The following is a 69,969-nucleotide window of genomic DNA, read 5'->3' on the forward strand; positions in this document are numbered from 1 at the left end:
TGTCTCGGATGCATAATGCGTCGAACATTATAAGTGGGTTTAGGTAAATATGGAACGCATTAAACTCCTGTGTTTTTTCACAGACAAAGTTCTTGCCAGAGAGACTGTTGGTCGCTTATTTACAGATTGAGCAGATTCTCAGTTCAGGAAAATGTGTAGTATTTGTCTTGTATTTAACTCGAACAACTATACATCTGAGACGCTAAAAGCGTCCGTTTCGTAAAATTGTTAAGTTCGTCTGACGTTTAATGCGTCGGATTTCCCGTATTTACTAGATGGATAATACGTGTGAGACGTATTATTCGTGTTCCTAGGTAAATACGGCCAATACGCCTAATAATTTTTTAAAATTTGGTTTAATGGCTGTAGCCAACGCACCAGCAATAATTTAGGTCGTACAGAAATTTAATACAATTGCGAACAACTCGAACTCTTAACGTAATTGCACATGAAGTGGTTTCTAGGATAAAGGTAACAAGCATAATACATTAAGAAGGAACAACTAATTACAACAATGGAAATAACACAGGAAATACGAGACAAACGAAGAAAGAGGACATTACCCGACCATTTGGGAATAAGGCGATCGAAATAGTATAAAGAACGTAACGTTGTTATAGCTTGTGACCTCGAGCGAAATACTTTGCGATTTACATAACCCGCGCGAAGGCAGAACTATTTATGCATAGCTGCGCGGACTGGGACTAGGCGGGGGATTGGTTTCTACAATGGCATTTTTAACGTGTTCCGTCGAAAATCGTATAGTCTTCGAAGCATTGGTCTCCTTGAAAACGATAGGGGAACGAGACGAAGAAGAAATTTTGTGGGGAGTTTGGTAGGGGGGCGAAAGCGCTCTCTTCCTCCAGCCTCTCTAACCCATTCTTTTTCCCAGGTCCTCTCACTATAAGATTCTACGCGTCACCTTCGTCCTAAGAAAGCAAGCCACTGCTCCGCTGGCTAAAACCCAGTTTTGTTGTTGCTTGAGATGACAGCCCTAAAACAGAACATCTGGCAATGCTTTTACTCCACGCCAGCGGAAAATTTACTAAATTAATTGATTTGTTCATTAAATTCATGAAAAAGAATCCGTTCTTTACATTTCAATGCTGGAATTTACATCATATGTATGTTCACAAACAAACATAAACATTAGGGTTGAAACATCCATGGTGAATTAACTCGTTACGGTAATATCAAAGCGGTCTGCTGCTAGTTATCTTTCAACAAAGTTCTTTTCACTGCTGAAAACATTGCAAACTTTTTGTGTATTTCTCAGTTCTGTACCTTTTCTTTGAAATTCAGTTTAATACATAAAACGTGGTACTACTGTTTGAAAGCTATTGGAAATCACTGACTTCTGACAGCTATGCAGAGGAGAAATTTTAACCATACTGAACAATTCAATCTCACCTGGTTTCTTTGAACTGACATTGTATCCCAGGACATCTTTTTTAAATTAGTTCGTATGACCCCTACTTAATATACTCTCTGTTTGACGTTTTGGCTGGTCTCCAATTCTCTCCGAGTCTTCTTAATCCTGTCTATCATATCAACCAAGCTGGAAATTTAAGAAAATGGTTTAAATGTTCGGCTGAATAGTGATACTCTTTTATCAAACAGAGTTGTTTAGCACAAAAAGCCACTGTATAAAAATTCCTGATTTTCAATATCATTTTACACACCCTCCATTTGAAGTACCCCATTCATGCCCAAATAAAGATCTACTACCCGCTTAAAATAATTGTAAAATGCAACCTCGTTATGTAGAACAAACGGTAAAATCTAAACTTCTCCTCTTTTACTGTAACTCTTGAATTACGGAGTACTCAAAGTCCCTCCGAAAGAAGGAGACAGGAGGTAACTCCGCATGCGTGTTGGCAGCAAATGTTAGCTAAAGACTAAGCCTGCTGGCGTCCTATCTACGCTGACTGGCATTAGGAGAAGCGTCTTAAAGGCTGCGCACATGTCATCACGAAACCAGTTATGAAACGAGTTCATACCACACGGACGTGAAGTTCTACTGTTATAAAATATTGATCGTTTTAAGTGTTCAAGTATGGCACAGTTTGTCTATTTTGCTGCTTTGTTGGTGTTTTGTGGAACAGGGGACTCACTGGAAACCATTACCAGCCCTCAAAAACAAAATACTGGCGATACCAAGGACTTATGTGAGGTAGAAAGTTGAATAACAATTGCCTTTTTTAACGAAAATCAATCAGTTGTATATGAGATGTACAGATATTTTGCATGATTTACAGTGGTCCTCATATGCGGTAGTTCAGTATCTGATTGAAACATAAAAGGCGTATGTCTCTGGTTCCAAATCGAGGTTGATATACTCAAATAAAAATTTAGGTGAAGCGATATAAGAATGTTTACTTCCTAAGTCATAGTAAACTCTCTCAAGGAATGTTAATGGTGGCCATGTTACTCCCAGTAAGAGTCGGCTTCACAAACGAAGAAACATTGTTATGCAAGAATTGGAGGAACATATTTGACCTGATTAAAATATAGATATCAAGAACGTGACTATTGTCTAAAAATTGTCAGGATTTTATCTTGTCAAAGCAGACCCGCAAGGCCACAAGTCCACTAATAGACACGCTGACACTAACAATACTGTAAAAACAAGTAACTGCTATCGCTAAAGCAGTAATTATAAGAGACAAAAATGCAGATCGTTTTTCATGCCACAATATCTATCGACATAAGAAACATCTTGTTCTCGTGTTGTTTAAGTTTAACACTGTGGGTTTCAGTGCAGTGAATGCATTTGTTGCTTTCTTCTTAGAAATCCATATCTACCCACGGATTTCCGGGTATTCCAGGATCCAATGGTATGCCAGGAATGCCTGGCATTCCGGGGCCACAAGGACCGCAGGGAAGAGATGGAGCTAAAGGACAGACTGGTGACAGGGGATCGCAAGGAATGCTGGGACAAAAGGGAGAGAAAGGAAATGAAGGGCCTCGTTGGAAGAGCGGACCGCCAGGAATGATGGGAATAAAAGGAGCACGTGGAACTGTGGGCGATCAAGGAAAAAAAGGCGATAAGGGAGACAACGGAGAAAACGTGACAAGTCCTTCTAGTGCAGTGCCACAAACCAACTGGAAACAATTTGTGTGGAAAAATCTGAATGATGATCGAGATACCGGTAAGATCAAGGTAAGAGTGAAATGTTCGGATTCCCAATGGTTATGGGCAAAATTACTTTTATCACCTAATGTAAGTTAAAATTCAGATTCAGAATTCGACAACGATTTATATGAGAGAGAATCATGCCGTTATTAACCGAAGTGTTTTTTCAGCTGGTCTCATATCATGGTGACGAAACTGATATTACATCTTTAGAGTGCCACTGAAACGAAATTTTCGTACTCTCTTTTATTAGCACAATCTATAGTTTCAAACGTGCTTAAAATAATATTGAACTTTATTTCTGTGAAATCCTACCGGAAAGTGCTTTTTTTAGCTGCCGAAATCGACTTTTTGAAGCAAGACTGTGTCCGGGCTCTGGAACCGAGTTTAAGGACGTTGTGACGTCACGGGTTGTATTCACGCAGGAAGCGCTATAGATTCTCTCTTGTTTTCAGTTGATTTATTCAAGTTTATTCTTCATATTGTCGATAACTACTAGTTTTCTACCTTGTAATTTCTGTCCAGCCTTGACAGGAAATACACATCATAAACGTTGGAGGGCGCCAAAGAGTAGATTAACCAAAATGAATGCTACAGATTAGAACAGCTCAGTATACTTTTCGAGCATCTTGAGTACTCGATTGGAGACTTCGAAGACGAGTGTGGCAACTTTTATATCACGTCCTGAAGCCTAAACACGATATATCGTCTTCAGTTTTCATCCTGGTTCTAAAATTTGGACTGTCACGTATATCTTATGTCTATTGACAAGGTTATTGCATCAAAAGTGGTAAGCGCATCAGCCATCCGCACAATCACGAAGTTATTCACGGTCTACAAGCTTTGAGTTGAGTACTTCTTTGCACACAGAGGGCATCATTTTATGATACTAATTAACAATTAGATTATGAGCTCGAGATTTCTATGAGGTGATAGTTGATTAAGCCCAAGGCCTCATAGAAATCGAGAGCGAATAATCTAATTGTTTTAGTGGAATTCTAACTGAAATTTACTTCAAATAACGGTTTCCAAGTACTTCTCGAAGTGTTATTAAACTTTGCGCCTTTGAAAGATCGCTCGGATTGAATTGTCATTTGAAATTGAAGTTGTGTGCGCGCGCTCATCACTTTTTCAATAATTTCAAGATTTTTAATGTCAAGAAACCGTTAATATCTTTCTTTTAGTCTTCTCCGGAATTAATTTAACCATTTGCATCAAAATATTCCTTCAGAACTTTGTTGAAACGAAAACAACGTCGCCATTTCGTAGACGACCTCCGGCCACTGCACTCTAATTGCTGATAGTATACGAGTAGCTCAGCCAATCAGATTGCAGTATTTGCATTAGTATACTAATAGAATTCTACAAATAAATGATAGTTGTTTTGGTAGACAAAGAGTATCTTTGAAAAATTGTGATCCACAGCAGGGTTTGCTTTATCGCCGCATACGTATCAGTGTAAACAAAGCGGGAATAGACCAATTTCGATATATTAAAATTCAGCCTAACACAATAGACCTCAGCACGAGGCTCTGGGGAATAAACCCCTCAAACTCTGTAGTTATTCCCCAGAGCCTCGTACTTAAGTCTATTGTTTTAGCCTGAATTTTAATATATCGAAATCGGTCTATTTCGTTTCTCTTTCACACGTATCTCCCAATTGCAATATTTCACGGCCGATGGATTACTTTGAGTTCTTCAGCGCATACTTATGTCTATGATCTTCATTTAATAGTATCCAAGTTCAAAACAATTCGTTAAAAGGTCACTAGTTTACACTCCTTTCGAAGGTTTATTAAACAGAATTTGAACTAATTCGCATATATGACCTTTCGCCGCCGACATTGTCACGCTGTCTCTCGTTTCCTGAAAACATACCTGTAGGGTCATAGCAGTTTACCTTTATAGTTTTAAATTCGCTCCCCCCATATAAAAGAAGAGGGTTTCCTAAATTGTTGCTGTTGTGATAACGTAGGATTTGGCAGATACAACTGGACTAAAGGTCACTGTAGCACAATCTTGTCCGCGGTGAAACTCACAAAGCGACCGGTTTCCTCGAAGTGAAGCTATTCGAAAACTCAAGGCGTTGTTGCTGCGATTCGTGCAGCAGCACTCCGGATAATATTTTCAATAGCCGCTTTCTCTTGTTTTCATGTCTTTTTTACTTTATGAGTGTAGATATTGTTTAATTGAGTGCTGGCTATTTGACCAAGTGTCCCGATCATTTTGCGATTTAAGAACTCGCGCTGGTTTGTTTGCCTACATAAAATATTCTGGAAATATCTAATTAAATAGACTGAAAAGCCCTGTTGGTGTCCACATGTTGGGCTTCCTGCGTAATACAGGCGAAGTCGATCGAGGTTGCAGTAGTCTTAGCAAATTCAGCCGCCCCGTTTGATTTTTGCAGGGGCATGTCACGGCCAGTAAACTGGTACCGTTTAAGGCTAAGACATGTGATAAGACATGTGGCGAACATGTGAGTACCGGTATGTGAGCGGGCCATGTGAGGTCGTCTTTCCGCTGGATCTTTCTTTGACTTCTTTTCATTCAGTCGCCGTACGCTTCGCTATTATGTGCTCTCAGCGTTAGATTTTGGTGAATTTAAACGCTTCGACGGTAGCATTTACCGAAATCTGCGGGAATTGTCTTTGTTTATTAACACGACTTGGCCCCCGGGGGGGGGGGGGTACTTTGGGAATTTCTGGGTGGGGATGTGCCGCTTGGACCCTGGAACCCTTAGCCTATACCAGAGCTAGTTCAGCTGAATTTTGCTAACCTGTACTAGAGTAAACTCCCAAGATCCTCGCATCTATCGACACTGTTGAGGCTGATTTGCGTAAATTTAAACTTGCCAATTTAATTTTTTTATATTTTTGAGTGGCAATCCCTGGTTTCCTTACTCTAGATGAAATCTTCAACCAACCAGTCAGTTTTGTGGAAAATGATACCCTATTCTAGACCCAAACGCTCTGATTTATATACCCTATCCTAGAGTAAACTGCTTGAAAACCATACCGTTCACAGCGGCACATGCCTATATAGCCCATATGTGGCAGTGCCCTCCTTCCCCACCCGGGGACTCGGCTTTGGTATGTTAACTGTGGGAACACCTACATTTTTGATTGCACATACTGATTAGTTTCAGTCGCGACAGATAGCTCAGTCTTTATCCGGTCGAAATTTTACTGTTTGGAATCGGTGGAAAAGTACTCTAAAGGCAAGATCCAAAAGTCTGCTTTATTCATCAGGGGAAATGCTCGAATCAGTCGCACGGAGTTTGTTTACGATAAACGAGCACGCGACTGCAAATGCTAGCTTAAATTTGTGCTTCCAGCTTAGAATAATGTACGTAATTTAATATTCTATGAAACTTGTGAGTCTACAGAAAGTGGCGGCGTCACGCAACGTATAAAGAAATCGTGACCTCGTTACTAGCATGGACTTTGACACTATGCATATCTGACTTTAAAACCTCGGTTGCTGCTGAAAAATGTTGATTTTAGCAATAGACAAAGGTTGAAAGTCAGCTGGTGAAATGATTTATTTAAGGTATACATATTAAAGTGAGGGCGTCGAACGCGCTCTCATAATTATTGTTTTATTTTTATCTTAGTTATTTTACTATTACAAGCAGGTCCACATCAGCCTTTTGACTGCCGATTCAATATTGTTCATTCAATCTTGTAATTATAAACCTGCTGTAACAAATAAAGGATTGATTGATTGATAATCTCTGATTCAATCGCTACTAGTTATTAAATTTTATTAGGCCTTCTATTATTTAGTTGGGTGTGGACTGAGTACTAGGTATTATTAGACGGCGCTTAGCGTGTTTTTGTTTGGAAGGAGAAGGAGATTTGATTTCACGGACGCTTGGTAAAGGTTTTGCATTGAACGGAGTTTGAGGAAACTATAGTGTTGGGGTGACTGACATTTGCGTTTGGCCTAATTTTTTTTTTTATTGGTGCTAAACGCATAATTACTTACATTGCTTTACTCTACTTACAACACGACACAATACTTAACCTACTTACAATACACTGTATTATCATTATCATTATCACTATCACTATCACTATCACTATCACTATCACTATCACTATCACTATCACTATCACTATCACTATCACTATCACTATCACTATCACTATCACTATCACTATGACTATGACTATCACTATGACTATGACTATGACTATGACTATGACTATGACTATGACTACCATTATCATTATCATTATCATCATTATTATTATTATTATTATTATTATTATTTCTAACGCTTTTACTGTCTTACAAACATCACTTACAATACATCAAAAAAAAAAAAAAACCTCTTTCCATACTTGGTATTACCTTACTTACTTTCAATACGCAATAAATACTTATTATGGCTTACACATCACGTTACTTAAGGAGTTACAATACAATGTAATTACTTAATTATAGAAAAAAAGATAAAAAAGAAACAACAAACAAACTAAAAAAAAAAAGACCTCGCAAAAAATTACTAAGGGAAAGGCCTTAAATGGTGAGAAAGAATTTCCACTTCTGTTGAAATTCCCTTTCATCATTCAACGTGGCAGCAATATATTTTTCTATCTCGATTTTATCCTGCACAAATGAGATGAAGTCGCTGAAAACGAACATGTATTATTTAGAGCGTTGATATAAAGAAAGTATTCGCCTAGCATTATGAGGTGGTTGAGGGTCAAACGGTGAGTACAGGGACGAGTAATTCCAAATAATACATTTGGCTCGGAGAGAAGTAAACTCGCGTCACTTACGATAGAACACCAACTTTGGAACTTATACCAAAAGGAAGACGCTTGCGGGCAGCTAATAAACAAATGACGTATGTTTTGACTATCATAGGGGCGGAAAGGGCAGGATGGGGAGGCAACCTTGTTCATTTTGTATAATAATATACTGTTCGGGGCTAAAATGTTGTGTATAATTTTGTGCTGAAACATGACAATTTAACTTCTTTTGTGGCTTTGAACGGCAGAAGATAAATTTTATTTAGATTCTCTTTTGCGATGCCGTAAGATAAGAGTTTTTTTCTGAAGTGGGAGGAGGAAGATTTTCTAAGGTTAACAGTTTGTCGTATAACATCTTGCATGTTATAGTACAGATTGGCGGCGGGGGTGTAGTAGAGTCGCCAGAATTAACGTGAAGGAGCTTCTTCCAACTTTGAGGGATCGCAGATAAAAGACTATGATATTGTAAAAAGTTGCAATTTAGCGTATATTTATTGCGCAAGGAAAGGAAAGGCAGGAAGCAATTTTCATGCTCGTCGAAAAGGTCTGAAATTTGCTTTATACCTGTTCGGTGCCAATGAGGCAGATATACCATTTTTTTGGCAATCGTAATGAATTTGTTGTTCCAGATTGTCTGAGACAGTAGAGTCGGTCTTACTGTGAGGTGTCGTAGACACGATTTCTTGCCAATGATGAATAATTTGTTTGTAAAATTCAGGAAGATGGCCATTAAGATCAAGAAAGTTGTAGTCATAATTACATTAAAAGAGCTCAGTGCCCCCGAGAGTAGAGAGAAACGATTTTGGAATATACTTCCACGATGCATCTGAGTCGGAGCACAGCCGTTTTACCCAAGTTAGTTTCAAAGCCTTATCGAAAAGAACAAAATCTTTCATGCCAAGACCGCCATCCGATTTCTTCTTGATGAGGGTTGTCTTTTTATTTTAGCGGGTTTTTGCTTCCAGATAAAACCGAACACTATTTTATTGACCTCTGTTGCAAATTTTTTGGGAGTCTCCATAACACTGGAGATGAATACAAGTTTGGAGAGGGCTAACGTTTTAACAATATTTATTCTACCGTATATAGATCAGTCTCTTCGGGACCAGATACTTGAGGTTTTCTTTAGGGATCCTAATTTTTCAAAGAAATTTTTCTTATGAGACAATTCAATATTGTAAGTGTTTGGCCTAATTAACTTCGGAAACGGTGTTGAAGGTCCCTTTGGGAGAGATATCATGGCATTTGCTACCGTCTTTTTTCTTTTGGTATGAGATAATAAACACATGCAGATGGTAAAGGTACTATTTTTCGTTATCTCACGGAGGTGTTAAAACTATTGCCTGCTAAGCTTCTTCCTTTTAGATACATTCAGGAGCCATAATCGGGGACGGAGACTGTAAGTCTTGGGATCTCCGCGCACCTATGATATCGAACAATTTTGCTACTTTTAGAACAAATTGCGCCATCCCGACGACATATATCCGCACGGATCCACGCACATGTCAGGAGTTTTCGTCTGGATGTTGTCACGTTGCGTGATCAAATGGTGAGAGTTGCGAGATTCTCTAGCGGATTTTTCACGGTGATGGCGTTGAATAAGGCAGGGACTAAGAATCAGGGCGCTTATATGTAGTTTTATGCTCTGAGCTAATGGAAAAGGTAAGTTTTCAAGATCGAAAAAAAGACTTCAATTTCGCGCTGTGAATGAATAATAAGATCTGCTCGCGCTAGATAACGCGCTTTTATTATTATTATTATTATTATTATTATTATTATTGTTATTAACGCGAACGCTTTTGCGTTTGTTCTGGCATGGATAGTCTCTTTACTATCCATGGTTCTGGCTTACGAATATAGCAAGAAAACTCTCTCCTATTGTATCGAGTTAATTTGTGAGTTTCTCAAACAATGCTTAATCATAACCAAAACCTGTTTTTGATGGTTTCTTATTGTTTCTGCCTGTTTGACGAGTTTGCAAAAGTTTTTGAAAGGAAAGTCTGACGCGTACAAGTAGTCATTTGCATAGTGCAGCGCGTGCACTTTCAAGTCCAAGCACAGGCAGCCCAAGCTCTCTCTATGAACCACACAAGCAACACAATATGACATCGAATTTTAAGGGTTTGTATCGGATTTTCTACATGATATCCGTGAAGGTAGTTAAAAGTGAAAATTCTCAACATAAATCACTTAACTTATTCCATACGTGTGCTGTTTGTTCCTGGTGTGGTTATTTTACCAATTTAACTTGATTTAACCGACTTTTTTGAATTCCGGTTTTCCCTTCATAAAGAGAGGACAAGGCGAAACACTTCAGTCGGGACAGCCTGCCGAACGAAGTCAAAAATCCTAGGCTAAAATGTACCCACGGCCACAAATCCACCGTAGAATTCAAGGGCAAAGGTTGATCTTCCATTTCAATTCTCTAGCCACACAGTTGCAGCCCTGCGAGCGACGCCAGGCGGCTCTTCGTGTCCCCAAGTGAAACGATAAAATGATGGAAGAGCTCCGTGTCCTTTTGATCCGCGACACAACGACCGTTGAAACCCGCTTGGTAACCCCGTCATGTTGCTCAAAACTTGCTCCAAAAAAAGTCAAAAGTTGCCTTTTGTAACGAAAGTTGAGCAAAACTTGCTACAAAAAGCAAAAACTTTTTTTTTGTCTCTCTCTTCTTTTATTTGGTCTGATGCAAAAATATTCAATCTTTACACAAAAGTAAAATTTCTGAGCATTTTTGTGCAATTTTGCGTTGTAACCAGCGACGCTGAATAAGTTTGTTCACAATACGTATGAGTAAATACTACGCATCAATATCAATATGACAATATTAATCTTATAAGGGTTCTATTATGAGCCAGTAAAATTGTCGTTGCTGTTCACAGTCAAGACCTCTAACCATTATCATTTTCGCTGGAGTACTCAGTCTTGCCCCTGCTTATGCGGCTATCCTCAAAGGATCTGAATGACCTTTGTAACCTGATACACTCGAATCAGTGGAGCGTGAATCTGCGTCCGCCATTTTGGATTTTCTTTATAAAACCGCTGACCTAACAGCCCGGCTGCATACATCTTTCGCCCATGACCTGCCCCAGAGGGGAGGAACTGCTCTTTTTTCAGAGGAAATTCACAAATTGTCTACTGAAACATTGTAAAACTGGAAGCATGGTCAATTATAGCCCTAAAAGCTGCTCCGATAACTAGAAAACTAGAAATTGCTCGGAATGCAAAAGTTGCTCGAAACAAAAAAAGTTGACAAAAAGTTGCCGAGCAACTTCTGGCAAGCCCTAAGAAAATTCCATACAAACCCTTATAATTTGATGCCATATTGTGTTGCTTGTGTGATTCATAAAGAGAGCTTGGGCGACCTGTGTATCTACAGACGTAAACTTAGTGGGTCTTGATGAAACATCAAGCGTCTTTTGCAATTCAGGCGAAACTCAAACTTGCAATTTTGTTTTACTTTTCGGTCGCGATAGACTGGCAAAAAACTCACCCAGATTGACTCACTCCCCTAGATTTAAGGGTAGCTCCTTACACCACTTTAGCCTGCGAGCAAGCTCACCTTTGAGTCACACGTGAGCGATGAGGAGTGAAGCAATCCGGCAGGGTAGAGCCTGGTGAAGAGGCGTCAAGAAAGTGAGCCTGCCTGTATCGACATATTTTGCCTTCACTACACAACCGAACACACTCAAAGGTTGAGTCATGGGCGGGTTGGTCAGCCAGGCCCAAGACTTTCCTTGCTATGTCGGCTTTTCCTTCTGTGATTTTTTTTTAACCCAAAATAGGCGGGGGCGGGGGGGGGGGGGGAAAGAGGGGGCTGTCCCCTAGATCCGCTAGATCCGCCCCTGAATTTCCAAACATTCTAGACACAATGTATGGCAAACGTTAAGCGGGCAACGAAACAACACGAAGGGGTTTGCCCGTTTATCAACATCATCAAAGACCAGTCTGCCAAAGCAAAATCACTTGGAATCAAGTGAGTGTCCTTTCTGGACATAAACTTTGACGGTTTGTTTTCGGCAAAACTTTGTCAACGACGGATATTAGGCCTGCATGTTGTTATGAAAAAGATTTACAATTTTCCCGAGAAATCTGAGCTACCAAAGTTCATACTTTCGGTGAAAATTAGTTGGCTTATTCTTTTCTGCGGTTTCCGGGGTGAAAATGAAAAATTTGCAGAGATCATAGCAGGCTCACTTTCTCGTCTAGCGGCTTCGCCGCTCGCGCTTGTGTTCGAACATGAGCCTGCTCGCAGGCTAACATACCAGCAGCCTAACATACCAGCAGGCTAACACCAAGCTTGACACTTTCTCCCACGGAGCCAACAACTGATGATCGGTGTTCAGTTAATCCCAGTTAACGATACAAATCAAGCCAAAATGTGATGAAATTTATTTATATGAGTTCTGACTTATTTTACTTTCGTTTGTTCCAGGACTGCTCGTTTAATAAGTTGCAGTCTGATACTGCGGTCAAAGTCTCATTCCAGGGAATTATGAGAGTCTCTGGTTCTTCTAGTAAGTGTAACCGGTGGTTCTTCAAGTTTAATGGTAACGAATGCAGTGGACCAATGACAATCGAAGCTGTTGTGTCCAACAATTGGCCATCTGGGAGTCCCAGTTTGCTTCATCATCGATCATTTGAGGGATACTGTGAAAACATCCCACAGGGCACGGTTAGAGTGGAATTGTGGATAGGATCTTGTCCTAGTGGCAGTACTTTGGGTGACGCTTACACTGGATGGTCATCAATGTCCCGAATAATGATTGAGGAAGTGTCTAGGTCCCAGTCCTAACTGATCAGTTCTTATTATCGAGATTGTCGCTGCTCAAGGTCATTCCGCTGAAATAGAACCTGCACTGAGATTTTTGTGAAACTTTGCCTATCGATTGTTTATATTATTGGAACTTAAATTTTGTAATAAAAATGAGGGGTCCACATGTTTTAGGAGCAAAAGCACCTTGTTTATACCCATATAAATCCTTATAATAGCACCATGATTGTAGCTACGATTGATTGCTAAATTCACGTTTCCGACGATTGCTTTTGGTTCTACACTGAGAATTGGTCCATATTTATTTTACACAGAGAAATTTATTACTCAATTCAAAACAACAGAAAAAAATGATAGTTAACGATACTCGTTTGCGAAAAAATGACGATTTACCTCTATGGCGAGGTCCAGGGTTGTGCCTAAATCCTACCGCTCAGAAGGACAACCGAGGAGTACTAAGAGCGAGTTTCCGAGTCGAGCAGTTTTCGGAAATTGTCGGCTATTCCAATATGGCGGACTATACCAATCACATAAATATGCGAATTGCCAGTGGTAAAACTATGTTGATCAACAAGACAAGTACGTTCTTATTCACCTGACAAGTTAAGAATAATGTGTAGAGAGTAAAGCAGTGAGTTGTTCGGCAAATGCGGTATATTTCTTTAGATCTCTTCCCGTCTAGTTCGTAAACCGTAAATTTGTACGCCGGCTAACACATTACACTGTAGACGTCTTTGACTTGTAATAGGCACAAACGTTTTTAAATACGTCGTTCCTTCAGGACGAATTTTTCTACTGATTCGGCGGATCCCCGAATTCAAACTTCCTTTGCCTTGTACCTCTGGTCGGTAGGATCTTGGAAATAGCGGCTCGCTATCAGATTTTAAGACTTGTATAAAGACATATCTTTTTAACAAATTTTATAACTAGACTTTTGGTTAGTTAGTTAATTAGTAGATTAGATAGTTTAGCTTGTTAGTTAGTCAGTCACTTAGTTAAGTTAGTCAGTTTTTATTTAAAGGTTTTAATGATTCCTAGTTTTACTTTCATTTTTACAGCTTAGCTATTTTATTTGTTAGTAATTTTTTATCACTGATGTAAATTTTTAATGTAAATTTTATTTTTAATAACATTTTTTACTGTAAAGCGCCATGAGCCATGGATATGGCGCTATACAAATCTATTATTATTATTATTATTACTTGCTTTTGATTCAAAATACCTGGTTGAAATAATAGGAGTTTGTCCCCTGCTGAGATGCTCTAGAAACTAAACATAGATAATACCAATGAATTTAAAATGTATCACTAACACAAGTGATCAGTTCAGGTAAAGATGAACACTTTGATTTGAATTAATTGAAGCCAAGCTGATTATTTAAAGAGACATGGTAATTGATAGAATATGGTATTTGCACAGCTTACCATACAGACAAAGACACCACAATCATAATCATTCTTTTGCTTAGGTGTATCCTATGTATAGGGATTCAATTAAAATGTGTAAAAAAATGTTCAGTCAAAAGAGCCCGAGCTTGTGTGGACTAAGTGCAGACAAAGAGCCTGGCACATTTATATTACCGTAAATCTAACTAACTGGCATATATCTAACTGACGCCATCGCTGCCATGTTGGATGACCATTAACAAAAGAATTAGCTTAGTTTATTGTTCTTATCATCCAACATGACCGCCAGAGTCTTTGTCACTTGAATTTTCTGCCTATTTTGTGCCAATTTCATCACGTGCAATTTACATTGTCTGAGACTAGTTACTGGGGGTGGGAGATCATTAACTCTGTTACCTACACCATAAGGACCCCTATAAGCTTCCTAATGCAACTGTAGCTCTATTTGTTCCATTTATATTATTGTTTTGTGTGCTGACTAAAAAATTTAAGTGCGTTCAATTAAGCTGTTGTTTAACAATTTTTTTTGGGGGGGGGGGGTGGGTGGGGAGGGGGGGCGAAAGGGGGTCAGAACCTCCCAGTTCTCCTGCTTCCCGTACCTTTATCTCAACTCCCGCCCTCCTCTGTTTCGCCCTGTCCCCTGTAAATAAGGACACTCAAAACACATACTTATCATTTAGCTGCGCAATCCTTTGGCGTTTCTTTTCCTTTGTTTTCAGCCTTGCTCCTCTAGCTCTTCACGTCTTTTGATAGTTTAAATGACAACATTTTATGACCTATGATATAACCACTGTAAAAGGGTTTCCAATTTTACCAGAAGTTGGCCTCAGTTTTTCAGTCCAAGGGCAGATTTAATTTTTCCTTCAGTCCAGAAATCTCAAGATAAGCTAAATGTAAGTCAAAAAACATTTGGGTTCTTGTTTTTGAAAGTATTGTAATGCTTAATAAATGATTCCTTCCTTTGTAGAACTCCCACTTCCCACCCTTTCCTCTCCTGCCTCCTGCCCCCTATTCTGCTGGGGCTCCCGCCCCCCGGCCTCCCCCCCAATTTTACTCATGGGTGCATAAATATGCAAACTCAGCAAACTATTCAATCTAATTAATTTTTAGGGTAACTGGGGTTACACTTATTAACTATTTACACTTATTTACACCTGTTATTTAAAAAGCCTCATTTTAGAAGTGACTTTGCGGGATACAGGCTTAATAAACATGAGGGAAATAGACTAGAAATTTTGCAATGAGAGTGGCTTTCTGAGTATGTCAGGTCAGGGTCCTTTAGGTAATACGTTTTGATTAAATAAAGGATTTCTTTAAACCTATTTTGTTTAAAGGTGAACACCATTCACAAAAAAAAAGGACAATAGAAGGCCATTTTCGTTACTTTAATTTGTGTTTATTCCAGAAACAGATAGTCTTACAATGCTAAGGAACAGTATCCAACTCTTTAAGTTTAACAATCCTCCTGAAGAGATTCCTCTTTCCTTACACAGAGTATGTAAGTCACAAAATAATATATTAGATATTGATGTGTACAACTTGAGCCCACTGGACATGTAAGAAATGTGTCCTAGTACTTCCTGGCACTCTGTTTCACTTGGAGTGAATGCAAAATAAGTTTTATTAAGGCATTGAAATCAAGTGTCTGATAACCTTCATATAAATGGGAATCCTCAATATTCTAGCCTGCTTTATGACTTAAGCAATAAGAGCAATTATCAAACTATTATACAAATAAAACTGTGCATCGACTTGAGTCCAACTACCTTATACACAAGCTGTCCCTCTGGCTGGTAGTATTTTCAAGATCCTGCCAGCCAGAGGGACAAGATCACAGAAAACTGAAAAGATTCAACTGTAGAGTGATTCTAGTCTAGTATAAAACTTAAGAGCAATGTATCAAACTATTGTACAAATAAAACTGTGCATGAACTTACGTCCAATTATCTTGCACACAAGCTGTCCCTCTGGCTGGTAGTATTTTCAAGATGCTACCGGCCAGAGGGACAAGATCACGGAAATCTGAAATGTTACTGTAGAGTGATAATCTAGTGTAGTGTAAGGCTAAAGAGCAATGTATCAAACTATTCTACAAATAAAAATGTGCATGGACTAAAGTCCAATTACCTTATACACAAGCTGTCCCTCTGGACGGTAGTATTTCCAAGATCCTACCGACCAGAGGTACAAGGCAAAGGAAGTTTGAATTCGGGGATCCGCCGAATCAGTAGAAAAATTCGTCCTGAAGGAACGACGTATTTAAAAACGTTTGTGCCTATTACAAGTCAAAGACGTCTACAGTGTAATGTGTTAGCCGGCGTACAAATTTACGGTTTACGAACTAGACGGGAAGAGATCTAAAGAAATATACCGCATTTGCCGAACAACTCACTGCTTTACTCTCTACACATTATTCTTAACTTGTCAGGTGAATAAGAACGTACTTGTCTTGTTGATCAACATAGTTTTACCACTGGCAATTCGCATATTTATGTGATTGGTATAGTCCGCCATATTGGAATAGCCGACAATTTCCGAAAACTGCTCGACTCGGAAACTCGCTCTTAGTACTCCTCGGTTGTCCTTCTGAGCGGTAGGATTTAGGCACAACCGAGGTCCAGCTGTAAAGAAAAAGCCGCCATTTTTTAATGAGCGCGCGCTAGTCACGCGTGAAATTCTGCGCAATAGGGATGCGCAATGCAATACTGGTAAGGTAAGGTAAAGTCTGCATACGAGCCAGGTGGCCCATCAGGCCGGAGCTTATCCCGGTTTCTGTAGCATGAAGCGACTAGGAGTATTTCTACTCCCCCCTGGATGGGATGCTAGTCCATCGCAGGGTTACCCCCAGCATTAAGTTCGCCGGTACCCATTTATACACCTGGATGGAGAGAGGCACTGTGAGAGTAAAGTGTCTTGCCCAAGAACACAACGCAATTTCCCCGGCCAGGGTTCGAACCCGGAACGCTCGATCCGGAGACGAGCGCACTAACCATGAGGCCACCGCGCCTCCCACATAGCAGTAGGGATGCGCAATGCAATACTGGGGAATGACCTTAAGCTCATGCTTATTAAAAGTTATTGTAGTTAGAACTGAAACGTTTGTGTGTTTTTAGTGAAACTGTTTTAGCCATATGAATAGGTAAAAATAAGGCCATAAATGTGATTAGTGTAGCATAAAAATTTTCTAAATTAGAAAATCAACAAAAATTCACGAAATGCATGTAATCTACTTTTCACGTGCACTTGACTTATTAATGATTGGAAACTAATTTTATTACATAGTACTTGCATGTAATACCATTAAAATAAATTCTAAGTTGAGGAAGTAAAATGCTTGTTCCAAAAGCTCGGTATGATGGCTACTCTACAGATTGTAGTGGCATTGCACTGATGACTAAACAGTGTTTTTTCTCAATATTCCATGTTACCGTATAATTACTCAAAAACAAATTTCCATATGTCAAGTTAAGTTAAGCAAGAGATGCAAAAATATTTGAAGGATAATCAACACGATAACCTTCATTTGGCGTGAAAATATGCTGGGATATCTGTCCTTGGACATTATCCATACCTGAATGCTGTCAGTTTTCCTCGAGCTACGCTCTCGGAAAACTGTTCCCTTCTCGGAACAGATAATGTCCGCGGACAAATATCCGAGCATGTTTCCTCGCAAAATGGAGGCTACTGTTTATTTAGAGCGGTTTTCAATTGAATGTCGTTAAACCAAAACCAAAGTAATCAAGTCAGCCAATTAAAAAGGACACAGACAGTACATTGATTCAATCAAAACTCGAAGTTGTTATAACATATAGCTGACGCAAAGCGCGGGAAAACCTGTGCGAGTAAGTCATGTTTGGTTTTGGTTTTACTTCTGATTGGATGAAAAAGTGGCGCAAGTTTTCTAAGTCAATTATGTAGCATAGTAGTGCAAAACCAGTTACTTTACGACACTTAAATAAAAACCGCTCTGTGAAAGCTTTATATAATTTAATTGTAGCTTCTTCCACGGATGCATTCAGTTATTTGGCTTGTAGCGCGAAAATACGTTGGAGCGACGAAAGGAGAGAGAGGCTAGGGATCGCCCCGCACCGCGCTTCTCCCCTATCCTGTCGGTTGCGCCCAGATAACTAAACGCCTGAAAGAGGCTAATTTAATTGTGACTTTCCCATTGATTTCTATTCGCAGTTTACTAAACACAACTGACTTATTTTATGGGGACTCATTACAGTTTTTTCAGTTTCATTTTGTATGTTGCCATTTTAAAAATCAATTTCGAGTTGTAGCATTAACGAGGTAAATTTTAAAAGAAAAGAAAAATTACAAGTTTACAAGGTGGTACTCGATGGCTTTAAGGAGACGGTCGTGTAAACGAGGGTTTTAGATATAAAATTAACTGAGCTTTTGTTAGGGGCCAAGGTGGTGTTTGTGTCAACGGGCCGTAGTGATCAAAAGGGGATATTAAATTGTATCGGCATCTCTTTTGTCATTCTATATACGTACTTTTCCTGCCATTACTTCACAGTCGCAGAGTTTAGAGATACAGTTTTTAAAATGAAATAACGGTGAATTTAATCATCCAGTAATGTCTCTTAACTTCCCATCGGAGCTTCGAAGAAACGAGAACCCATGGCCGTGGCTGATAGCGTACGATAGCTTAACCAATCAAGAGAACACATGGCCGTGGCTGACAGCGTATAATAGCTCAGCCAATCAAGAGAACACATGGCCGTGGTTGATAGCGTATGATAGCTCAGCCAATCAAGAGAACACATGGCCGTGACTGATAGCGTACGATAGCTCAGCCAATCAGGAGAACACAAGGCTGTGGCTGATGGCGTACGATAGCTCAACCAATCAAGAGAACACATGGCCGTGACTGATAGCGTACGATAGCTCAGCCAATCAAGAGAACACTTGGCCGTAGCTGATAGCGTATGATAGCTCAGCCAATCAAGAGAACACTTGGCCGTAGCTGATAGCGTATGATAGCTCAGCCAATCAAGAGAACACATGGCCGTGACTGATAGCGTACGATAGCTCAGCCAATCAAGAGAACACATGGCCGTGGCTGATAGCGTACGATAGCTCAGCCAATCAAGAGAACACATGGCCGTGACTGATAGCGTATGATAGCTCAGCCAATCAAGAGAACACATGGCCGTGACTGATAGCGTACGATAGCTCAGCCAATCAAGAGAACACATGGCCGTGACTGATAGCGTACGATAGCTCAGCCAATCAAGAGAACACATGGCCGTGGCTGATAGCGTATGATAGCTCAGCCAATCAAGAGAACACATGGCCGTGACTGATAGCGTATGATAGCTCAGCCAATCAAGAGAACACTTGGCCGTAGCTGATAGCGTATGATAGCTCAGCCAATCAAGAGAACACATGGCCGTGACTGATAGCGTACGATAGCTCAGCCAATCAAGAGAACACATGGCCGTGGCTGATAGCGTACGATAGCTCAGCCAATCAAGAGAACACATGGCCGTGGCTGATAGCGTATGATAGCTCAGCCAATCAAGAGAACACATGGCCGTGACTGATAGCGTACGATAGCTCAGCCAATCAAGAGAACACATGGCCGTGACTGATAGCGTACGATAGCTCAGCCAATCAAGAGAACACATGGCCGTGGCTGATAGCGTATGATAGCTCAGCCAATCAAGAGAACACATGGCCGTGACTGACAGCGTACGATAGCTCAGCCAATCAAGAGAACACTTGGCCGTAGCTGATAGCGTACGATAGCTCAGCCAATCAAGAGAACACATGGCCGTGGCTGATAGCGTACGATAGCTCAGCCAATCAAGAGAACACATGGCCGTGACTGATAGCGTATGATAGCTCAGCCAATCAAGAGAACACTTGGCCGTAGCTGATAGCGTATAATAGCTCAGCCAATCAAGAGAACACTTGGCCGTAGCTGATAGCGTATGATAGCTCAGCCAATCAAGAGAACACTTGGCCGTAGCTGATAGCGTATGATAGCTCAGCCAATCAAGAGAACACATGGCCGTGACTGATAGCGTACGATAGCTCAGCCAATCAAGAGAACACATGGCCGTGACTGATAGCGTATGATAGCTCAGCCAATCAAGAGAACACATGGCCGTGACTGATAGCGTACGATAGCTCAGCCAATCAAGAGAACACATGGCCGTGACTGATAGCGTACGATAGCTCAGCCAATCAAGAGAACACATGGCCGTGGCTGATAGCGTATGATAGCTCAGCCAATCAAGAGAACACATGGCCGTGACTGATAGCGTACGATAGCTCAGCCAATCAAGAGAACACATGGCCGTGGTTGATAGCGTATGATAGCTCAGCCAATCAAGAGAACACATGGCCGTGACTGATAGCGTACGATAGCTCAACCAATCAGGAGAACACAAGGCTGTGGCTGATGGCGTACGATAGCTCAACCAATCAAGAGAACACATGGCCGTGGCTGATAGCGTACGATAGCTTAGCCAATCAAGAGAACACTTGGCCGTAGCTGATAGCGTATGATAGCTCAGCCAATCAAGAGAACACATGGCCGTGACTGATAGCGTATGATAGCTCAGCCAATCAAGAGAACACATGGCCGTGACTGATAGCGTACGATAGCTCAACCAATCAGGAGAACACAAGGCTGTGGTTGATGGCGTACGATAGCTCAACCAATCAAGAGAACACAGGGCCGTGGCTGATAGCGTACGATAGCTTAGCCAATCAAGAGAACACTTGGCCGTAGCTGATAGCGTATGATAGCTCAGCCAATCAAGAGAACACATGGCCGTGACTGATAGCGTATGATAGCTCAGCCAATCAAGAGAACACATGGCCGTGACTGATAGCGTACGATAGCTCAGCCAATCAAGAGAACACATGGCCGTGACTGATAGCGTACGATAGCTCAGCCAATCAAGAGAACACATGGCCGTGACTGATAGCGTACGATAGCTCAGCCAATCAAGAGAACACATGGCCGTGACTGATAGCGTACGATAGCTCAGCCAATCAAGAGAACACATGGCCGTGGCTGATAGCGTACGATAGCTCAGCCAATCAAGAGAACACATGGCCGTGACTGATAGCGTACGATAGCTCAGCCAATCAAGAGAACACATGGCCGTGACTGATAGCGTACGATAGCTCAGCCAATCAAGAGAACACATGGCCGTGGTTGATAGCGTACGATAGCTCAGCCAATCAAGAGAACACATGGCCGTGGCTGATAGCGTATGATAGCTCAGCCAATCAAGAGAACACATGGCCGTGACTGATAGCGTACGATAGCTCAGCCAATCAAGAGAACACATGGCCGTGACTGATAGCGTACGATAGCTCAGCCAATCAAGAGAACACATGGCCGTGGCTGATAGCGTACGATAGCTCAGCCAATCAAGAGAACACATGGCCGTGACTGATAGCGTACGATAGCTCAGCCAATCAAGAGAACACATGGCCGTGGCTGATAGCGTACGATAGCTCAGCCAATCAAGAGAACACATGGCCGTGGCTGATAGCGTACGATAGCTCAGCCAATCAAGAGAACACATGGCCGTGACTGATAGCGTACGATAGCTCAGCCAATCAAGAGAACACATGGCCGTGACTGATAGCGTACGATAGCTCAGCCAATCAAGAGAACACATGGCCGTGGCTGATAGCGTACGATAGCTCAGCCAATCAAGAGAACACATGGCCGTGGCTGATAGCGTATGATAGCTCAGCCAATCAAGAGAACACATGGCCGTGGCTGATAGCGTACGATAGCTCAGCCAATCAAGAGAACACATGGCCGTGGTTGATAGCGTATGATAGCTCAGCCAATCAAGAGAACACATGGCCGTGGCTGATAGCGTACGATAGCTCAACCAATCAGGAGAACATAAGGTTGTGGCTGATGGTGTACGATAGCTCAACCAATCAAGAGAACACATGGCCGTGGCTGATAGCGTACGATAGCTTAGCCAATCAAGAGAACACTTGGCCGTAGCTGATAGCGTACGATAGCTCAGCCAATCAAGAGAACACATGGCCGTGACTGATAGCGTATGATAGCTCAGCCAATCAAGAGAACACATGGCCGTGACTGATAGCGTACGATAGCTCAGCCAATCAAGAGAACACATGGCCGTGGTTGATAGCGTACGATAGCTCAGCCAATCAAGAGAACACATGGCCGTGGCTGATAACGTACGATAGCTCAGCTAATCAAGGGAACACAAGGCCGTGGATGATAGCGTATACGAGTAGAAATCTTTTAATCAAATTTATCACAAGATGGTAATTTTATTGCATAGAATGTCTAGGAAAAAACTTTCGAGTAAATTGAATTACTATCAGAGGGTCAAATGCTTTAAAGTTACATCAGAACTGGCCTCACTTGGTAACATTACCAAACAGCTTGTCGTTTGCATTGCTCTAAGAATTTAAAATTCCATTTGTCTTTATATTATTTTTTTTGGAATTTAATTTTTAATTGGGTTAATTTATAATTAGCCGTGGTGACACCACATGATTTTTATAGCATGCGTCGAAATTTGTGTAATGACGAGGGATTAAAGCACAAATATCTTTCCGCCATTCTTGTTTATTAATCTTCCGAGAGACTTACTCAGGTATGCATCATAAACTTTTCAATTATCATCGTTACCGTAAGGTAAGGTAAGGTAAAACTTTATTTATGCAGGGTGGCCCATTCAGCACAGTGGCTGGTATCCAGAGGGGCCCTGCTAAATACAATTTCTAAAAATATAAAATGTCTAATAGTTTAAAATAGTTAATCAGAATGACGAAGAGTCCTTTTTGTTCCTTACGGCCTCGTTTACTTAAGAAGACGAATAATGTGTCTAAAACGCATAATTCGTCGAACATTAAGTGCGTCTAGATAAATACGAGACGCATTAAGTTTGTGCGTTTTTTTCAAAAATAAAGTTCATGTGAGAGCTGAGGTTGTTGTTCGCTTAATTACAGATTGAGTAGATTTTCAATTCAGTTGAGTTGGTTTGTTTTATTTTTCTCGTATTTGACAAGGAGAGTTATTCTTCTGAGAAGTATAAGTGTCTTTTTCTTGGGTTTTCCAGACTTATGACATTGTTGAGTTCACCTGACGTTTAATGCGTCCTAATGCGTCGCATTATTCGTCTAAAACCGTCTAAAACGCTTTATTCCCGGTCTCCTTAGGTAAATACGGCCAACATGCCTACCATTTTTTAAAAATGGTCAATTTAATCGCATGTATCACGTGTATCACGTGGGAGACAACAGCGGCAAATCGATCCACTGAGCTGGCGACCGTCCATTTCCACCGGGACTGCCATGTTTCAAGCGGAATGGAGACGCAAAGCCGTAGAGAAACGAGAAGAACAAAAACGTCGCCTTGCAGCCCCTCGTCCACCGCCCACCTTCCCTTGCCCTCACTGCCCTCGCAAATTCTATGCAAGGATTGGCCTGCTAGGCCATCAAAGAAGAAGAGACAATACTGTTAGGCGAAACTGATGCTAAGACACGAGCCAACGTCGAAGACGACGACCACGACTACGTATTTCTTGAAAATCGTATAGCCTTCGCAACAGTGGTTTCCTTTTCGAGAGCACAAGCAACTTGTGAACGAATAGGGCACGAGGCAAACAAGAAAAAAAATTGGGGGGAGTGAGGTCTCGGGTTTAAATCTTCCTCCCTGTCGCTAGATGGACTTGTGTTCGGTGGTCCTGAAGTCAGCTTCTCCACGTCTTGTAATTAGCCAACTGTTATGTTCAGCCTCCAGCCAGATAGGATGTTAAACAAGTTTCAGTTCTATTTACAATATTTGTTTCTTCAGGTATAGTATTCAATTAGCACAGCAGTGCTAAATACCATGGAACTGAGACAAAGTGATTCTATTCTTATCATGTGTTTCTTGAAAATCGTATAGCCTTCGTAACAGTGGTTTCCTTTTCGAGAGCACAAGCAGCTTGCGAACGATTGGGACACGAGGCGGAGAGAAAAAGTTATGAGGAATGAGTTAAGGGACAAAAGCACTCTATTCTACCTCATCTTGTACTTTTTGTTCCGTTCTTTCACTCCTTCTTGTTGGCAGGGTCTCTCAGTCTCAGATTCCACGCGCCTCTTTCGTTCCAAGAGAGCAAGCGATTGCCTCGCTGACTTAACCTAACACAAAGTTATAAACATTAAACCCTTACACAGGGAAGTCCTTTACTTGAGTTAAACAGGACGTGCCGTTGGATAGCATGTTCGTGTTTTAGTAAATTCTGGAATGTGTGTGTTCAACGAAAACTGTCACCTTTAACCCTCTCGTTCCAGTTTAATCTCAACGTATGTGTCTTGGTATTTTTCCAATTTGTTTTTTTCTCAGACATAACAGCCCCAAAATAGAACATCTGGCAATGCTTTCACTCTACGCCAGCGGTGCATTTACCAAACTGCTTAAGGTGTGTTCATTATACTTATGAACAATGAATCCCTTCTTTACATTTCAATGCTGGAATATATATCTGATACATGTTAAGAAACAAACATTAACATTAGGGTTGAAAACATCCATAATCAATTAAGTCTTTACGGTAATATCAAAGCGTTTCGCTGCTAGTTATCTTTTAACAAAGTTCTTATCTCTACCGAAAACACCGAAAAGCTAATTAGTGCATTTCTCGGTTCTGTACTTTATCTTTGAAATTCAGTTCAAAACACAAAACGTGGTAATCCTGTTTGAGAACTATTGTGAGAGATCATTGATTTCTGACAGAAGAGAAATTTTAACCATAGTGAACAATTAAGTCTTACCTAGTTTCTTTGAACTGACATTGTATCCCACAGCATCTTTTTAAGATTAGTTCTTATGACCTTTACTTAATATACTCTCTCTTTGACGCTTTGGATGTTCTGCAATTCTCTCCAAGTCTTCTTGCTGACGCTGTCACAGAAAATAGTAAAAGTGATCATATCAACCAGGTTAGAAATTTAAGTAATTGGTTTAAAATGTTCTGCTGAATAGTACTACTCCTTCATTAAACACAGTTGGTTAACGCATAAAAATTCATGATTCTCAATATCATTTTTACACACCTTCCATTTGAAATAAGTACTCCATTCATGGCCAAATAAAAATAATTGTAAAATGCAACCTCGTTATGTAGAACAAACGATAAAATCTAAACTTCTCTTCTTTTACTTAACTCTCTAATTGCGGAGTAGTCAAAGTCCCTCTGAAAGAAGGAGACAGGAGGTAACTCCGCATGCGTGTTAACAGCTAATGTTAGCGCAAGACTAAGCCTGCTGGTGGTTATGGTATTAGAGGCCTCTTTATGTCCTACCATGACTTAAAATCTTCTTACCGGGTTATAACCTCTGTTTTGAGAAATTGCGTCTTATCTACACTGACTGGCATTAACTTACATTCCATGACATTAGAAGACGCGTCTTAAAGGCTGAGCACATACCATCACGGAACCAGTTACGAAACGAGTTCATACCCCACAGACGTAAAGTTCTACTGTTATAAAGTGTTGATATTTTTATCGCTTGAAGCATGGCACAGTTTATGTATTTTGCTGCTTTGTTGGTGGTTTGTGGAACAGGGGACTCACTGGAAACCACTACCAGTCCTCAACAACAAAATACTGGCGATACTAAGGACTTATGCGAGGTACAAAGTTGAATATCAATTGCCTCTTGTAAGGAAAATCAATCTGTTGAATATGAGATGTAAAGATATTTTGCATGATTTCGAGTATCTCTGATTTGAGGCAGCTCGGTTTCTGATTGAAACATAAAAGGCGTATGTCTCCGGTTCCAAATCGAGGCTGATTACCGAAATAAGAAGTTAGACAAAGCGATATAAGAATGTTTGTTTCCTTAGTTATAGTAAATTCTCTGAAGGAATGTTGATGATCCCCGTTTTGCTCTCAGTAAGAGTCGGCTTCACAAACAAACAAACATTGTTATGCAAGAATTAGAGGAACATATTTGACCTGATTAAGAGAGGTGCAGGGTGACACTCAAGATGACTGATGTAGATATCAAGAATGTGACCGTTGTCTCTAAATTGAGCGGACTTGTACGTGTCAAAGCAAATCTACAAGGTCACAATTCAAATGACAGACACGCTGACACTGAAATAACAAGTGAATGGTACCGCTGAAGCAGTAAGAGACAAAACTGCAGATTGGGTTTCATGCTGAAATTTATATGGACATATATCAGAAACTTAAGAGTCCTCACGGGCCCGATGAGGATGAGTGAGTGAGTGGGTGATATAAGAAACAATTTGCTCTCGTGTTGTTTAAGTTAAGAATTGTGCATGTTTTGCTTTCTTCTTAGAAATAACTCATATAAATTTCTTCAAAGATATATCTGTGTCGCTCCCAGTAAGAGTCTGCTTCACAAACGAACAAACATCACTGTTATGTAAGAATTAGAGGAACGTATTTGACCGATTAAGAAATAGGTATCAAGTGACTATTGTCTCAAAATTGACAGGAGTTTTTCTCGTCAAAGCAGACCCACAAGGCCAAAAGTCTAATAACAGACACGAATGATATCGCGAAAGCAGTAAGAAACAAAAATGCAGATTGTTTTTCATGCCACGATATCTATCAACATAAAAAACATTTTGTTCTCGTGTTGTTTAAGTTTCATACTGTGTTTCTTAGTCCAATGAGTGCATTTTGTCTTCTTAGAAATACATATCTACCCATGGATTTCCGGGTATTCCAGGAGCCAACGGAATGCCTGGCATTCCAGGGCCGCAAGGACCGCAGGGAAGAGATGGAGTAAAAGGACAGACTGGCGACAAGGGATCACAAGGAATGCTGGGACAAAACGGGGAGAAAGGAAATGAAGGGCCTCGTGGAAAAAGTGGACCGCCAGGAATAATGGGAATGGAAGGGGCGCGTGGAATGGTGGGAGATCAAGGAATAAAAGGCGATAAGGGAGAGAAAGGAGAACGCGTGACAAGTCCTTCTAGTGCAGTGCCACAAACCAACTGGAAACAATGTGTGTGGAAGGCTGATGATGATCGAGATAACGGTAAGATCAAGGTAAGAGAGAAATGTTCTGATTGGATTTGGTGTTTTGAGCAAAATTACTTTTATCGCCTAATGAAAGATAAAGGTCAGATTCAGAATTCCACTAGAAATTATTTGAATGGGAATCAAAATTATATTATCCCAAGCCTGAGTGTTTCGTAACGGATTGACGAAAGTGATATCAAATCTGTTAGATAATAAGAAATGAAGCTGTGATTTGCGTACTCGAGTACGGAGCATGTATTCTCATTTAGTTTTTTATTATTGCTTAGCAAGACCTAAGAAACTTGTAGCTCCACCTTACAGGCCATTGGCTCCTTAGATCTAACATCTGGTTAAAGGGCATTGGGCCGAATCCCTTTGATGACTTAGAACTGAAGTATTTTTTCTCTGTAAATTCAGAGGGTCAAGGCTCTACATTATTCATATCGTCGGCGGCTTCTGTTATTTAGAGACTTCAATGGGATGGCGGTCGAATTAACGGGCATTACTTGTAGATGGTGTTTGCCTTGTTTTTGGTTTAGAGAGGAGAGGGACGAGAATTGATTGCATTCATTTGACACTTGGTAAGGACTCTGCGTTGATCTGAGTTTGAGGAAACTATAGCTATAGAGTGACAGAAATTTATTTTTTACCTTGACTTAGAAAGACGAATTTAAAATGAAGCTCCCTACTATTTCTCTACTTTGTATAAAACTTCACACTTTTGGAAAATCGCACGGACTGAATTTCGAGTATCTTAAAGACCAGAAACCGTGAGTATCGTTCTTATATAGAGTCCGGGTGACACGATAAAATGCTTAAACTAAACTCGGGGAAACGTATTGAATATCTCGGTTGGGGAGATTTCATGGTATTTATTTCGCGTAAGTATTAAAGACTTTTTTATAGGCGCTATTTTACCGTGTTGCGACGATGGTGCCTGCACATGTCCAGCTGACGTCTGCTTAGTTTTGTCCTTCTCCTCCCCCCATGATTTATGCTTGAACATAGAAAATGATAACTGCAAAATAGTTTGAAAGAATTGTTACAATGGGTATTGTTCACCTGTGAATCAGTGTAATAAATGAAACCAGAAATATGTGTTCCTGACAGTGAGCCGTGGGTAAACCAGGAGCATGATCGCTCTCTTCTAATCTAAACCTTGTATAAAATATAACGATAATGAATAAAGTAACGTTGGCCCTGCTGTTAAGCTAACGAAATGCACTGCAGGGATAACTGACACTTTCACCCACGATACCAACAACTGATGATCTGTATTCATGATACAAATTATGTCATTGCACATGTGATATATTTGATTCAGTTATAAATATTAACCTGTTTTACTTTTCTTTGTTCCAGGACTGCTCGTTCAACAAGCTGCGGTCTGATACAGCGATCAAAGTCTCATTCCAGGGAAATATGAGAGTCGTTGGTTCTCAAAAGTGTAACCGGTGGTTCTTCAAGTTTAATGGTAATGAATGCAGCGTACCAATGACAATCGAAGCTGTTGTGTACAACTATTGGCCATCTGGGAATCCCAATCTGCTTCATCATCGATCATTTGAGGGATACTGTGAAAACATCCCACAGGGCACGGTTAGAGTGGAACTATGGGTAGGACAGTGTCCTGGCTATACTTTGGGTGACGCTAACACTGGATGGAAATCAGTGTCCCGGATAATGATTGAGGAAGTGTCTAGGTCCCAGTCTTAATCAGTTCTCGTTGAGAAGATTATTTCAGTCAAACTGTTTTAGCGATAGTATTACCTAAAAGTAAGGTCACAATTGACCGATAGAAACAAAGTTCGTTCTTGCTCAACCACCGATGCATTTGGCCTAAAGGAATTCGACTATTTCCAGTTGTTTTTCTTGCATAAACAGTGGGATAACAGACAGCCTGGTGAATATTCTTCAATAAATCCAACTTTATTTTAAATCTTTGACGTTTGTGGGATCAATGGATTCCAGTAGTTGATTGCGTCTGATGCCTCGTAGCATTAGACGAGCATTTGTTCATGTTTCAATCTCGTGGCTGGGGCGCAGCTATTTGCCTTTTCGCGGGACAACCACGGGGCTGCTAAGTTAGAGCGCTGCTAAGTAATACCTTTAAAGGGCCCTCTAGTCAGGCACAACTCTATTTTTGTTCACATACTAGAGTTTGACTATTATAGTTTATTCGGAGCATGTCGAAACGACGGAAATTACTAAAGATAATTAAACATACTTTCAGGAACACAGCTTACAGTAAAACAATAAAACTTTGCTTCACCATGCAATGTCAATAATTTCGATGGCATCGAAACTGGCGAAGGCTGACTAGGGAATTTTCTTGACAGAAGACACTAATTAGCAACATCTTATTGCTTCTGCTTTTACTTACGCGTAAGTGAAAAACAGCTTTTAACCTATTCTTGTCCCAAGAAGCCGCGCTCCGTTTGGTCAGCACCAAGAACCGCGACCTCTGGCCGAACCCGATTTTCTGAGCTTGCGCAGAAACAGCGGAAGTCCGCGTTTCACGAACTTCCCGTCAAATCTGGCAAATGTGATTCGCTAAGAATACGAAACAAATACTCTGCGCATGCTAAGAAAATCGGATTCAACCAGAGGTCGCGATTCTTGGTGCTTACCAAACGGCTTGCTTTGAGCATGCGCAGGTAAAAGAACCTGGACTCCCTCTTCTCTCGCCTTGGTTCACCCTCCAGGGTGGGGAAAGGAGAGTTCCAGGACTGAACTAAGCAACAGTTGAAATAAGCAAACTAGTCATTCGGGAGTTTGGGCTACATTGATACATCGATACATTGATACATTGATGCCATAATTGTATAGTTTTGTCACAAAGGAAATTGTTCTATCACTGACTGAAAATCAGTTTACTAAATTGGCATTTGCGCAGTGTACGATCATCATCAATCGTCTTTGAACGGTTTTAAAGTAGTTTGTGGGGCTAGTGAAATCGAGCAATAGCATGAACTACTTATAGAGGACTCGGAAATAAATTTGAATTTTGACCACTCGTAGAAATACATTGCCAGATTGCTTAGCTGAACGGTGGCATGGCCGAAAGTTTTCTTCAGCGAATTTTTCCGATACTCCTTTCAGTTGTTTACGACTTAGTGTTTCAAAGGACCTAAAATAGGTACCTAGATTGATAGTTGAGTTAGAAAATTTAAAAATCGACAGATTTGGTATTCCAGAAAGAAACTGTTCTAATTTCAAAACGTACCGAGTAAGAGAGAGCAAACTGGGAACGAGCTTGCTCGTGCAAAATTATCCTCTGTGTTGCTTACGTCACAATAGCTTCGATATGTTTTACAACAGTGAAGAGCTGGTTCAAAAATTTGTTCCTATCCACCTTCTGCCGTCTGATAAAAAGGCCAACAAAGGCGCGTTTATTGAAGTTTGTCGACCTGCCTGCGAGCAGACCTGCTCAAGAGCCATTTTTTCGATCATTCTTTTTGTCAAGTTTCAGTTTAAACCAATATTTCTTTCGACATGGAGCAATTGACTTTATCTGATATATACATGGCCAAACTGAGAATTAAAAAGTTCTTTCAGACTACACCGTGTGAGGTAAGTTGTCTTCTGCTCTGCTTGCATCTGCAAATATTAGTTAACTAAACTTGACAATTTTGTGAATCAGCCAAGCCTAGAAAAAATCTCTTTCGTTTATTTTGTTTGTTTGTTTGTTTTTTTTTTTTTTGCATGAATTTTATGTGATAATTCCAAAAACCAGTTTCTTCTTTAATTTAGAAAGCTATCGTTATTTTCATTATTATGTCGTCTTTTCACTGGTGTATCGTCACTGCATCTGACCTAGGAGTTTAAAATAAATTCACCGTCATTTTTGAGGGATTCTCGGAAATCGCATCTGCACATTATGAAAAAAGCTAATAGGAAACGAAAACTTTTTGTCGAAAACACGAAATCGAAACAGGCGTGAGAGAGCATGCTCCTAATTGGTTAACAAACTGGTTGTTTGGTCCGGACTGTTCGCTATTGGATGTTTGACTTTTTTAAACCAACAAGAATCCGCCCTGAAACGCTCCTCCACCCCACCCCCTTTCCCCATAACACTGAAACACAATTCAAGATTTTAACTACACTACCCCCTTACGTGTAAAGCAGGATTGTGTGACACTTCAGACATCTTCCATCATCTATCACCTCTGCTTTTACAGATAACTAGGTTTGGTGTTGATTATGGAATAGAAGTCTTTCTCAAGGAGGAGAATCGATCATCAACAGGGAGGTATTGTAGATCTGACTAACTTAAATTTTGAATTTCTTGACTGTGGTGCCAAGTATTTATCTTTATTAATTAACCTTCTTTCTATCCACAGTTACTTTGACAGAGCAGTGCTAAACTCTCTTCTAACTTTACCCGAGGTAAGAGGTCTTCACCGATTTGCAGAGGCTGTGATTAATGGTTGATCTTAAATTGGCAGGAGGCTCAAAGCGTAGCAAGTACGTTTTTGCAAAATATCTTATCGCAGAAATTCTCGCAACATATTCAAATTTTCCGTTTTCAAAATATTGAAAACTATACGCAGAAAAATTGAATAGGACTTGGATTCTGAAATGGATTCTGATTTCGCTTTTACACAAGGTACATATGACTTAATGATGGAACTTCATGTTTCATCTAACGCGTGAAAGGTCCCCCATTATCAAGTCGAACCGAGTCAGCTCCTGCAGCGATAAAGGTATTGCATGTGATAGTTGGATTTATCTGCAGTTTTGATTCTATGGGCGTTCTGATTGGATGATTAAAAAGCCATGTTTTCTAAAGATGCTAAAACATAGAAAACCGTGTTTTATTGAATTGTACATGTGTTTCGCACATGCAGTTAATTTATCTTATATTATACAGCTTATACTACCATGAAACATTCCGGTTGTTTGACAACGCTTCAGAAATGTTGAAGTTATTCGTACATTCGCCGACATTCGCCTTGATCACAGTCCGCCATGTTGGATGCAACGTAACCATTTTTCGCATGAAAGCGAGGCCACGCAAGTTAAAACATCATGGCTGGGTCAGCGAGTGCTTCGATTTCTTCAGAGTTTTGGCTCCGCAATCTGGTGGACATACCATCGTTCACAAACGCCTTTATCGAAATTTAAAGAAATACCGACAACAATATTTACTTGTGACAGTGACAGTGTATATGGGCTCGGTGCAGTCTATAACAACAGGAGAGGATGACAGTTCCGGTTGGACCTCCATAGAACTTTCCTCACCGGAAGCTTGGCCGGAAGTTGATGCTATAGATTAAAATGAAAAAGAGAAAAATACCTCTGACTGCTTTACGATTTTAACCAAGGAATGTTTAAAGAAATACTGGCAACAATATTTACCTGTGACAGTGACAGGGGACAATGGCATGCTTACATCAAAAAATCGCACTCGTGTACGCGGTGGTTCTCGCTTTTTCGGAGATTTTCTTTTCCTGGGTGATCTTGACCAGCAAAAAATACTCGGAACTGCATGCTTCTCCAGAACATGCTTCCCTGTTAAAGTTGTCTTAAAATCCGCTTCCTTAAAGTGTACAGAACATACTCTTGTGCTGTTTGTTATCTGTAGATGGACCAGATCATTATAACTAATGTAATTACATGTGCACAACAATGACATCGATAACCTAACCAACTTACCTGGACACTTTTGCCCACGTCTCGCCGTATTTTGACAACCCACTGCTTTCAATTTCAAAACTCGGAAATTGGTGAAAGGTACGATTTGGAATTTTTTTAGCGCGATTATTTTGACATTGCGGCACGCAACGGTGATCTCTGTTGGGCATGATTGCAGATGATCGCCTTGTCTCCTCGATCGCCGGAAGTTGACCTTTTTTACGCGTGGCCTCGCATTGGTGTCAAAAGTACAGATAAAGAAGAATGGCTTTTTTTTTTCTGAATTTCCCACATAGTACATGCTCTCAAATTGCGACAGAATAATACGCGGCATTGCCTTCTGAACTTTTCACTTTTCCTCTCTTTTGCGAGCGGTGAGCCGTTCAGAAGGCCTCGACATCAAGGCGAGATTACTGTGCTCTGTCACCTCACGGCTGCTGAAGAAATAAAAATTTTTTTGAGCCTACGAGAACTTTTTTTATGCTCACAGGATCAGCGGCGGCGTGGTGTCATCACAGCTTCAGAATGCAGGACCTTCATACGAGCCCTTTTCTGTTATGGCCCTAAACTGGGCGTACCAGTGAACCTTGTAGTTCCATATGGAAGTGCAATTCACAGGCAAATGTGGAGTCAACCTGGTAAAATCATTGTGAGCTGTGGAAAAGATATCAATGAGGTAATTGAAGTCAAACCTATCAACGAAATTGAAATAAACCTATTCAATCAGTTTAGACTGTAACTGAAGAGAAGATGGGGTTAAGGAGTTAATCCCCTGTGTTGGCGTTATTCGTGAGGTAATACCTATCGGCTCTCGACTTAAGAAATCACAGGGTGGCGGAGGGGGGTCTAGAAATAGCCAATCCTGTGACACGGATGTTACTCGCGTGGACAGCCAAAGAGGCGTTACACTCAGCAACAACAACAACAACAACTTTATTATGACTTGCATATTTACAATTTTACAGAAATATATACACATTAAGTTAAAAAAGCTTGACAATAGTAACAGCGCGAACCCGCAGATAGCCTGGGCTAATCTAGACGGGCCACATCTATATTTATATTAGACCATTAACACATAAATAAGATTGTTATGCAACTACTTATAGAAGGATTTACGAAACCGTTTTACACAAGTACATTTACATATTTTGATTGATACTAGGAGCTATGATTTACTAGAGATAAACTAAACTATGGGTTGAAATTAATCAGGAACTAAATTTAAGTTACTCAAATTAGTAACTTACTTAAATTAGTAACTTACTTTAAGTTACTAATTTAAGATACTCAATAAAGTATCATCCACGAAAACATTTACTCAACGCGCGTGGTAACTGGATACCAAAAGAATTAGCTTGGAATAAGGCCTGTATGGCCTTTAAGTTTATGAAAAGTAGACTTAAAATATCTGAATTGTCCACTAAATAGATGTTGATTTCCCGTCTTAAACTGATTTTAAGGACAGTCACACGGTACACATTTTGTGCAATGTCTAAAATTGCATCGTGAGTCCATATCGTTGCATGCAACATTTCACACTATATTCTAAGTTATAGTGTAACCTGCTAGACAGCCTTACCTTAGTCAAACGCTCAAGAGGCGAGCTTCAATGAGCAGGAGAGATGAAAGCTAAGTACAGTGATGGAGTACATAGAGTCAGGGTTGGCTGTCTCAGCGGTCAAACGCATTGCACACGCACAGTTCTCGGTTAAACTGCGTCTCTTAAAACTCTCAAAGTTTTGAAATCTTCCGTTCTCAAATCAAAAGTTAAGACAGGCACTTAATATTTACAAAGAAAATCAGAATTCTTATCCGCCTTTATTACCTTCTTTCAATTTGGCTTACCACTCCCCTTTTTGAAACTTTTTCTTTGGAAAGTTTTCTACATTTTGCTTCACCCTCTTACAAACTTCGAGGCAACCGAGACCGGAAGTCGCGATGAATTTTTTGCTTTCAACCACCGTGAAGGCTTGGCCATACGGGGCAATGTTTGATTAGTGTTGCGTAGCTTGCAAAACCGCAATAATAAGACTTATTATTATTATTATAATTATAATTATAATAATAATAATTATTATTATTATTATCATTATTAATGTGCAGTTCCAGTTATTTGGTAAGTCTTGCGTCTAAATTATTGTGCTTAATTATGGCTTTTTAAGGTGGTTCCTCTGGGTTGCTTTGCCTATCCCTTCTGCCGACAATTTTCCCACGAAAATTTCAAAAACATTGTGCTGCTACTTTTATCTCTGAGGAATCACGTTAAATTATCTTTTTTATGTGTAAAATAATCATGATATCGTAGATCAAGAATTTTAATTAAATGTGATGCAAGGACAACTACCTTCTTTAATCCAGGCAAAAAGATGCGCTGAAGAATTTGCTAAAGCTGTGAGACTTGAATTTATAGACAGGTACGCGGTTAATGAACACCTGCATTTAAACATCAAAATAGTAATTCTCGTTACTACCTCCATTTATTTCTTTCGATGTTAGTTATGACAATTTTTCGGTGCATCAATGCAGCATGATATAGCCAAAATCATGGCTTTCATTGTAACAAAGTTGAAAGGAAAATTTGATGTTGATTTGGTAGTTGATCTGGAGACACGATTAATCGCTAACTGGTAGATCATATTCATATTTCTGCTTGTTTATCGTAGTGACCACAGTCATACCATGCTGGCTGGCCTGGGTACCCTGGGGTTCGAAATCCTGGAGCAGTGCGATTGCCACTTAGACTCTGTTGTCGTGCCTGCTAGTGACAAAACTCTTCTGAAAGCCCTAAGATATTCTATAAAGAGTATTTTCCCTCATATCAAGATCATAGTAAGTGACGTTAATCGTGATTTCAGTAGACCTGGAGATTTTGTAGGTTAACTCTCATTGTCTTCTGACGTCGTTAATATTTTAACATAGGTTGCTCAAGTCACAGACAAAGAACTTACAAGAGGTTAGATATTGACAGTTTATCTCAGTCGGCTTTTCACGTAATATACCAAACACGAAATACCGTGTTTGACCATATTTCCAAACACCGAGACGAGAGTTGAAAATACGACGCGCAGCGGAGTATCTTTGACAAACTTTGGGTAGTTTAGAAATGTGGTCAAACACTGTCTTCACTGTTTGATATATCTTCTCAGTCGAAACTAAAACTAAGGAGAAAACGGAGAAATAAAATCGTAAAAAGTCAATGATTTTTAAACACCGTCACGTTCTTGATTTCCTGTGTTTAATCAATTATAGGGAAAACCATATCTTGAAGGCTGTAATGTTCAGCCGGCTTTAAAATAATAAGCCACAGCGTGGTTGATTGATGTAGAAATCGAACTCGAAACAAAACCTGTAGCAACCGAAAAGCGCGGGAAAAAACGCGAGAGGTCTTGGGTTTGTACTAGCTTGAGAATGTGGCATTAACTGGGTGACCATATGAAAGAGCTCAGCAAATGCCGATAAGAGAGCAGAAAGAAAACAAGTTTCAGTTTCATTTGTGTCATCTTCTATTCTGTTTGAAAAGAACAGAAAGCGACACAACATATACGAAGTCAAAGCATTGTCTCCTAAATAAAAAGATTAGTAAGGAAACATGATCTTATTCTAAAGTTTGCAGTTTTGCGGACCTTAGTGACATATCAGATGGAGTGTTACAAGTCAGGTGAGTTTCACAGCCTCTTTATTCGTTGTCAAACTGATATAAGAATATCAAAGTTTCTCGTTAAACAAAAAGAATGACTAGTTCTAAGTACTTAACTAGTCATTGAGGCCAATGAAAAAAATGAGATGCATGGCAATGCAACTTTGGACTGCTATAATCTGTGTTCGCTTCCCCTCGAACGCGTATATCTGTAGGCACGACACGCGGAGAACCCGCGGAGTATCTTGACCTTCAGATCCAGAAAGCCAAGTGATAAAATAGAGATAAGATGTTTGTCTCTAACCAGGTTTATAAACTGGTATCAGTAATTAATTGGGTGACTTGACAAATTCTGAGAATTTATAGACAAGTATCCTAATCTTATGGCAGCAACAGCACCTTTTGACGCTTCAAGCTAATTATCCGGCGGCAATTCAGCCCTCTCGTCCAGTGTGCAGATTTGACCACACCCTTTCTTCATGGTTTTAAACGGCTGCAGACGAAAGTCGACAAGTTTCAAATTTCCGCGCAATTTGTCTAAAGGCTATTTTTTTTCCGGACAGTTAACATTAAAAACCGGACTCTAATACTGTTTACTGTTTGGCAGTTACTCGGAATTCCACGCCGAGCTTTCATGATATTGTCAGAATTCTTTTCCTTCAACAGCAACGCCGACCTTTCACGAGCAGTTCTTCGAGTCATGGAAGAGAAAGGTATACTACTTAGCAAAATGGGTGTTTCAGGATTGGCGGCTATCATGACTGGCCATGGGAATCGTTCTCATCTAACAAACAAGAGGTAAGTAGCTGCTCAGCAAAAGAAGTTGAGATAAACTGATTTTTTGCACCTGCAAAGAATTACATGGACAGGTTAGGCTGTGTGTTTTTGAATACGATCGTAGCAGATTATACTTCCGTGTAATCGCAACTTCGTGCTTTCATCGATAGCGACATGTATGATATATCCCGAGAGCCTTTGCCTCATTTCGTTGACCAGTAGAAACGAAGGCTCTGGTAACATGATTACACCTCTTAATCATGCATAACGCCATAAGCTGACTTAAGAATCATTTGTAGGACGCTTCGATTACCGTAGTTTAAAAAAATAGAACCGTCTCGATAATTTTCACGATAATTTTCAAACGATGCCTTTTTTTAGTTAAACTTCATGTTACCTTCCTTCCTTTGATTAATTTTGACTGTTTTATTTCTATTTTTACATTTACATTTTTCAACTTTTGCAGAGTGGTGGTGGTATCCACCGAGTGCCTTGTTCCCTGTCTACTTCAAATAGAACAGCTGATAAATCAAAGCTAGTTAACGCGTGTTTCGTGAGCCGACTTTGCGTCAAACCTCTCCTGTAGAAGCTGGGAGGAAAAATGTGTTTCTTTCCATTACAGGAGCAACCGGTACTCTAGTAGCGCATTACCGTCTTACAAAATATCTCCGTCCATCCGTTAAGAATATCTTGAGTGGGGAAATAAAAGCCCTAGCTGGCTCCAAATTGGGCTGGATTCTGCTTGACAGCGGGCGAAGCGATAACATACGTACGCACCTGGGTACCTATAGAGATCTGAAAAAAAAAAAAAAACATGCAGTTTATATATTTATTGGCAAAAAGTGTCTTTAGTGATTAAATAAGTACGTTTGAGAAAGTTCTTATTACGTTACTGTGATTTTACAATGAAAACTTTGCGGATAAAAAACGCTATTCAACTGGCTGTCGTTCAAAACCCAACTGACTTATCGACTGCGTTTTACGCTGACAATAACAAAACGTTAATGAAAACAACAATATAAAGTAGTTCAAAATACACCAATCACAACTGACACAACTGTTGCCTTTTTGAGACCTCGATCCCAGGCTGTCTCTCCTTTGCCCCCATCAGGGTCGACAAGGGAGGCAAAAGAGATAAAGACTGGGACCGAGGTTGCTTGGAGTGTTTTTCTCGGGGAGATCCGCGAACGTATTTCACGAAACTCTCGATGACACCATCCCCAGCTCTATCTGGAATAGCAACCTCGATCCCAGGCCCTCTCTCCTTTGTCGAGGTTTCTGGAATACGCCTTACGTAGCCTGTGAGGAGATTTCCTCCTTGCAAATTCTTCACATGCATAATCATGTGATGTAGACATTGACAATGTGGTTTCGGCATTTGCCCGTCTGCAGGGGTGACCGTAAACACCTTATAAACTTATCTTAAACCCATTATCAATTATTCCAAAGGTTGACATGGAAAGAGCATAAGATACTAAAATTCTCAATGAAACTGTCCTCTGAAAATCGTGGGAAATGGGATTTTCGAGCCCCTGAAATAAATTTCCCCCCTCCCCTAAACGACTTGCCCCTTTAGGCGCTCAAGTAATTTTCTCTTCGTTGCATCCTCCACGAAAAATGCACGCTACACCCTTACGGTTACTATGTGATTGTTTTGGTTTTCCGTTGAAAGAGCTCTGTACTTGTTCAGTAAAGGCCTTGTAACCGTTTTCCATTCATCAGTGCAAACATACAGTCTCTCCAGTCAATTTGCCAATTGAAAACTAAATGAATGCATAATGGCTTTTTTTGAGCTTTTTTCTCGCCCTGTACCCTGCGGGACAGAGACTCCCTTCTTTCTCTGCTCGGTGAGAGACAAGAGGGAACCTCTGAACAGAGGTTTCGCTCGTCTATCACCGACCAGAAAGAGAAGGCAATCTCTGTCTCGCGGGTATTGTCCTTGGCGTTGGGTGTAAGTTCTCCCGTTCTTGAAACCCTTTTGATTCACGTTTTCAACGATTGCCACGTGGACCATGTACTTACATGTTTATGCTGTCAGTTCACCTGAGTCGGTTCACTGATTAAGACAGCGTCCACAAAACGCCGGAGAAATTTAAAACGCAGCTTCATTGCTACGATTAGTCTACCGTCCACACTAATCCGTCACAAAAACGGAGCTATACGAAAACGATCTTAAAACCAGAGGAATTTGAAAACGCCGGCTTAAGTTTCGTTTTCGTGTGAACGTAAAACATTTTGAAAACGGAGCTTTTCGAAAACGATGGCGTCATGATAATCACGTGATTTCCCTGATCGAGTTTTCCTCAAACACAAATCCAAAATGACCAGAGATTGTTCCGTTTTCAAATTCCCCCGGTGTTGTGTGGACGGAAAACATTTGATGCATTTTCAGAGTGAAACCTCTGTTTCAAATTCCTCAGGTATTGTGTGAACGGAAAACATTTAATGCATTCATTTTTCTGAGTGAAACCTCCGTTTTCAAATTCCTCCAACATGGTGTGGACGAGGCCGGGGAACTCTCTTACTTCTTTACAATTCGATTATAATACATAAAGCCCAACTAAGCAATGGTCTCTAGATCTTAAAAAAGAGAAATAAACATAGAGCACTGACAGTTACTGAGGCCTCAGTTTTACAAAATCTTATTTCTGCTTGTTGAATTATTACTGTTTTTACAAATATGTCAACTTCTTTAAAATTCATAAAATGTTTCAAAATATTCCTTTCCTGAAACTAGTGCATATTGCAAAACGTTCATCGCATTTCTCTTTACTTTGTACTTTCTATATTTGGTCTATGTCTATTTGCTTACTATCTATTATTCATTTATCTATTTAAATTGTTCTTCTACTTTATGTTGAATAGCAACGGTTTCTGGTAATTTCAAAGTAAGAACAAATGGAAAAAGATATAGTTAATGACTAATTATGAATTATATCACATTTCTGATAGGTCACGGAAAAAAAAGTCAAATTTATACAAACAGTGACGAGATAAACAATTATAGTCAATGTTGCACTGATTACAATACTTGCAAAAAGTTTTGGACATAAAAATTTCGGACATTTTATTCCAGATGTTTAATTGTCATACAATTTTTTATCTCATTTCAAGCAAGTTTCAGACAAAAATTTTGGATACTGTGATGAAAAATAGCTACAGTAAATTTTTGCCTAGAAAACATGAATTAGACCGAAAATAGAAATATGTGAAAATGATATTTTTACTGTACTCTCAAGGTTTTAGAGATATACCAAAGAGAAATAAATACAAATCCAACAATTTGTTACAGATCTCAAGCAGTGTACTAAATTTTTATACTGTGCTGCAAATATTTTTGATGCTTAAAAAGTTTGGATCTGCTTTTTTCTTTCTCGGCCACTGTTTTTGTCTGACATTAAAATTGTCCAAATTTTTTTTGCAAGCACTGTAATATCAATAATTATTTTTTTTTAAGATGATAGAAAACCCAACATGGTCCTTTCACTACTAACACTACTGGATTTAGCATCTTTAGCAATTGTTGAGTAATTTTCTGATGATGTCAAATTCAAACTTGGCTACTTAAACATAAATGATCCGTTTTGTCTGTACCAACTGACCTTCGCATGGCATGCAGAAAATAAGATTATATAGTGCAGACAAATGTCTATGTCCTAATTCATACTAGTGATCATTCATGTTCAAGCATGCTTGTGTTTCATTTGTTAATCACAAAACAGTCTCAGATTAGCTGCGGTTTCCGAGAAAAGAGAGTAGAATTTTGATTACTTGGCTTACTCTGTGAGTGGGCAAGACGAACCAAATCCTACCCTCCTTAGCAGAATAGATTTGGCTATCTTGTCCTCTCAAGATTTCTGCTACGTCACAACAAATCCTTCTTTGACCAAGTTAGTTCAGTTACATGACAAGATAATTGCCTTGTTCTTTTTGTGTGTAGTGAGGACCTTGACAGTCTATTTGTCCATAAACAAGAATAAAAGAACCTGGCCAAAATCCAGCCACTTATAGCTAGACCTCAAACTTGGTCAATTTACTAATTTTAATAAGTCACCCCATGAGGAGTAACCGGCCAACAATACCAGCATTTGATGAAGGACAATTCTAAATGTTCAAGCTCAAACTTTACTTAACATTTTACTTAGTCTGTATCTTGAAGGGGGACTCCCATGTGAAAAGATTGGAGATGCTCATCAAAAAATTTGAATTAAACCCTGAGGAGACTTATCTGGGTGTGTTTGAGCTTTATTTGATCCCTAAAAGACCCTTTGTTGCAAAACAAAAAAAATAGTCACTATGGTACACCCTAGGAGAGATAAAAATCTGCGATTTACACCCATAAGTGAGATGCTGAGCATCCTCGACCTTATCTAGGGGAGTTCCCCAGGATCTGTTTTCCTTTGTCATCACAGCTCCTTATAAACATTATAGACTTCGTAATCATCAACCATGGCCATGTGTAAGTGCTTCTGAATAAACTTGACAAGGCTTAGAGGTGAATTTTGTTGATTCCAAAATTGAATCACTCTTCCGGCTCTGCTAACAAGGTACTTGCCAAAGTTCCACTGGGGCTCCATTCTCACGCTCTCGTACAGGTACTTGTACACAGGGTGGGCATCTTCACCAACTATTTTGATTTTGGAAAAGACAGGGAAATTAACGTCGTATTTGTTTTTGACAAATCGTGCAATGCCACTGTTTCTCAAAGGCTCCTGTTTGCCAAACTGGTTGCATGGGAATGCAAGGACACTGAAATCTTCGTCGTAGAATTTGGACTGCAGCTCAACCAGCTCTTTGTAATGCTGATCTGTGTAGCCGCACTCACTGGCAACATTCACAATGAGCAAGACCTGGGAGATTGGGTATAAAATACAAAATACAGAAGTATGGTAAATATTTATCAGCTAGACTTCAACGGGTGGTAAATGGTCCTTCAAATAGCAATACTGTCTCACAGAATTTTAGTTAAATTTCTCGAGTCAACATGCAGGTCGTCTCATTTTGACTCTCTCGCACCCCTGAGGCTTCGTGTCAGCTACATTTTACAGTGATCAAAGCCTGACTCAGTGGAAAGACATGCAGGCTAATCAGATAATATTTCCTTCCAAACAAAGGGGTTCTGTGCAGAAAGCTGTGCAACGTGGCACGAAACATCGCAATAGTTCCATGCGTGACTATGAATACAAACAACCATTGTAACGCAACTAACTCACGTTCGAGTGAACGCTTGAAGCTGCTTTTCGACTCTCTTCTCTCTCAGTTTTGAATGGTGATAAGGGGAATTAACAGCACAAAACAGTGAAATACTCCACCAACTTAAACTTACTGCACTTTCTAGCTACAAAATTACGTGGTTGTCTGGAAACAACAGGAAAAAGACTGCATGACTAAATTGTCATTTCTTCGTAATACTGAACTCTCACCTTTCCTTTAAAGACACTCATTGGAACACTGTTTCCTTGCAAATCGTTAACAGTCAAAGAGTATAAATCCGTAGATTCGTTAAATTTCACCTCAAAGCCAAGAAACAGAATAAAAAATATACCGAAGTAACAGAGATCCATTTTGCTGGAATTTTCGCGAAACAGGGCAGTTTGGGAGGGAGAGTAGGCCCGACTCAGCTGTTGCCACGACAACGGCAAACGATCAGCTGTTTTTCAGCTGTCAAGACAATAGCCAATCACAAGAAGTGTTATCATAATTGTCCAATCAGAACTCGTTTTACAACATCCAGGCGAAATTAGCGCTTCTTTTCAAAATCTTTTCGAGTCTGCTTTGCAGAAGCGATAATCGCACGAATTCTTTGATGAGAGGGAAATTTATTCCACGATTTTAAAGAAAAAATGTCACAATTCAGCTTTCATACGGAAGTGAATGATCTCCTGAGACTCGATGCCCCGATCAACAAAGGACCAGCTCCTCGATGGCAAAGAAAATCAACAGAACGCCGTTCTTCCAGCGCTACTTCGTCCACGCCGCTTCGTAACTCTTCGAGGCTAAACTCGAGCAAGACTCCATCGAAGACACCGAAATCTCTGAAGAAAACGCCTGGAAAGCCAAAGACACCATCTGAGGACAGATTTATTCCTAACCGAAGTGCCATGAATTTTGAAGCGAACTATCACAAAATGGTTTCAGCTGATCTCGAGAACGAAGAAAACGAGTGTGCTAGTCCCTCGAAAGCCGAGTTCAAGAAGAACATGGCAGAGAATCTTGGAGGAAATGAGGCAAATGCCAGGATTCTTGCGTTCAAGAACAAAGCGCCAGCACCAAGGGAAGGTATCTCGCTATCTGTAGAGTAAATTGTCATCCAGATTCGATACAAATGATCGATAGAGATCGTGATTCAGACGCGAAATTCTTTTCATTCCCGTTTGATTCACATCTCTTTTAAACTTTGGTCGTTCAAATTGACTATAGTCGCCGGTTTTTCCTTCGTTTAGATATAAAATAAGAGATGTTCATCATAAAGCCCTTTTGATTTTCCATCTGATCGTTGTTCTTGCAGGACACTTGAATGATTTACGCGTGCTGTACAGCCAAAATAAGACTCCGTCCACATCCACAAAGAAGAACGCGAGACATATTCCACAAGTTCCTGAGAGAATATTAGATGCACCTGATCTGATTGACGATTACTGTAAGTTTGCTAAAAATTCCTATAGTAAGTTACATATACAGTAGCTTTAGTTTGGTAGTTTTGTAAACCAATGCTGTGTTGTAAGTCAAGGTCAAACTCGTTTTGACCAAGGCCAGGGTCACCTACATGTTGCTTGTGGCGTTCACGTTACCATGTGGTGCAAAATATTTGGAATAACCTTTATGTAGTGCTTTACGTCCAAGATTTGTCAACCAAGTTTGATAAAGTCAATAAAGATTTTTTTTTTTTAATTTCGTAAATCTCCGATCTCAATCTCATGTTTTGCCCGTATGTTTTTTGTTGGCTTTTCCAAGCCAATCAAGTGCCAATAACCTCACGTGGGATTTGGTACGTGAAAGCGTTATTTCTCCCGCTCACTGAGACAAGCTTGGTTTCCAGTTGTCTCCACTGCGAAGATGACAAAATTCGTCAACTTGAAAAAAATTATTAAGAGGAAAAATGTCTTTGAGTTTTTTCACCAACTACTGTAAAATTTTGAAAACATTATCAAACATGTGCTCTCAAACATGCGTTGTCTATTCCTAATTTTGTTATAAAACAGAGTAAATTATTCAATTCCACTATATGCTTTCACAGCGTTGTAATGGGACATTCCATTTTTATCCGCACCGCCCCTATGGAAGGGCAGATTCCGACACCCTAGTTTTTTGTTGTCGGAACCTTTGAGGTTTGCATCCGAGGGGTTCAAAATTTTGTCGGCTTCTTTGAAAAAATATTCCGACAGGCCCTGTGTCAGAGGTTGCCTTCCATAGGGGGTGTGCAGATGAAAAATGGAACGTCCCAATATTATTTTCCTTTAAACCAAACCCACATCCAGGTTTTTTCTCAATTCAGTGATGATCAGCGAAAGTGTTTGACACTTCACTGGTCGAGTTGCTTGTTAATTATGTTAAGGGTCATGTTTTACTTTTTTAGATCTAAATCTCTTAGACTGGAGCTGTAACAATCATTTGGCAGTAGCCCTAGGTGGCTTTGTGTACCTTTGGAATGCAGCCTCAGGTGATATTGTACAGCTCTGTCAAACTGTGACACCTGACTGTTATGTTGGAGCTGTGTCTTGGATCAAGGAAGGAAATTTTCTTGCCTTAGGAGACAGTAATGGAGTTGTACAGGTAAATATTATCCTTTTGATTGTTGCAGGAATTTGAACTTCCATGAATTTGCACCACCTGAGGAGTTTTCAACTTCCTGCCTTGTTAGGACAAACATACACACACTGATTACTTAAAAGGGAGTGTGGGTTTTAATTTTCAACTTTAATGCAAACTGTTGTCGCTTTGGATTCAAGGCTCTTTCACTAGGATGTTCTTTAAGGCACAACCTTGGAGAAAAACCAGATTGTATTAACTTACTTTACAGTTGTGGGATGTAGAGGCACAGAAGCGTGTACGAAGCATGTCAGGTCATTCAGCTAGGGTTGGATGCCTGTCATGGAACTCATACATACTCTCAAGGTGAGAAACAGTATTTTCTTTTATTAGTTAGTTTCCTAAATTATTGTTATATGTAAGGTTCTTAGAATTTGGTTCATGAGGTTCACCAGATAGGTGGTATCTTGTATAGCCCTGCCCCTAACTCTTTTCTAGGTGGTTTATGATCACCAATGTGGAAGAGAACATAGTACTGTGTATTGCAAAGCTGTTGATTTGTTGTTTCATTATTCCACACAAAATATTATTGAAACAAATTTGTGGTCTACAAATTTTATGACTGGGCATATCCATGCCAGACATGTGATAACACATTTCTTAGCTAATCATATTCACAAATAAGATGCTAATCAGGTTAATGTAACATAACAACAGTACTGTCTGATGGCTAACATGTCTTTTATTCCTTGCTTTGTTACCAGCGGGAGTAGAAGTGGTGCCATTCACCATCATGATGTCCGTGTGGCAAACCACCATGTTGCAACTCTGGCCAGACACACCCAAGAGGTGTGTGGATTGAAGTGGTCTCCTGATGGCAAATATCTTGCCAGTGGGGGAAATGATAACCTGCTGATGATCTGGGATGCTGGTGTGAACACGGCCAATAACACCAATACTCCTGTCTTCACCTTCAATCAACACCAGGCAGCTGTCAAGGTGTGTAATAATTTTTTTACCACCTGACTTTTTTGCTTCCATAACCAAGAAACCTTCACTTATTTGATTTACTAGGTAGGTATATGTACATATAAGTCAATCTCCACTAGTGTTGTGGCCTTAAAACCTTCTAGCCTGTTTTTTTCTAGACATGTAGATCTATGTCTCAGAAGTAATGAGCACTTCTCCTACAGTTGCCCCCCTCCCACTCTAGAATTCAGTCAGGTGCCTTGGCGAAGTTTTCATTTGATGTTAAGTTGTGTTATCTTTAATTCTCAGGCACTGGATTGGTGTCCTTTTCAACGCAACATACTTGCTAGTGGTGGAGGAACAGCTGATCGCCACATTAGATTTTGGAATGTTGGCTCTGGAAATTGTTTAAGTAGCATTGACACTCATTCACAGGTAAATTATTAATAAAATAACTGAAATACCGTTATTTGCATCTAAGCCTGAGTATGTACTAATCAAACTGTAGGGGAGTTTTGTTTCCAATGTAGACCAAGGGTGACAGTTTTTTTCAGTGAGGTGTGAAAATGTTTTCTAGACATGATACTATAAGAATAGACCAAAATCTAAATCAAACGTTTCTCAAAGAAGTTCTTGTTTGAAGGTTCTCCTGCATATTTAAAGTGTATTAAAAACAAGCCTGCTTACAATAAATCAAACAATATCTTACAAGCAACAAAGTTCCGTTGAAATCCTTGTCATGACATTTAGTAATTTTAAACTACAATGCTACACTAATATGTGACCACATAAGCATAAATAATTGAATAAATAACAGTAATGTTGCATATTACCTAGACATGAATTTCTAATTTATTGTTTTACTGAGGGACTGACATTCCTTTGTAATGAAACCTTCAGGTGTGCTCTATTTTGTGGTCAAAAGAATACAAAGAACTTGTGTCCAGTCATGGTTACGCACAAAACCAACTAACAGTGTGGAAGTATCCATCAATGGTTAAAGTCACAGAACTGACTGGTCACTCTTGCCGTGTCCTTCATATGGCCATGAGTCCAGATGGACAGACAGTTGTCTCTGCTGCAGCAGATGAGACTCTTAGAATATGGAAGTGTTTTGCTACCGATCCTGCAAAGAAAAAATCCAAACCAAATCCCCCAAGCAGTTCATTAGTGCGTCTAGGTATACGTTAATTTTTAGGTAAACAGGGGAATAAAAAGTAATTATATAAATTTTAGTGGCAATCTACACATAGGCCACTTGGTTTTTCTACAAAAAATTGAGTTTTAACTGACATGGAACGTTACTAGTAAGGTTATTACATTTTATAAAAGTTCTGTCAGTGTGATATAAACACCTAAATCATGGGCATCCACTGTTTAGCTGGAAGAAAAACATTGATAGTCACTCGTACATTGAGTGATCAAGTCGAATTTATTCTAGCAAGGGTATCAAAATCTTGTAGAATAAAAGAGAGCAGTGAATTTCTCAAATGTATTTTTCTCCATGGAGTGCAAGTTTGCATTATGACTACCCTCCTTCAAAGTTGCACAACTGAAACTAATGAGTCAGTGTAGGACAAATATTTTGCAAACTTAAGACTTAGTATTAAGACTGTTGTCATGAAAATATTGAAACACTTAGAATAGGACACTGTAAATGTGTTTTATTAGTTTTCCGGAACATAAGTTTCTATATAAAGTCCTCTTTAATTGTTGCAAAATAATACATCATGCAGGTACAAGAGAAATGTGGTCATTATAAGCTTACTATAATTTTAGGTCATATTATTGTTAATACCTGTTAAGTTTGGCAAATAGGAACAAATAAATTATTATAAGCAAGGATATTCTAAATCCTTTTTGTACATTACTAAAAATTGAATATTTTAGTATTACAATTAATTTTTGAACAGTTGATTACATTTGCCATAATGTTATAATGTTGAGATTTCTGGTTAAGTGTTAAAATAATACATTTTGCAATAAAACATGTCTTTAACTTTGTTGAGGCTACTTGGCTAGTGTGATGGATGGGGTTGGTGAAGGGGAGAGCAGAACTTATAATAACAAGGTTGTAAATGTTTGTTTACTTTTGTTAGAAAACATGACATTGTTAGCATCATCAATTCATGGACATTAATCTTTCTTCAGATAGATTTTATTGAAAGAACAGGGCAAAACAAAAAGCCTGAAGGTTCATCTATTGGTTTGTGTCGTGCGCTAGAAGATTTGAAAGATTACTTGCCCAGTGGCTAGCAGCATAATTAAACAAATAAAAATTATACTGCACTTGGCATTGAGTTCTCAATCATCATAAAATCACAACTCCACAGTGGTTGGTTTGAGAAGATAAACATAAATTAATTGTGACTATGTTTCTTAGCAACCATGCACTGAATAAACAAGTTCCAATTTTGACTTTTTTATTCATTTATTTTTTTTTCCTTCTAAGTTTAAATTTTTATTTACACTAATTTCCTATCTTCCATCCATAGATTTGTCTCTTGTAATGACTGACTCATCAAACTTTATCATCAGAGTTGTTCCCTTGTGCCAATGTGCTGTAACTTTAGCAGGCTACAACAACAGCAACAACAACAACAACAACAACAAAAAAGAAAGAAAGAAAGAAATTGTTAGCATAACCCAATGGCTAGTGAGTTTAATAAATTTATGAGTTAGAGGTTTCAAGTAGGAATTTCCAGTTAGAGTTAGAATTTCAAGTTAACGTCCACCTCTTTATTTTCTAAAGTTCCTTTGTAAGTTTGATATCTAAATCTGAATGAGTGATATGCTTACCTAGATTTACATATAAAAGCTAACCCTAATCAAATTAACAGAACTGCTAATAAGGCTAATTTGCACTCAATTTTAACTCCCAAAATGGACTGACCTGTGGCTAACTGACAGTCAAGCTCACACTCAAGCTGATTTATTAGTGTAACTGAATTTTTGATAAAAATCCTGTGAAATGTTTCTTATTGTTGAACTTACAAAGTTACATCCATGTAGTACAGCTTCAACTATGCCAGCAATAAAAGAGGCACAATTCAGACTTCCTGTAATGAAATCAAGAAATTAAAAACATGCAATAAAGACAGGGTGCAAACACCAAAATCTTAAAAAAGTCCAAAATCCAAAATCCAAAATCCAAAAATTCCAAAATCTTAAACAAGCCATAAACAAAACTCACTACTGCTGATCAGAATGAAGTCATTTTTAACTGATTGCCTACAACCATCTACATGTATAGGTTCATACTACCAACAATGAATCTAAATTATTTTCAGTGTAGTATTTTCTTGTAGGGTGTTAGATAAACAAAATAATATTCTGACTTCTGTTCTGCACCAGTTTCCCAAACGGTTGTGGGATGAAATTAAAGAAAATGTGGAAAAGGGAGAATGGAGTGCCTTTCCTCTCCCAGCCAGTTCTTGTTTGTCCCTTCTGATAGGAAACAGCCTTTTGGGTTGATTTTCTTCATTCCACATTACTTCACAGTTGACTTTCCACTTTCCAGATTCTAATATCAATACTGTCTGGCACAACAACATTGCATTTGCAATTGTACCCTTAATATCTCCTTTGCCACAAATTACCACAGTGACTGCAATTACAGTAATCTAATCTGGGGGTTAAGGGTTTGAGTCTCACCAAGGTCAAAGAACTTTTCTCTACCTTGTTTGACCCCATTTCCTTTCTAGGAAATACTTGGGCTGATTTCAAGCCCTCCAAATTTAGGTCCAAAAACATCCAAACAGATGCTGGACAGTCTCAATAATTATGTGAGCTGTCCTATGACATCAAAGGAAAATCACTGCAATTTAGTATATTCGGCAAAATTAAACTCATAAAAAAGAAAAGTACAACTTTCCTATTTACATTTACCTTTATCTTTTGGAACTGAGATGAACTTATTCACCAGAGGTTCTTTTTCGATAATGTAATCTACAAGCAGTGTTAAGGTCTAGAAAACATTTCTCTTTGAGTCAAGTAACAAGGAAATAAGGAACACTGTAAGATAGTGGTTTAACACTGATTATTTTTTTGATGTTTTGTTCAAGACGTTTTGGCTGGTGCTCGAGTCTTCATCAGTTGAAAAACTAACGTTAGTACACGTGATTCTAACTAATGTTAGTTTTTCAACTGATGAAGGCTCAAGCACCAGCCAAAATGTCTTGAACAAAACATCAAAAAAATAGTCACTGTCAAAGCACTATCTTACAATGTTAGCTCCTGACTACCACTACTCTATTTTTAAAATGAGGAACACAATGGGCCTAATGCTTGACTTGCTCCTTCTTTGTTGTGGTTTGAAAACACACCAAAGAAGGAGCAAGACCTTAATGTTATGATAGTAACCTTCCTATTTGGCAATTGAAAGAGCTTTTCAGTCTTTGATATCAAAAGTGAAGGAAAAGTCAAGCTTGATTTTGAACTCATTTTGTTTTAGAGGTTGAAACATTCAGAACGTCACATTTCCTTCTACAGTCCAGCCATGTGGTTATTTGGAGCTTGTCCTCTAACGTGTTTCTTTTCTTAGGGACTAAAGAAGGTTTCTATGTATCTTCTATCCTGCACACGTACCTCTTCCAATCCCACCTCCATTCAAAACAAAAAACAAAAACCAAAACAACTAGCTCTGATAAAGAGTGGTAATTTTTTGTTTGCCCCAAGGTTAATTATAATAGCTATACATGTAAAAATATAAAATTACTGTAACTTGGAACCAAAAAGACCAGACTGATCTTTGCGCCATAGAGCTAATTAATTATTGAAAGGATACATGTTTTGTCGTCATCATTAGCTTGTTCCAGCTTATCAGCTTCCTTGCCAAATAATGACTACAAGAAAACAGAACAAGATAAAACACAAGATCAGACAGGTAACCTGAGAAAACTGACCCCCAGTCCGTGGACCCCCACTACGGACTGGGTCTGCGGACTACCTATGGACCGGTCCACAGACTACCCCTACAGACCCCCTACACAGACCACCCCCCAAAGCCTAAAAGCTGTTTTCAGCGTAAGGAGATGCCAATGGCAAAAAGAAGAAAAATTGTTACCTTCCATTCGTGGCTCAATCTGGCCATGGAAGATGTGTTTTTAGGTCGTTCAAGCTTGTTTGTATCTATAATTTGCGCTGAGGAAATTATGAAGCCTGGAATGAGTTCACAAATCCACGTGAGAATGGGCTGAACAAAATGGTGGAGGGGAAAGAGCACAAATTTCAAGGCTTCCCAGAGGCTTCTCACAGGCTTCCTAGAGGCTTTCATGATCTTTCATATACAGTATGGCCACAGCAAAGAAAATGGCAATGTGTGATGATGATGACTTGCGCCCGAGCCTGAACCCAAGAATGTTACATTTGCAAAATGTAACGTTCGAAATTTCGTGGACACAATCTATTAAACAACCCATAAGTGAAATATTTATTCCTTATTTTTATTTTATTTTGGTGGGTGGTCCGTAGGGGTAGTCTGTGGACCGGTCCATAGGTAGTCTGCAGAGCCAGTCCGTAGTGGGGGTCCGCATTCTGGAGGTCAGTGTTTCTGGGTTACCCAGATCAGACTCTGTGTTGGTTTCTCTGATGAATAAATAGTGTTCATGAGACAAAAGGTTCTAATTCATCTGATCAAGATTGATGCAGCACCAGACTAAATTTAGGGCTCTTACTTGGTGTAGAAGATATAGTTGACATTACAGTAACACGACAGAGAACAAAAGAATGATAAAAACAATACATTTGTGAGGCGGTATTCTATTGTGACGTGTCCTGTGTCTTCTTCACCAAGAAGGAGCCACATTCAGCAACTACTGTGCTCCCTACATACCACTCTAATGATTTCCATAGTACACTTAGAGTTTAAGTCAGTTTAATATCTAAGCCTTTTGTCTTGTGCTGTGAAACAGCAAGACTCAGAATCATTTATTTGTAAAAAAGAATAACTTTTGACTGTAGTAATTTCAAGTGCATGATAATTCAAGTGTTACCTTCCATAAAGCTGACTTGATAAAAAGGAGTATGTTTAGTACTCTCACTTCTCGTTTCATTCCTTTCTCTCTTAGCACCAAGACATCGAGCATTCTTGAACCGACCTGCTGGCCAAGTTCTGACAACCTGGTTAAGTTGACAATCATTCAATTAAATAATGGATTTGTAAACAGTTTGATAAAATAGAATGTCATGGGTGTCGCCAAACTCGTTTATGAGCTATTAACAGCTAAAGCTAAAATTAAGGGTGTTTTTAACAGGTTATACTGTTGCTATGGTAACCTATTATGCCCAAAGATCACCATTATTGGTTCCCCGATAGCTGGGCATTTACGTGATACCAATATTGTAGTATCATTTGATAAACGGAGGTAGTATTGATCTGTCAAAGTATAGCTGTTGGAAAAGTGCTGGAAACTGTTGTCAGCCTCCTCAACTTAAATTTAACCTAAACCGCAGGTTTATGGATTAAAAGGGTCATAAGGAACACAATTTTATTTAAGAAACACTTGAGTATCAAAATGAATACTTACTTGGTTTGAAGTTCTGGTACAGTGTGCACTCTGTTCTGACAATACTGTACCATCTCGGAAAATAACAAACCGAAAGTACTCACATTGATCTACAACAAAAAATAATCTTATATCATTGACATCGCAGATTGATTAAACAGATTAGAAATGTTACTCTAAACGGCTGATTACTTCGTTCCTTCCTTTACTGAGCGGTTTTTCGAGGATATTTGACGATCGACTTCTTCTCACGGACTCCATCTTGTTTTAGGCCAGGCTACTGAGCAGGAAGGCCTGGTAGCTCATGTAACAAAATGGCGGCTGGTGGCGCACGGAGAACAGTTGTAGATAGATATTTTACGCGTATCTTTAGGACAGGTTCGACTTGAATGCGATTTAGCAGTTTATTTTTCAGTTTCCTTCTTCTGTTCTTTACACAGCATGAATTTTATCATCATATTTTGGAATTGCAATCTTCTTGCCTTCTTTTCAGACATCAAGGGCAAACTTTGCGAAGACCAGTGTGTTTTACAGCATTCAAACAAGTAAGTGTAAGTTTTACAAGCATCTTTAACTGAGAATAATTATGCAAAAGGTGAAAAAGTCCATGGCTGGGCAATATTCCCCACGGTTTTTTTTTTTCGTCTTACTCTTTGAAACATATGGTAACTTCGTCAATAATGTGTTTTTCTTGTTAAGCATTGTTTAGTGGATCATGTGTACTAAAGGCATCCACGGTCGAGTGTCGATGGATACCCTTAATCGATTCTCGATCAACAATTGATTGATATCTCGATAATATTCAATAATCGGCCAACACTTGGTTGACACTTGATCAAAAATTGTCTCAATCGCCACTCTATTGACATCGGATCGACAGATCGACAACCTAGTGCTGACCGATTCATATCTATTGATCAACTCGTGATGGCATGTCTGTAAGATTAGCTGACTGTCAACTGACTGTCAACCAAGATGTCGATCATGTCTTGATAGAGTATCAACCGAGGTGTCAAGGGAGTGTCAATTGAGCATCAGTCGAGTGTTGATAGAAGGTATTGATCGTGGGTATTGATTGACACTCAGCCATGGTTGCCTTTAGCACACATGATCCTGCCTAATTAATTTGATCTGTCAGTTTATAATGATAATTGAACTGAGTGGAGTGCAATTTGGTCTGAAATCATATGCGTGATTTCAAAATCGAACAAGCGCGCAGCTCGAGTCCAATTTGAAATCACAGGTATAATTTCAGACCAAAACTGCACAACACAAAGTTCAATTGCCACTTTATTAGATCCATTTTGAAATCGCACAATTTTATCACCTTAATTTTATATTTTGGTGTATTGTTCCATTAGCCAGTTTGTTGAAAATAGTGGAACCGGAAACGTCTTTACGTCTCAATTAGTATGCAAAATGATGTCATGTGATGAAAACTCATTCAAGCATAACAAAGAAACAAGCAGTTCTGAAGACAGAACGAAAACAGTCTACTTCATCCATAAAAGTTCAATTCTCGTCGCCTGAATCAATGACAGAAGGCCTTCCTTTCTTCTGTGGTTGAGGCTGAGACTTTTCATTGTCTTGAGACAAGGAATTTCAAGGTGCATCCTGTGTAATTCTGCGATGGTTTTCTTTTGAGTTGTGAAACTCCCTCGAGTGCATGATGCCCATGCAGTGGATATATATTTTTTTCTTTTAAATACTGTTCAGTACGTGGCACTCTCCATGATTTTAAGGGATTCCAGCTCATTCTCATCTCCGTTTCTTTTTGTGACCTCAGCGTAGCACGTAATCAAGACACTCAAGTTCTTGCGGTGCCACTTGATCAGTTTCAAGATATTTTCAAGATGGCGGGACTGGCACCAGCTTTGGAAGATGTTTGTTCATTCACTGTTTTGTGGAGCGGGGCATATTTTGACTATGTTTTTTCACAGAGACAGGGTTGAGTTCTTGTGTTGCTTCGTTTATTTGAAACTGCCAGAAACCATGAAACATCTACAGTCTTGAGATGGCCCTGAATTTGTTGTTGTGTGGTTTTCGTTTGTTTATGTTTTGCTGGACTCGGTATCATATGGATCTAGAGCAGATGTTGAAGAAAAAGACAAAAATATTTGTGAAAATGGACACTGAAAGTTGGAAACTTCCATTAAAGTAGGTCTTCAGCCTGAAGGAGCTCATAATCGTCAGTCAAAAACTGTAATGTTTTGGAAAAAGACCTACAATTTCAACAGTTTTTTGGCAATAGTAGTTGCAAAATTTGCCACACAATGGCTTTTTGACTTTCATTTTGCTGAAATTTTATTGGTTACTTTAAACTAACATTGGAATCTGATTAGTTGTTTTGTTTTACTGTCCCATTCTCATTGGCTGAGAAAAAGATGCAATTTAGAGCAAAAAAATAGTGCGACTTGTGAATAATTAAATTGCACCACTGAGAGTCAATCAGATTGCAAGGATAACCAGTGATTTCAAAATGGATTTAATAGAGGATTTTATCAAAGTAGTTTAATATTTTATTTTAATTTTTCCCCTATTTATTATTATCTGATGTATAGGAAGTATGTCACAGATGCATAGATGCCAACCTAAAAAAAATTGAAATCTAGCAGATTATTTTTTAAACCAATAAATTACCTTCTCAACTCTTCCCAAACTTGTTGAAGGAAGAGTTACAGTGTATGCCATATCATCCACAAAAATGTAGCATGACCAGTCCACTGAATTGAACTGCATACAACAGTTAAAAAAGATTACATTTCCTAAACATTTTTATTGTTTTCCAGGATTTGTGTTGTAACTGTTGCACCTAGTCATCCATTACTCAAATGTAAGGAGATATCAAATGTGAATTTCCAAGTGAGTACCAAGGTGAATAGACTGGATAACAAGGTGTCAGGAAAAGGAAAGAAAGGTGCACAATATCTTCTGCCAGAGTCTCTAATTTGTGAAGTCACATGCTCCAATGGTGCTAAATATTCACTCTATAGGTAGGAAACCATGCTCTTATGTCTAGGCTGCATTGCAGGCTTATTTTGGCAAGTGAGCACGTTTTGATCAAGCAAACACCATGATCTTGGATTCAAATTTGGGAAGAAGCTGGGGGAGAGAAGAAAACGCATTCTAGGGAGTAGGAGTGAGACTGAAAGAAGAGTAACAGGGGAGGGGGAGGGGAAGGAAAAATTCAGTCCGACCCTGAATATCAACCTAGTCTCTGGGGTACTTTTCCCTCCAAATGTGGGAAGTGAAAATTACTGTTATGCTAGTACATTCCATGTGTCTGACAAAATTTACGTGGCGTAATAACTATTGTTTTAAGGAGTACAAAATTATGTAGACATCAAATAATTACGTTTTTTTAAAATTTTGATGAACAGAATCAGGTAACAACAACAGCAACAACAGAAGGATGTGAATTCAGAGTGCTTTTTTATTTTGTAATATTTTAGGCTATATAATGACAATGTAATATTTGGATGCCTTCTAAATCCAAGGGATTTCTTACTGGGAGAAACAGTATTCCTGTATTCTTTTCCCCTTTGAAACTAACTGCCTTTCATTTGGCAATAAATTTGTGTTATGTTTTTATTCTTTTATAAGCTGCATTAAAGGGAAGCTTGTTGAAGTGAATGAAGAGCTAGTTTCCAGGCCACATCTCTTGTTGGAAAAGGTTTGACACTGATAGAATCACCGTTGATACAAATGATTTGATTTTTAAAATCTAATTTTTGTTTAAGATATTTTTTGTGTGTGTGTCCACTGTAACAAAATGCAACATTTATTGTAGTTTTATTTTGGTGCTAACACCTCAAGTTTGTTTTCATCTTCAGCCAGAAACTGAAGGTTATCTTGCTGTTGTTCTTCCAAAACTCACTGAAAATATCCTGGATGGACACCTAACAAAAGAGGAATATGACAAACTTCTAGAGGACAGAAAATCATCAAATGGTACAAGTGAGTTGTAAAAGGTGATTTTAGAGAGGAAAGGATGTAGAAAATTGAAGAGGTGGATACAGACCTTATGTGTTGCTTTATGGCGTGAAGAAGAAGCAAGGTGGTAACAGTGGAGGCACAAGTTGGCCTCAACATGGCTGGTAAGGATAAAGAATTACTCTTTTACGTCGGCTTTGGAGCACACTGGCTGAGACATTGTCCCACGTTCTTGATGGTACTTGTAAGAAGCAGCTTTATGTTGTTAGCAGTCTATGGTGTTGACAATTTACAGTAACACTCGGGGAACGTTCGCCCTCAGTAAATGTCATTCGTTCCCGCTTTGGTCCTCGACACGAGCTGAAATCTCAAGCTTGAAAAGCTGCTAGGAATATTACATCTACTACAAGCGGGAACTGAATAACTTGGTTATTATATCATTTTAGAAAACAGGCCTAAGAAAATACGCGCGCTAATTGGTCAAAAATGGTGTTTCTATTGAACAATTAGCTTATGAGCTTGAGATTTCTATCACGCATGGAAATCGAGAGCGAATAATCTAATTGTTTCAGTATAAATCTTCTAGTTCTTCAAAATTTTATCCAAATCCTCTTCACAGACACTTCGAAAACGGCAAGAAGCGGCCGTCATTTTGTGAACAAGGGCACACTGATACGCTACTCACTGTCTATCGCAGAATAGATAATGAGCAGCGTAGCCAATCAGAGAACAGCATTCGTGATAGAACGCGAGTAGATTTATACTAAAACTCGAGAGAAGCACAGAACTAGCACGAGCTGTTGACGTAATGATGGCGCGAGCGAACAGAATTTACATTTTGATGATCAAAGTTAACAAGTTGTTTCCCTTTTTTGGTCGCGGTGTTTTCTAAAAGAAATACAAAACATGTTCTCCGTGTTTCTATCGAGTTATAGAAACTCTCGTGAAAGTTTGGGAGAACTCGAAAAAGCTGTGTACGTTCTCCCAAACTTACACCCGTGTTTCTATAACTTGATAGAAACACGGTAATAATAAATAATAATAAACTAATATTTTAAGAGGAGGCCTCCAATCACCTAGAGGTGGTTTTCAGGAGGTTCCATTTCTTCCGGTTCCGCTTACGACTCCGTCGCTTTATGATCCAGTGAAAACTACAGATTGTCGAAGCCGGAAGCAGAAGTGGAAGAACCTAACAATCACAAGGCCCGAAATCGAGCATTGCGATTGGTTTGTTCTTCCGCTTCTGCTTCCTATTCCGACAATGTAATTTTCATTGGATCATAAGCGACAGAGTCATAAGCGGATTCCGTATTCTGCTTTCGAATCCGTTGGTTTTACTTTCACTTGATAGTATCGCTCCGCCCTTCTGATAACGACACTGACTCCTACTCTGTCGCTAGTCAAAACTAGGCTTAAAAGGCTTATTTAGTCGTAATGAAAACGACTGCAGAATGATGCACTTTTGTAACAGCTTTTGGAAAAACCTACATAGGAAGGAATTTAACACCACCATGAAGTGAGGCTCAGTTAGAGTCTTTTAACCAAGGAAAGTGGAATATTTCCTGTTTTAAAATGATTAACGCTGTTAACTGGTTTTTACATAATAAAGTTACATTTGAAAATTACTTCCTCGGTGCCCTTTTACTTTGTCTTCGATGTTTTTCGAGTCCTTGTTTCGATCGCTGAGCATTCAGCCTATCTCAGTTGTCAAGTTTGGCGCGCGCGCTGTTTAATATTGCGCGCGTGCTGCATTGCCAGTTGTACAACCAAGCTAACCAGTTTTCAGATCCGTTTGCTAACCAGTCATTGTTCGCCAGTTAATTGTTAAGGTTTTTACCTACCGTTTGCCACATTGTACGTCAATTACGGAGACAGTCAAGAAGAATGTTTTAAGTTGGTTTCCAAGTTTTGTTTACGTTCATTTTACTGTTTGTTTTGAACGCAACGTAGAGTGCCCAGGTAGTTTCTTTGTATTTTAGATAAAATTGAATTGCCAGATTAAATAGATTCTTCCTTGGTGTTTGCTTCTTTGGTCGCTTGTTCAACTAAACAGTCCTCTTCTCTCGTAAGTTTTCGCGTCCCCTAGTTTTTGTTTTTCGTGTGATTTCGGAGGTTCAAATTTTAAAAGAGATTTATTTCAAGCTGTTTTAAATGGTTCTCTTGCTGTTTTCTTGCACGTACTCGTGTTAAGTATTTCAGCTGCAAAACTAGAGGGTTGGGTAAAAAAGGCGAAACTCGTTGAACCAGTTTTATAACAGGCGCGTGATTTGTACGTTACTCGGCATTGCGCTCGAAACCTGACGTAACAAACGCCGCGGCAGTTATGACATCACTGTTTTTTTTTGTTTGTTTTTTTCTGAGCGAAAAAAAAAAAAGAAGTAAGATGGGTTTCATGAAGGCGCTAAAAACCCTTGAAATCCTTGAAAAACCGGAAGCAATATTTAATCGAAGGCTTCAGTCAAATCCTTATTATCCGTTTCAGGAGGTTGGACGAAACAGTAAGTGACCGGCCATGGTAAAGATGCTTAAAATCATTTAGGCCACAGAATGAAAGGACAAGACCCAAATGTAATTAAGGTGCTAAGCTTGGGTTTTAGCATCTCTTCTTCATTCAGTCCCTTTTGCTATAAATTTAACACAAGCGTATTGAAATTTTTCGTATTAAAAAAAAACTCTATGTAATTGCCTGTTCAAGCTTTTTGGCACAGGCCCAGTTTTTCATTGTTCTTGAACAGATTGTTAGTAAGTTACCTAATTTCGCATGCAAATAGCCGTAAAATAATCAACCGTAGAATAAATCGTACTAGTCAAAAGTTTTAGCTAAATTCAACGGTCGACAGCGTCGGTGAAAATCTTCTGAGAATTTTGGTCATCCGTCATTCTGCCACGACCAACTATAGCGTGTGATTGCTGAACTACATCTGAGTGGGGTTTTAAAAAGCGATAGCACTGATAAGAAGCGAACAAAAGTATTTTGATATAGAGACATGCGCCGAGCAGTGAAACCCTCCATTTAATCGCGACATTCTGTGTCTTTGTAAAGTTTCTGGGACTTCGTTACGCATTATTTCTTGTGTTTCCGCTGTAGAAAGCTCACCAAATCCGCTGCTTACAGCCATGTCTTTCCGACAGAACTTTCGCTTCCCGCTGAGTATTTTAAGGTTTGAGAGCCGACCGTGGGTATGGAGATTCAGTGGACCAATCAGAAAGCCAGAAATGCATTATCCAGGGATGAGAATTTGATAAAAGATGCAAATCCTGGGAATATCAGCTCCGTTTAACCGGAACCTTACATTCTTTACTTAGCCTAAGTATCCAGTCCATCTTTAGACAGAGCAAGTTATAATCGGCTAACCACAGTAGGTACCAAAAGCTGAGATTTTATGACACAAGTCAGTTTTCAAAACTACTTGTACTAAAAATCAGTCCGACACGCTAATCTGTTGATTTTAATTCTAGTTGTAATTAAATCGCAGAGTTTGTTCTAACTCTAAGTCGGCGACGATTTTACATCGGGATATTCACGGCCGTGGTTTCCATAGTTACATTGGTCACGTGGGGACTTGCGCACGAGGCTAGCGTAAGTATTCTTCAAGTGGAGCATTATATTAGTCTTACCTTGTAAATAATTTTTGGTAAACTTACAAAAACAGTTGTCAATGACTAGCGAGTCGAGAAGTCCGCATCTGGAAAGAAAAAACTAAGAACTTTCGCTCGCTCGCTACTGTTGAAAGTCTGTTAATACGGATGTTTATTACCTCATAACTTTTACGATGAAGCGAGTTTCATAAAACCCATCGGCGTAGCACGTGGACGTTCTTAATCTCTTGACACTGATTTAATTTTTCGGATTTAGATGTCTTTTAAGTTTAGGGTTTTTCCTATTCTGGTCACGTGACTGGTCATATATGGCCGTGATTTGAAACTTTTGCGGGACTCTTCAATGGAACAAACCTGTGCAAAAAAACTTATCCTTCGGAGGTCTGCTGTTTAAAACAGGACCGCTAGAAATCTTCCTTAGCAACAAATTCATGACCAGTTTGTAGTTAAGAAGGATCCCCCTTAAAGACACAAAGCGTCTGTCCGCAGTCGAGAACAAAACCTCGTACATGCGTAACTTACGATAACATCCCTTTAATAGCTTCCATGCGTTCCGTTAGTATAGTATTTTACACGAAAACGAGGTTATTATTTTTAGGTTTCCGTTAATACTTATAGGTGTCTTTCGGCTTCACTTGTTGAAGTCATTTTCACGATATATACTGCTCCTTTGTTAAACTCCACGAAGCTTTTTTTTTCTACAATACTGTTTTTAATCTTTAGACAACTTAACAGTCTATATATCAATAACTCGGCTCGTCATAGTTCCTTAGCATTGTACTGAAAGCCTCTTTAATCGTGAAGACACATCGAGAGATGACTAGAAAGAGGTGTGTATCATAAAACTACTATGCATCATGGCTGTACGACTCTGTCTGTTGAGTGGCCTGAGGAGGAATCAGGCAGCAATCTCTTGACGTACGTTCCCAGGCCATACTTATGACGAGAAATATTTAAAAATGAAGGTTTAATTTTAACTCCGTTCAAGGGCAGTCGACAGAAGCGGTTTGTATTGCAAAATCTGACCAATGACCTATCAGGGTTCTACTTTTTTACAACATTAAGTAAGGAAATGGCGGTAGTTAAAGAATGGTTGATCGCTTTCATTCAATGCGCTACCTTTTCAGCTATATTACAATTTAAAAAGTCACTTCTACTTACAGGGCATAGGTTAGCTCGCCTCTTGCACTAATATTTTCTATCCTACCCTCCCTCCCCAGCAATACATGTTTTTTCCTCTGTTTATTGGTGGCGTGTCAGCCATCATGGCGTGGGAAAACCGTGGACATCGCAGATGTGTATTGGACGGTGAACGTGAACAGTACACGTGCTCAATTGGCGAACATTCAGTGGACAGTGGGAATTTTCACAACGTTTACATCAGACTCAAGGCTCAAAAACACGGTAAGATCGAACTTATTTATTTTTTCTGTAGTTGTCATCTTCTTGCCAGGCTGATACCATGATTTAGGATTATATTTAAACTCAATTTAATTGGTACCTCCAATGGGTAACTAATAATAATAATAATAATAATAATAATAATAATAATAATAATAATAATAATAATCACTTTATTTAAGTGTCGATGTATTTAGCACTAATGTGCTAACTGGGGACACTGTACATAAAGAAACAAAAATTTCAAATATGACATAAACTATTAAGAATCCCAACTGGTGGGAGGCTGATCAGTTGGCTATTTACACAACGCGGCCGAGGAGTTGAACTCGGGGCTACCGAGAACAAATCCAGATAGCGGTAGGGCGGAAGATTTGAACCAGGGACCTCCGAGAATTTTGGAAATCGCTCCATTGTCTTTCTATCTTTGACGAGGACACCTTTAACACGGTATTTCATTACGAACGTCAACGAAATGATAAGCATCCATTCGTATCTGTTGGCCAGCTGATTGTTAGTTGAAAAAAAGAAAAATGCAAAGTGCAAAAATGTCGTTCTTTTAAATCATTCAAAACTGAACATCCAACACATCCAAGTGGTAAAACCAAGACGGGATCTTTTGAAACTCACCATGGTAATGAATTTTCTTTTATGACCCCATTTTTCAAATTCAGCAAGAGATGATGATCTTAGAGAACGGTCCCAGTGTCCTAGGATTATTTCTTGAAATTCTGTTATTAGTTTCGTAACACGTGGCACTTGCTATTCTTGACCTTGTAGCTCGGGGCAACACCCAGATTTTTCGAATACTGTCAGAGTATCCAGGAAAAAATCCTGCTCAATTAAAAAATTCGACGCTCCAAACTAAATGGGACATTACTCGAAATCCTTTGTATCTTCGCAAAATTTTGGGCACCAGTCATTCTGTTTACTTAGATTATAGTCTGTGATTGCTGCGCTACATTGTGACTCAATTTTAAGGCGTAAAAAGTACTTTAGCTTATGTGACAGCTTGGAAATGCGCCAAACCATGAAACTATCCCTTTGAGGACGTTGGTGCAAAAATTTGCCAACACTGATTTTTTTCTGAGCCTTTTACCGCTGTAAGATGATGAGTTAGCTATGTCAGCAATGTGAAAAAAATGGGGGTCACCGACTTCGCTTTGGAGATTACATGCCCGGAAGAACACCCTAAATCTGAAAGAATCGGGCTTCGTTATCGAGCAATTAAGGCCGCAGTGTCTGTAAGCCCAAATATATTGCTGAATTAGATCTTCGAAGTGAAATGCTCTCTGCCAAATATTGTTTAAATGTATCTATTACCAAAGTGAATTTAGTCAACTGCAGAGGTTCTTAAAAGAACAATTTCGCATTTAGTGACCTTAGTTTCAAGCGCCTTGCAGCTGCAAGAAGGCAGGATTCGAGGTCCCGTGGACAGAAATCTTGAAATGTCTTTTAACTTCCCACATTGATTTTTTTTGTTCATTTTTGGACAGTGTGGAGATAATTGTAAATAAAATTTGTTTCTGGAAAGAAAAGTAGGGGTCACCGAACTTCCAAGATCGTTAAATCCACGCAAAGCTATAGCAATGTCCATCTGCCCTATCATTTTCCATTTTAGTACTTTGCGCGCGCGCTCGATGCATGACGTGGCGTGTGAATTTGCGTGCGCAGTAAGCATGCGCAGAAACAATTAGCGCGAACGTCCTTAAGGGGCTATCAGGGTGTTTTTTTTGTTACTTGAGAGTCGAAAGCAATTCAATTTACGTTTGCTTTACTATTACATTTCTGCTTTTAAGAGACTGGCGTGAAAAAAAAAATCACGCCACTTTGTCATCCAGTCGGACCTGAAAGCAAAACCGGTCCCGACTCGCACGCACATGGTTTTCTTCATTCATTCCACGTTAACTGCATTTGCTTGAGTTTTGATTGGCTCACTGGATATGATTGTCCGTGTGCTTTGTGATTTGCCAGAGTGATTATCTCAGTTTCGTCATTTGACGCACATTTGAAAACCGGTCTAGTCGCATTGTAGGTTAAGGAAATAAAGACTTCTGTTTGATTCAGTTTATCTTTATTCAGTAACCAATCTACTCCTACAACCGTTTATTCTTTCCCCATGTTTCACCGCATCTGCAGTAAGCCAGGCTGTGAAGAAAAATTTAAAAGCGAATTTAAAAGTTAAAGATATGTTTGGATATTCTTGTCTGCAAGGTTTGCTATTACTTCAGAAATGATTTTTTTCTTGGGATATCAATTTGCTTGTAAGACTAAGTATTAACAACTCATCAATTGAGGCATTGCTCACAGCCTAATTTGTCTAAAATCTGAAAACAGCCATAACTTTTCAGCGACTAACCAAAACACCTTCAAAACTTGGCAACACTAACATAATATATTGTGTTGATTAGCTGGGTCACATGAGCTGTTATCAATGTTTGATTGGATTTAAAGAAAATTGAAAATGGCCTAGTGGCGAGATACAATATAATGAACATAAATTGAAAATGTTATAGTGATTTTCTTGCTGTCCCTTTTACGATTATGATCGGAATGGTTGACAGGGATGTATCGTTTAAGAGAAAAATAGCAAAACAGGTTACGTGACATATTTTGTCTCTTAATATCTTTCAAGGGATGGTTTCTTTTAGTAAAGGCAAAGAATAAGTGATATCTTATACTTCGCTTAAGTTGACCATTCCCACCCCATTTGAGGTTTTACCATTGCCAAGATTATGACGTCATTAGAAACGTGACCACCATAAAAATATCGTAAGCGATAGGGCACTAAATGCCTATTGACGGTTACCTTTGGTGTACCTGGGGTAACAGACAACGTTGTTTCTGTAAGAAAATGGTTTAAACTTCGCGGGGATCTTAGCAAGGAACAAGTCATGCCTTAGCTTGAGATGGTTAACAAAAGGAATTCGCAAAAAAAACAAAACAAAACAAAACAAAATACTGGATAACTACTTGATCGTGCTAGTCCCTTTTACATCGTGACAGAAAATCCAAGTGAATATGGCTTCTTCGTACCTTATCAGCTGGGCTAAGCCTTTTATTTATCTTCTTTTTTCCCATGAAAACACCAAGGAACACCGGGTGTTGAATCGGGCACATAACAGCAACCCTTTTCGTTTTCGCACTCATCCCGGTCTGTCCCAAGTTCGCCACAGTCGCTTCGTTCTTCTGGCGGAATCCCGTAGCATTTGCTATCTACACAACGAAAAACCGAAAGTAATTAAAGAAAATAAGATGCTGACAGTAAGCCTATACGATATGTAAGAATATATCGGGTGACATTAATCAGTTTGTTTGCAAACTTAATGTTTGTTAATTTACTGATACTTGATGAGATAACAAAATTACAATCAAGGGAATTGGGTGTATGCAGTAGTAGTACTTTTAAGCGAAAATCTAAGTAATGTCAATATACATTCTTTCCGCATTTGATAGTTTAGGAAAATGATTTGTATTAACCTTGGTTATTAACTGCACACTAACCAGTTGGATAATAACAATAGGGAGTATCCCTGCCATAGTCAGTGTCGTCATAGCAACAGCTTCTGTCTTTGCATGTGTCCTCGCTTATGCCCACCCATCCACAGTCGGTGCGATCTTCAAGTCTAATACTGCATGTGTCAGCTATATAGGAGAGTAAGTCATTGATAGATGATATTAGAACGAATTAGATGCTACACCATTCAGATGAAAAGGAGAGACGTAGTTGTCAAGTCCTACTTATTTTGGACACAAATTCTAAATACCGACATACATACCTTGATTGCCAAAGAAACAATATGGTACATCTGGCACTGTATGATCAAAACAACATTTTCGGACTTTCTCGCATTCATCACGTTGTATGCCATAATAGCCACAGTCAATTCGTTTTTCTGGGTCAATTCCGTAACACGGGCTATCTGCAAAAACAGAAAATATTATTGCTGAATATTAATGAGATAAATGTAAATGTTTGAAATGAAACGGACGATATCTATGAGTAGTAAGGGTAGCAAACGATCTTTTTTCAGCGGCATATTTGACAACGCCATGATAAATTCCCTGAAAAGTTAATATGATTGGATAAGCGTAAATAACATATCTAGACACAGTAAAATGTTGAATATTACTTCCAAAGCCTCTGTGTATGTTGCTATCATTATACGCTGGTGAAAACTTGCCTTTAGCAGTTTAAAGATTGAAACGGTTAAATCGAAAGGGCACGAAAGTAATGAAAATAGTCACTATTATACTAATTCACCCTCAACTGTTTTAGAGTTATTGAGAGAGGATGAAGGGGAGAGTGTTAATCCCCATATAGACCTTATTACCAAGGCAATCGTTCTCAAATTAATTTAGACATGGTAACCAGTCACCTTACCACGTGCGTCGCGTGGATATTTTGACCGTATTTTCGTGGAAGGTGATGAAAAGCCAGTTGAACTGTCGTCCACATGAGCAAAAACTTGAGGGTGTTATTGTGCAAAAAGAGCCAGGTAACCCCCGTGTTTGGAGGGGCGGTGGCCTCATGGTTAGTGTGCCCGACCCCAGATACGTTCTTAAATAAGACACTTTACTCTCACAGTGCCTCTCTCTACCCAGGTGTATAAATGGGTACGTACAAATTTAATGCTGGGGGTAACCCTGCGATGGACTAATATCCCATCCTGGGGGAGTAGAAATATTCCTAGTCACTTCATGCTTCAGAAACCGGGATAAGCTCAGGCCTGATGGGCCACTTGGCTGGCCTTCCCTACCTCCGTTTTTGTTGCATTTGTGTAAGATTCATAGCATAACATAATTACAAATTGGACAAGTTTGAGAAAATTTTAAGCCTTTTCTTTTTGATTGAATCCCTTTTTTAGTAGAATTAAGTTTTCAGTATACTAACCAGTTGGATAAAAGCAGTACTTAGTATCATGACCGTGGTCGGTGTCATCATAGCAACATTCTCTGTCTTCGCATGTATCCTCGTCAATCCCGAACCATCCACAATCGTTGCGGTCGTCAGGGCTAACATCGCATGGGTCTAGAGTTCATTGGAGAATTAATCATGATTTATGCTTAGACATGGGAAAGTCTTTTTTTACGGCCTAAAAGTGTTAACTTTTAGAACATTTACTAGGTACATATCTTTGTTTTGGCTTTATGGTAGAAAACCAGACAGTGAAGAGTTTAGAGGAAGCTGCTTTTTTCTCCTCAGTTTGTTTTTTCCTCTTAAGATCGATGTCACAAAACTTTGGAATGTCATCATTTGATAGTGGGCAGAACTTAACGCACTTGGCACACTTGAAATAAACTCGAAATATGATCTATTTTCTAAAGAAATTAAAAATTCAAATTAAGAGAAATGTTACCTGCCAATGAGTACCCTGCAAATGAAAGAAAAAAAGAGGTTTAGCATTTATTTTTGCTATTACTATAAAAATAAATCATTTGATAAAGTCCTCGAATTATCACCCTTTCACTGGTTGATACAACAAAATTAATATATCTTCGCACGGGAAGACCAAGATGTTTTGTTTTTTTTCGCATGATACCGGCTTCAGGTGCGTTTTTCCACATTGTGCAACCACCTCCTGTGAAGTCTTGTCTTATCTTACTCTTACTTTAAACATTGTATATGCTGAAATGATTTTGATGTAGGATTGATGATACATCTTTCGAAAAAAAATTGCCAATGGCATTATTAATGAAGCTTGTAAGCAATTTTGGAATCTGTGGAGCAAACAGTGTATAGTTACGGTGTTGTGATGGCAAATAATCAGTTTTCAGATCTTTCTTTTCTCTTATTGTGAATTATCTGTGTTAACTCAGATTAAACACCTACAGTGGGTGTCAAAAGCAGCTGACATGAAATGCGATATTTAAACGCTTATCCTATTTCAAATAAATCTAGCGATAATTCTCTGATACCCCCTTTGTTTGGGGAGGGGAGTGGGGATGTTTCCAAGAAGCTCAAAAAGAGAATTCTACTGCGAAATGTCTGAGAACTTTTGTTGCTCTTTGTATTCTTGGATTTTCTTAAAGAAACGCACTCTTACTTGAGAGGGGTTAGAGGTGATATGCGCGCTTTTTTATTTACATCCAAGGAGAAGCTAAACGAATGAAAATTAATACAGCTTCTTCGACTTCGTCTCAGTTTCATTCGGGATTAGCCGCGACAAAAATAATTTATTGGCGTTAAAAACAAAGCTGCTTGAAACGTTTTGCAAAAGAAAGTGATGCGGTTTTACAAGTTGTATCTGTTTAATGAGTCATCACTTGCATAAATATGTGTATAGGTGAATTTTTATTTCCTAATTTCGAAATTTTTTTAAGGAAAATTCATGGGAGTAAGCCTTGAAATTTGGCAACGTCGACAAAATCTAATTGTTGTAGTTAAATCATATTAGGAATAGCCTGTCTAAAAAACAGTTTTCTTGCGAACCGAACCGATGTACAACGTTGAAAATACGAAGTTGTCAAAGGCAGGAAAACATATTTATCTCTTGTTACACTGTAATTGCAAATTTTAGTGTCCCTATCCACGGTACGTAAACACATTTTGTTTTAAGTAAAGTTTTAGATAACATTTTCTACTTGATAACAATTGTTGTTAAAAGTGTAAACAGGGACGATGACACCTCTGCTTTGAAAAGTCACTGGGATGAGGGAAGCTGCTTTCAGTTCCCTTTAACATACGAAATTTACAAAGGACGAAATACTGATCCGATTTAGTTAAATTCTATTCGCTAAGTTAGTCTCCCCTGGCTTTTGTCTCTCCCCAAAGGCAGCATTTTTACTGACCGAAGTTTGGTTGAAAATCTATGAGCACTTGTAAATTGCTTTGAATTAGCAAAAGACGGGAAAGCTGGGCCGTTTTTGTTTTGGTTATATTTAAGTTGCTATTTCAGGCAGTGAGTTATCAATCAATCACTGTAAAATAATTTGCCCTTTGAAAACGTTTCTCTAGGTAAACAAAAAAAATTAACAGAAGGCGATGACTTGAAACGTGGCTTAATAACGGAAAAAACACCCCTTGGAACGATTTGTTCAAAGCAATATCATTTCGACTAGTGATTATAGCTGATTATCAACCAAAAGCACAGTATGAAACAGTTAGAGTCTTGAAAGAAAAGCGAATCTTGAATGAAATCTATCTTACCTACGCACAGAATTAGCAGGAGAATTGTTGTGCCCTGCATTTTGTCCTATGCTGTTTCTTGGTCAAGAAGCAAACGTCGACTGCCTACACAGTTTTGTGCTCAAGATTAAATGCACCACGGATCTTGATGACTCAGTTTTATCCATGGAAACCAAAGTTCAGACATTCGTGCATTAAAAGTTGTCAATCTTCTCGGTCCCATTAGCGAATAGTCCTATGATATTGGCGGAAAGAGCTCTTAATTTAAATTTTTGCGAGCTAGCGTTATTCTGTGAAGAAAATTATACAAATTTAAAACTTTCTTTCCTTTTTCCCCGCAAATTGTCTCTAAGAAAGAAAAAAAGATAATAGTTAAAACGAATAACGTTTACCTGTTAAAACCTCTCCTCCAGCTACGGTGAATCGACCAATTTGGCAGTAACACGTCTTTCCATTTTTTTTTTTTAACTCAAAAAAAGTAAGCCTCAGTGCTTAATTCAGCACACCGAATTTAAGAAAATTCGATGCAAACTTGTGGAAATATGGGACCCACAACTTGCCATTTTTAACAAAGAAATGCATACCACTAGAGGGGATATTTGTTCACAGCATACATTCGTTTCTCTCCAAGTTTAAGCTCCCATGTTTCCATGAGTTTGCAATGGATTCTTATGAAAGTTTGTAAAATTGCTAAATTTGGCGCGATAAATTGATCTGTGGAGGTAGTTTCTGTTTACATGAAAAAAAAAAAGTAAAAAAAAAAAAATAAATAAATAAATTAAAAAGGAGTCTGAGCTGAGCTTGTAGAAGTAAAAAGCCGTTGAGGTGTCTGCTTATCGCAGGTTTTGTGCAACAAAATGGCTTAGAATTGGTGTCCGCGTCCGCGTAACAGATTTGCAAGCTGAATGTAGGTTTAGTTTAAAGTAAATGTTGGAAGAGAAGTTTGGGACTCAAGCTGGTGTCCACTTGAAAGAGGGTGTCCCCTTAATATAGGGTGCGCTTAATACAGGTTTCACTGCATATCTTTCGAAGAAAAATAGCCAGAGGCAATTATCAATGAAGCTTGCCAGCAATTTTAGAATCTGTGGCGAAAATAGTCTATAGTTAAGGTATTGTGATGGCAAACAATCAATTTACAATTCTTTTTTTTTTCTCTTGATGTGAGTTACCTATGTTAACTCAGATTAAAAACCTACAGTGGGCGACAAAAGCAGTAAAAAATGCGATATTTAAACGCTTATTCTATTTCAAATCCTTTGTTTGGGAAGGGGAGGGGGGATGTTTCCAAGAAGCGCCAAACGAGAATTCTGCCGCGAAATGTCTGAACACTTTTGTTGCTCTTTTTATTTTTGGATTTTCTTAAAGAAACGCACCCCTACTTGAGAGGGGTTAAAGGTAATATGCGCGCTTTTTTATCCACGGCCAAGGAGAAGCTAAACAAATAAAACAAAACAAACAGCTTCTTCGACTTCGTCTCAGTTTCATTCGGGATTAGCCGCGACAAAAATAATTTGTTGGCCTTAACTGAAAACAAAGCAC

At 39.1% G+C, this 69,969-nt stretch overlaps 7 protein-coding genes across 10 annotated transcripts in view; 4 read left to right on the forward strand and 3 right to left on the reverse strand.

The window, feature by feature from the left end:
- The first annotated feature begins 1,985 nt into the window (after window positions 1-1,985).
- LOC149114129 (uncharacterized) lies at window positions 1,986-13,318 on the forward strand. Its single transcript, XM_089286718.1, has 3 exons — window positions 1,986-2,173; window positions 2,792-3,163; window positions 12,332-13,318. The coding sequence occupies exons 1-3, from the start codon at window positions 2,057-2,059 to the stop codon at window positions 12,689-12,691; spliced, it is 849 nt and encodes a 282-aa protein (XP_089142844.1). The 5' UTR covers window positions 1,986-2,056; the 3' UTR covers window positions 12,692-13,318.
- A 12,150-nt stretch (window positions 13,319-25,468) lies between these two features.
- On the forward strand, window positions 25,469-29,028 carry LOC110047384 (uncharacterized). Its single transcript, XM_089286721.1, has 3 exons — window positions 25,469-25,723; window positions 26,757-27,116; window positions 28,452-29,028. Exons 1-3 carry the CDS (start codon window positions 25,607-25,609, stop codon window positions 28,803-28,805), a joined length of 831 nt encoding a protein of 276 aa, XP_089142847.1. The 5' UTR covers window positions 25,469-25,606; the 3' UTR covers window positions 28,806-29,028.
- Window positions 29,029-39,566: 10,538 nt separating this feature from the next.
- LOC110047357 (uncharacterized) lies at window positions 39,567-42,742 on the reverse strand. Its single transcript, XM_020753100.2, has 2 exons — window positions 42,567-42,742; window positions 39,567-41,993 (listed from the first exon to the last, which is right to left on the reverse strand). Exons 1-2 carry the CDS (start codon window positions 42,705-42,707, stop codon window positions 41,550-41,552), a joined length of 585 nt encoding a protein of 194 aa, XP_020608759.2. The 5' UTR covers window positions 42,708-42,742; the 3' UTR covers window positions 39,567-41,549.
- A 50-nt stretch (window positions 42,743-42,792) lies between these two features.
- Window positions 42,793-47,864, forward strand: LOC110047356 (cell division cycle protein 20 homolog). Its single transcript, XM_020753099.2, has 7 exons — window positions 42,793-43,422; window positions 43,652-43,783; window positions 44,720-44,916; window positions 45,164-45,258; window positions 45,657-45,891; window positions 46,171-46,296; window positions 46,762-47,864. The coding sequence occupies exons 1-7, from the start codon at window positions 42,987-42,989 to the stop codon at window positions 47,050-47,052; spliced, it is 1,512 nt and encodes a 503-aa protein (XP_020608758.2). The 5' UTR covers window positions 42,793-42,986; the 3' UTR covers window positions 47,053-47,864.
- A 409-nt stretch (window positions 47,865-48,273) lies between these two features.
- Window positions 48,274-52,654, reverse strand: LOC110047358 (trafficking protein particle complex subunit 5-like). The gene is made up of 7 exons (XM_020753101.2): window positions 52,560-52,654; window positions 52,389-52,477; window positions 51,855-51,981; window positions 50,648-50,705; window positions 49,750-49,809; window positions 48,856-48,920; window positions 48,274-48,438 (listed from the first exon to the last, which is right to left on the reverse strand). The coding sequence occupies exons 1-7, from the start codon at window positions 52,626-52,628 to the stop codon at window positions 48,340-48,342; spliced, it is 567 nt and encodes a 188-aa protein (XP_020608760.1). The 5' UTR covers window positions 52,629-52,654; the 3' UTR covers window positions 48,274-48,339.
- LOC110047359 (protein Abitram-like) lies at window positions 52,573-58,318 on the forward strand. Of its 2 annotated transcripts, none has more exons than XM_020753102.2 (5): window positions 52,573-52,745; window positions 52,861-52,912; window positions 55,157-55,360; window positions 55,971-56,040; window positions 56,201-58,318. In XM_020753102.2, exons 1-5 carry the CDS (start codon window positions 52,682-52,684, stop codon window positions 56,333-56,335), a joined length of 525 nt encoding a protein of 174 aa, XP_020608761.1. In that variant the 5' UTR covers window positions 52,573-52,681; the 3' UTR covers window positions 56,336-58,318. The 2 variants fall into 2 exon arrangements, with proteins under 2 accessions (XP_020608761.1, XP_089142854.1); XM_089286728.1 differs by lacking the exon at window positions 52,573-52,745 and adding an exon at window positions 54,154-54,524.
- Window positions 58,319-63,353: 5,035 nt separating this feature from the next.
- LOC110047366 (uncharacterized) overlaps window positions 63,354-69,969 on the reverse strand; it is a 10,199-nt gene continuing 3,583 nt past the window's right edge. For 2 of the 3 annotated variants that reach the window (XM_020753113.2, XM_089286727.1), the window contains exons 2-7: window positions 66,662-66,676; window positions 66,196-66,333; window positions 65,081-65,224; window positions 64,806-64,946; window positions 64,338-64,517; window positions 63,354-63,449 (exon numbers count right to left, since the gene is read on the reverse strand). In XM_020753113.2, the coding sequence (XP_020608772.2) occupies window positions 64,360-64,517; window positions 64,806-64,946; window positions 65,081-65,224; window positions 66,196-66,333; window positions 66,662-66,676 (596 nt within the window). In that variant the 3' untranslated portion in view covers window positions 63,354-63,449; window positions 64,338-64,359. Of the gene's footprint in view, window positions 63,450-64,337; window positions 64,518-64,805; window positions 64,947-65,080; window positions 65,225-66,195; window positions 66,334-66,661; window positions 66,677-68,451; window positions 68,574-69,969 lie in introns of those variants that run through there. The other variant, XM_089286726.1, reaches the window with a different exon arrangement.

Source organism: Orbicella faveolata, unplaced genomic scaffold (genome assembly GCF_042242905.1).
Source record: "Orbicella faveolata isolate gen_17 unplaced genomic scaffold, um_ofav_v1 contig_14, whole genome shotgun sequence".
Taxonomy (NCBI): domain Eukaryota; kingdom Metazoa; phylum Cnidaria; class Anthozoa; order Scleractinia; family Merulinidae; genus Orbicella; species Orbicella faveolata.

Bases quoted from the DNA above. Each gene is read 5' to 3' on its own strand.
- LOC110047356 (XM_020753099.2), top strand. From the start codon at position 42,987: ATGTCACAATTCAGCTTTCATACGGAAGTGAATGATCTCCTGAGACTC. The intron at 45,259-45,656 runs GTGAGAAACAGT...CTTTGTTACCAG, and splicing joins AACTCATACATACTCTCAAG to CGGGAGTAGAAGTGGTGCCA. The intron at 46,297-46,761 runs GTAAATTATTAA...TGAAACCTTCAG, and splicing joins GCATTGACACTCATTCACAG to GTGTGCTCTATTTTGTGGTC.
- LOC149114129 (XM_089286718.1), top strand. From the start codon at position 2,057: ATGGCACAGTTTGTCTATTTTGCTGCTTTGTTGGTGTTTTGTGGAACA. The intron at 2,174-2,791 runs GTAGAAAGTTGA...CTTTCTTCTTAG, and splicing joins ATACCAAGGACTTATGTGAG to AAATCCATATCTACCCACGG. The intron at 3,164-12,331 runs GTAAGAGTGAAA...CGTTTGTTCCAG, and splicing joins GAGATACCGGTAAGATCAAG to GACTGCTCGTTTAATAAGTT.
- LOC110047359 (XM_089286728.1), top strand. From the start codon at position 54,382: ATGGCCCTGAATTTGTTGTTGTGTGGTTTTCGTTTGTTTATGTTTTGC. The intron at 54,525-55,156 runs GTAGGTCTTCAG...ATTGTTTTCCAG, and splicing joins AGTTGGAAACTTCCATTAAA to GATTTGTGTTGTAACTGTTG. The intron at 56,041-56,200 runs GTTTGACACTGA...TTTCATCTTCAG, and splicing joins CACATCTCTTGTTGGAAAAG to CCAGAAACTGAAGGTTATCT.
- LOC110047358 (XM_020753101.2), bottom strand. From the start codon at position 52,628: ATGGAGTCCGTGAGAAGAAGTCGATCGTCAAATATCCTCGAAAAACCG. The intron at 50,706-51,854 runs GTAACACTTGAA...GTTTTCTTGTAG, and splicing joins TCAAGTCAGCTTTATGGAAG to TCATTATTTGGCAAGGAAGC. The intron at 48,921-49,749 runs GTAAATGTAAAT...ATTTCATTACAG, and splicing joins CTCAGTTCCAAAAGATAAAG to GAAGTCTGAATTGTGCCTCT.
- LOC110047357 (XM_020753100.2), bottom strand. From the start codon at position 42,707: ATGGATCTCTGTTACTTCGGTATATTTTTTATTCTGTTTCTTGGCTTT. The intron at 41,994-42,566 runs GTGAGAGTTCAG...CCAATCTCCCAG, and splicing joins TGAGTGTCTTTAAAGGAAAG to GTCTTGCTCATTGTGAATGT.
- LOC110047384 (XM_089286721.1), top strand. From the start codon at position 25,607: ATGGCACAGTTTATGTATTTTGCTGCTTTGTTGGTGGTTTGTGGAACA. The intron at 25,724-26,756 runs GTACAAAGTTGA...TTGTCTTCTTAG, and splicing joins ATACTAAGGACTTATGCGAG to AAATACATATCTACCCATGG. The intron at 27,117-28,451 runs GTAAGAGAGAAA...TCTTTGTTCCAG, and splicing joins GAGATAACGGTAAGATCAAG to GACTGCTCGTTCAACAAGCT.